At 40.0% G+C, this 72,089-nt stretch overlaps 1 protein-coding gene and 1 long non-coding RNA gene across 2 annotated transcripts; both read right to left on the minus strand.

The window, feature by feature from the left end:
* Window positions 1–10,448: 10,448 nt before the first annotated feature.
* Window positions 10,449–12,811, minus strand: LOC137574486 (uncharacterized). Its single transcript, XM_068286820.1, has 3 exons — window positions 11,839–12,811; window positions 10,653–11,301; window positions 10,449–10,563 (listed from the first exon to the last, which is right to left on the minus strand). Exons 1-3 carry the CDS (start codon window positions 12,809–12,811, stop codon window positions 10,449–10,451), a joined length of 1,737 nt encoding a protein of 578 aa, XP_068142921.1.
* A 50,078-nt stretch (window positions 12,812–62,889) lies between these two features.
* LOC137574454 (uncharacterized) lies at window positions 62,890–63,780 on the minus strand. Its single transcript, XR_011032010.1, has 3 exons — window positions 63,673–63,780; window positions 63,386–63,603; window positions 62,890–63,326 (listed from the first exon to the last, which is right to left on the minus strand). It is a non-coding gene; the product is annotated as an uncharacterized lncRNA (long non-coding RNA).
* Between the last annotated feature and the right edge of the window lie 8,309 nt (window positions 63,781–72,089).

Raw genomic sequence — 72,089 nt, forward strand, 5'->3', positions numbered from 1 at the left:
CATCGAGTTATAAGGCCTTACGAGTAACCTTATGGACTCTTTAAAACAACAACAAAATCTAAATACAATTACAACAAGTACACAGTCAATACGAGTATCAACCCGAATCAGGGTGAAATCGCGTCTAACCGTTCAGCAATAAGTCTGAAGCAGTATATATATGATATATGTGTCATGATTTATATGAACATTTAACCAAAAGAAACCCAGAAACACAGAAATAAACTCCAACATACATTTATATATACATTAATTATTGTGTCGTGATTTCACTGGGGCACAAATTAAAATTTGTTGTGCCGAACCTCGCCCTAAAGATTAAAATTATCCTGAAGGACGAAAAAGGGATCGTTACAACTGGCGCCCAACGTGCTATACTAGTGAAAATTAAAACGAAAATAAATAAAAAGTGTGTAATAAATTCAAAATGGGTAGAAATTGGATCTATCACATGAAAAAGGAGGATCTGCTACAGACAGGCCAAAGAATCGGAATCAGCATAAACGGCACGGTAGAAGAGATGAGAAAACAACTTGTCGAATGGGTAAACAACAACGAATCTGATCCAGAATGGAAAGAAGAGATAAGCCGATTGGAAAACAAGTTCACAAAAATGTCCAAGCAAAAACCAGGAACAAGCGCAGCACAGACAGGCGAGAATGGTGAGAGCAAGGAGGCCGAGGCATTCCATAAAATAAACATGGCTACTCTGACGATTCCCCCATTCGTACCACCAAGATGGGGAAGTGAAGGAGCACTGGACAAAACTGGAGAGAAGAGTAACCAAAGAAGACAAACAATTGAACCCACAAAAATGGCACAAAACACAGCAAGCAGGACTACCGAGTATGCCAAGGTGGCTAAACAAGTAAGAGAGTGGACGTTTAAGTTCGATGGAAATTCGAAACCACTAGAATTTCTGGAACAAATAGAGTGGTCAGCGGACATGTACGGCATAGAACTGGATATGATACCAAGGGCGATGCCAGAATTGCTAAAAGACAGAGCTCTAAAATGGTATGTTGCGAACAATAAACAATGGCCGTCATGGAAAGAATTTGCAGAATGCTTCAAGAGATACTTTTTGCCAAAGGGATTTTTTACCAAACTAGCCGATCAGGTCAAGGCACGCAAACAGGGCAACAATGAATGCTTTAAGGACTACATGGTAGAAATGCAGACAATGATGAGGCCTCTAAAGATTCCACAATTTGAGCAACTCGAAGTAATCCTTGAAAATTGCACACCAGACTTGCGAATATTCGTTCGGCCACACAACATCACAAATCTGGAGGCACTGATGCAACTAGCGGAGGAACATGAAATGCTGGAGCAGGAAAGAGCCGAATTTCACCACAGAAATAACTCACGTAGAGATCACAGCAGCCAAGTAAATCACAGGGGGATAAACAATTACGGACCCCAAGAAACACAATGCAGAAGATGTCAGGATACCAGTACGCTAAACCAGAATCGAGCACATAACAACATACGAGAAGGAAGAGTCATGAATCCGAACCAGGCATGCCGGAGGTGCGGTGAGGCAGGACACTGGGCCGGCGAGTGCAACAATAACCAACTAATCTTCTGCTGGCAATGCGGAAAAATCGGAACACGAACGAAAGAATGTTGTTGGAGATCGGGAAACGGGCGTCGGTTTCAGCCTATGAGGTCAGAGCAGGAACCAAGCCAACCAGCACCTCAAAATTGATAGGACAGCTAATAGAGGAGGAGGACCAACTGTCAGCAATGATAGAAATAGCAGGTAGAAAGATCAAGGCGACAATAGACTCTGGAGCCACAAGCAACTTCATGAGCCGACAGATGGCGGAAAATCTGAGAAACAAAGGAGACCGAGAGACCACAAACAAGCAAGTATACATGGCAGACGGGAAGATCAGAAATATCAACGAGCAGTGGACAGGATACGTTCGATTCGGAAACAAAGAAATGAACATAACATTTCTCATCATGCCAGACGGAATAGATGCCTTAATCTTAGGATGGAATTTCTTAAGGCTAATGGACACCGAAATAGCATGCGGAGGCCACAGGATAAAAATTCCAACGACAAAAAGGATGCAGGGCAGGATAACCGAACGCATATCAATCATGGTGACAAAGAAAGAAGAGCAAGCAGAAATACACACGTTTCTAGAACACGAACTAATGGAGTTGGCGAAAATCAAGGGACCGTCAAAAGTAGGGATACACAGAATCACAATGAAGGACGACATCCCGATAAAACAGCGATATTATCCAAAAAACCCCAAGATGCAAGCGGAGATCAATGCAAAAGTCGATGAGTTGCTGAAGCTAGGATGCATAGAACCATCACAAAGCCCATACAGTTCACCAATAGTAATGGTAAAGAAAAAGCAAACGGGCAAATGGAGATTATGCGTGGATTTTAGACAAATCAACGCAAAGTCGATAAAGGATGCATATCCGATGCCACGTATCGACTACATACTAAATCAATTGCGTGAGGCAAGGTTCATTAGCAGCTTGGACTTAAAGGACGGGTATTGGCAGATACCACTGGAGGACAGAAGTAGACCAATGACAGCATTTACAGTCCCAGGGAAAGGTTTATTCCAGTGGAAGGTAATGCCATTCGGTCTACACTCAGCGTCAGCAACGTTTCAACGAGCACTAGACCAAGTGATTGGCCCAGAGATGATGCCAAACGCGTTTGCATACCAAGACGACATAGTAATCGTGAGCAAAACAATAAAAGAACACAAACAACACCTGCAAGAAGTATTCAGAAGGATAAAAGAGGCAAACCTAAGGATCAACTCAGAGAAGTGCCAGTTCTTCCGAAAGGAGTTAAAGTTCCTAGGGCACGTAGTGACAGAAAATGGTATAGCCACGGACCCAGACAAAGTAGCAGCAATAGCCCAGCTAAAACCACCAACATGCGTGAAAGAACTACGCCAATACCTGGGTGTAGCATCATGGTACAGAAGATTCGTACCAGGATTCGCAGCCCTAACACATCCACTACATGCATTACTAAAAAAAAAAACAGGTGGCACTGGAATGAAGAACATCAGGAAGCATTCAACGCAGTAAAAGAAAAGCTAACAAATGGACCAGTGTTAGCATGCCCGGACTTCACGAAACTATTTGTTCTTCAAACAGACGCAAGCAACATGGGACTAGGAGCAATCCTCATACAGAACACCGAAGAAGGCGAAAGGGTCCTATCATATCTGTCCAGAGAACTAAATTCGTCGGAGAAAAGTTATTCGGCAACCGAAAAAGAGTGTCTGGCGATAGTATGGGCCGTACGAAAACTGAGGCCATACCTGGAAGGATACCATTTCAAGGTAGTGACCGATCACATGGCACTAAAATGGCTGAACAGCATAGATAGTCCCACAGGCAGAATAGCAAGATGGGCATTGGAACTACAGCAGTACGACTTTGAAATATCATATCGGAAAGGCAAGCTGAACATAGTAGCAGACGCCCTGTCGAGGCAACCAATGGAGAGATGCAATCGAATAACAGACAACGGCGCTAGACTACGACAAGCCAATAAGGAGTGTGAATGGATTCAGGAGATGATGACAAAAATCAAGCAACAGCCACAGAAATATGCAGACTATGTGATGGAAAACAGCCAATTATACAGAAACATACCACACAGAGCTGGACAAGAGGAAGTGGTGGCCTGGAAAATGTGTGTGCCAAAGAGCCTGCGACAACAAATAATGGAAGAAAACCACACGTCAGCGACGGCCGGGCATACGGGCCGTCGGCGAACAATTGCTAGGACCGCCGCAAGATACTACTGGCCGGGAATGCAAAGAGACATCAGAATCTTCGTCGGGAAATGCATGACATGTCTACAATTCAAACCCAATCAACAACAAGCAGCAGGGAAATTACTAACGCAAGTACCGGAGGAACCATGGGCAACAGTATGCGCGGACTTCGTTGGACCATTGCCCAGATCAAAAACACGGAAATTGATGCTGCTGGTGATTATAGACCGTTTCTCGAAATGGACAGAAATCATACCCATGCGCAAGGCAACGGCGGAGAACTTAGTAAAGGCCTTCAGAGAAAGGATTTTAGCAAGATTCGGGGCACCAAAAATAGTGATAACGGATAATGGAGTCCAATTCACGAGCAGGATCTTCAGGAAAATGCTAGAAGGATGGGGAAGCAGCCACCAATTAACAGCGCCATATACGCCTTCAGGAAAACCCAACCGAAAGAGTAAATAGAACTGTCAAAACAATGATTGCCCAATATGCAGGAGACAACCAACGAAATTGGGACGAGTGCTGGCCGGAAATTACATTGGCAATAAATACAAGCCAATCTCAAGCAACTGGATTTACGCCAGCATATGTGGTGCAAGGCCGAGAACCTAGAATGCCGGGAGCCATATATGACAGCGTCACAAATGGCACAGGAAAGGAGCAGACAACAACAGAGGAAAAAGCTAACCAGATGAAAGAACTTTTCGAACTCATCAGAAGGAACATGGAGACTGCGGCACAAGATCAGGCACGGCATTATAACTTGAGACGGCGCGAATGGAGACCGGCGATTGGATCTACGGTATGGGCAAAGGAGCATCACCTGTCAAACGCAGCAGAAGGATTTGCTGCAAAATTAGCACCCAAATTTGGAGGGCCGTACAAGGTTCAAGGGTTCATATCTCCAGTAATATGCAAGTTACAACATAAAGTCACGGGAAAAAGTAGACGAGCACACATTAGCCAGATAAAACAACAAGCAGATGATGTGGATACAGAGCCGCATACAACGTCACTCAATAACAATACCAAATCAACGTAAAATAATAACCAGCAACAACAACAACCAGAGGATTCGCATGTAAAACAATATAAAGCATCATTAAGCAACAACAACATATCAACGTAAAATACAATGAGCAGTAACCAAAATGCAAAGCATACAAGTGGTGCCCAACAACAGAAATCTATTCGAGCAACAATAAATAAACAAAAAAAAAAAAAAAAACACAATACTCGGTGAACAAAATCTGGGATGACGCAAAAAGAAATGAGGAAAAGTAACGGGACCAAGTCGATACCAACACAAATGAATGGCTAGGCGCGCTGTGATGGTAGTAGTGAGAGAGACTCCAATAAAATAATCTCTTCATGAGTCAAATGGGCAATGCATATAAAACAAGCGGAACCAGGATAACGGTACCGGAAATATGCACCAAAGGGAGGTCCCAAGCGACAGGAATGGTAAATGAAAAATCACTCTAGTAAAAACTACCAACGAGTACACACAAATTTAAAAAGGAAAAAAAATTGTTTAAACATGAACAACAATAACAACATTTATGGCCAAGATGAAGGCGTAGGTCGAGGTGTGGCACCACGGGCACGAGCGGCACGGTGGCTATGGCTACGTGTCCGAGGAGGAGTCCGATGACGAGGGGCCGGTAGAGCTGGAGCCGGTCATAGTCATCTCCTCGGATGAAGATGAGGATGAGGACGTGTGGAGCATGGCAGACAGCGGCTACAACAGCGAGGAGAGTGCCACTGACTCGGTGGTAGAAAACCGAGACCAGTTGGCATTCGACGAGCTGCTGTGGCGAGAAGGGGAGAATATAATAGGAGGAGCAGAACGAGAGGCAAGGTACGGTTGGCGCGATGGGGCTATGCCCGACTTTAATGCCAGGATGTTGAGAGCAGTGGCAAATGACCTAGAAGTGCAGCGGCAGGCGAGAGAGCTGGAGGAGAACGAGCAGCAGCAGAACTGGGCAGCATGGTAACACCGCGAGATGGAGGAGCAGATGCGGTGGGATCACAATTAGAAAATAAGAGGGAAAAAGGGGGAAATAAAAGATGCGGAACGGGCCAAAGGGAAAATGCAGAGGAAAAGATGCCCTAATCCGCCAAAAAAATATAGAAAAGAAACTCAGTAATCGCCAACATAAATAAAAAGATGCCAAAAGGCCAACAAAAAGATGCGACCTGAGTCTAAACTATAACTAAAAAAAAAAGAGAAAAACCACCAATAGAAAAAGATACCATAAGAAAAAACAAAAAAAAAAAGGGGGGGGCATTTCGCTCCAGAAGAAGGGGGAAGTGTGAGGAACATATATTTGACAATAATGTCCCACACAACAACATGTAAAACCAATACAATGTAAAAAGAAGGATGCATGATGCCCGGCAACATGTTGCCAAAGATCATGTTTAGCAACATGTTGCTGCAATTAAAACACGCAACATTTCGATACGACGCAACATGTTCGATCGGACCACATACGGCCAACGAATTTCGTACAGCGGGAAGATGCGTGGGAGGCAAAAGCACAAAAACCAACGGGAGAGCATAGGCACAAGAGAGAGGGCCTCGATGCTCCAATCACAAGAGGGCAGGGACCGATTAAGAGGGGGCATGCATGGAGAGCTGAGAATGCAGCAATACAGTCGCAGCACATCGACACTATGCGTGTGATAATTGAGAGCAGGTACCGGTGGATGGAGCGCGCTCTATGAGGCTGAACAATTAGAGAGACAAAGAACAGCCAAAGACGGCAAATTAGGAAGGTTGCATATCAAAGCAAAGCCAATATCGTCGATCAAGTTCGATGGGCAAAGGGGGGTATGTGCAAGCCGAAGAAAGGGGGAATGGGGTATTTGGGGAAGCCCTGTCTACGAGGCGAATAACATAGGGATGACGTCGACAAATGATTTGAGTTAATATAAGTAAATTAACTAAATCCAAATTAACAAAATTCCATATGATGCTCACATAAAGTAAACGGCAAATTAAACATAAAATCCAAATAAAAGAAAAAAAAAACACGGCATAAGAGCAAACAAATGCAAATGATAAGGAGAAGGACATGCGACCAGAGCAGAAACTAGGAAAGGATGGAGGCCTGCAAAACAAAAGGAAAGCTATGTGGGAAAAAAAAAAAAAAAAAAAAAAAAAAAAAAAGGGGGAAAGAGTCAAGAAAGTGGATGCGGCTGCGTCGAGGACTATTACGGGACTTTCACCACGCATGGCAACAGCATGGATGAAAGGATGGGCCGATGGAAATTTACCGGCTGTATAGCGGTATCACCAAGTGATTCTGGAGGCCCAGGTTGCCTATATAAGGCGAGCAACGAGTCAGGACATCATCAAGTCGTCGAGTCAAGATCAAACAATCAAGTCATCGAGTCCTGATCAGCAAGCGAAGCAACAAAATATCTTTTGGCCTTACGAGTAACCTTAAGAATATTTGGCGCCTAGCAATCAACAAGTACGAGCAAGTCATCGAGTTATAAGGCCTTACGAGTAACCTTATGGACTCTTTAAAACAACAACAAAATCTAAATACAATTACAACAAGTACACAGTCAATACGAGTATCAACCCGAATCAGGGTGAAATCGCGTCTAACCGTTCAGCAATAAGTCCGAAGCTGTATATATATGATATATGTGTCATGATTTATATGAACATTTAACCAAAAGAAACCCAGAAACACAGAAATAGACTCTAACATACATTTATATATACATTAATTATTGTGTCGTGATTTCACTGGGGCACAAATTAAAATTTGTTGTGCCGAACCCCCCCCTAAAAAATAAAAATATTCTTAAAGGGAAAAAAGGGAGAGTTAAATTTTTTAATGGAAAACAGCCAACTATACAGAAACATACCACACAGAGCTGGACAAGAGGAAGTGGTGGCCTGGAAAATGTGTGTGCCAAAGAGCCTGTGACAACAAATAATGGAAGAAAACCACACGTCAGCGACGGCCGGGCATACGGGCAGTCGGCGAACAATTGCTAGGACCGCCGCAAGATACTACTGGCCGGGAATGCAAAGAGACATCAGAATCTTCGTCGGGAAATGCATGACATGTCTACAATTCAAACCCAGTCAACAACAAGCAGCAGGGAAATTACTAACGCAAGTACCGGAGGAACCATGGGCAACAGTATGCACGGACTTCGTTGGACCATTGCCCAGATCAAAAACACGGAAATTCGATGCTGCTGGTGATTATAGACCGTTTCTCGAAATGGACAGAAAAAAAACCCAAACGCAAGGAACCGGCGGTAGAACTTAGTAAAGTCCTTCAGAGAAAGGATTTTAGCAAGATTCGGGACACCAAAAATAGTGATAACGAATAATGGAGTCCAATTCACGAGCAAGATCTTCAGGAAAATGCTAGAAGGATGGGGAAGCAGCCACCAACTAACAGCGCCATATACGCCTCAGGAAAACCCAACCGAAAGAGTAAATAGAACTGTCAAAACAATGAAAAATTTTTTTTTTTTAATTTGTGTGTACTCGTTGATAGTTTTTACTAGAGTGATTTTGCATTTACCATTCCTGTCCTGTTCCGCTTGTTTTATATGCATTGCCCATTTGACTCATGAAGAGATTATTTTATTGGAGTCTCTCTCACTACTACCATCACAGCGCGCCTAGCCATTCATTTGTGTTGGTATCGGCTTGGTCCCGTTACTTTTCCTCATTTCTCTTTGCGTCATCCCAGATTTTGTTTACCGAGTATTGTGTTTTTTTTTTTTTTTTTTATTTATTGTTGCTCGAATAGATTTCTGTTGTTGGACACCTGTTGTATGCTTTGCATTTTGGTTACTGCTCATTGTATTTTACGTTGATATGTTGTTGTTGCTTAATGATGCTTTATATTATTTTAAATGCGAATCCTCTGGTTGTTCTTTTTGCTGGTTATACCCTTGCAAAAAGGGTATATTAATTTTGGTCAGAAGTGTGCAACGCATAGAACGAAGCATCTCCGACCATACAAAGTATATATATTCTTGATCAGCACGACGAGACGAGTTCAACTAGCCATGTCCGTCCGTCCGTCCGTCCGTCCGTCTATGCCAAATTTGATCAAGATCGGGTGACTATATCATATAGCTCCCATACAAACGGCCAAGTCACGAACAGTGACTTTCTCAATAACTTCGTTATTTTCTGAGCTATTGTCGTGAAACTTAATATTAGAGAGTTTACTACGCCTATAAGCGACTATGCCAAATTTGATCAAGATCGGGTGACTATATCATATAGCTCCCATACAAACGGCCAAGTCACGAACAGTGACTTTCTCAATACCTTCGTTATTTTCTGAGCTATTGTCGTGAAACTTAATATTAGAGAGTTTACTACGCCTATAAGCGACTATGCCAAATTTGATCAAGATCAGGTGACTATATCATATAGCTCCCATAGGAACGATTGGTCGAAAACAGTGACTTTTGTAAATAACTTCGTTACTTTTAACGCGATTGCTTTTAAATTAAACATTTCCTAATTTAATATATATGTTAATGACTGTGCCGAATTTGATAAAGATCGGGTGACTATATCATATAGCTCCCATAGGAACGATCGGTGGAAAAGAGTGACTTTGATCAATATCTTAGTTATTTCCTATGATTGTAGCCCTTTTTTCTCAAGCTTAAGCCTTTTTAGATAAAACGTTCTTCCACATTGATGGCTAATAGGTAAGGATAGAGTTACCAAAAAAGTTGCAAGGGTATACAAACTTTGACGCGGTCGAAGTTAGCCCCGGCCCTCTGGTTTTTTTACCAGGACTACCGGGCTACTGTACTAATGTACTCTGACTCAGAATGTTCGACTATACCTTGTTTTAACCATTCATCAACTTGTTATTATTTTACATTGATTTGGTATTGTTATTGAGTGACGTTGTATGCGGCTCTGTATCCACATCATCTGCTTGTTGTTTTATCTGGCTAATGAGTGCTTGTCTACTTTTTCCCGTGACTTCATGTCGTAGCTTGCCCTCCAAATTTGGGTGCTAATTTTGCAGCAAATCCTTCCGCTGCGTTTGACAGGTGATGCTCCTTTGCCCATACCGTAGATCCAATCGCCGGTCTCCATTCGCGCCGTCTCAGGTTATAATGCCGTGCCTGATCTTGTGCCGCAGTCTCCATGTTCCTTCTGATGAGTTCGAAAAGTTCTTTTATCTGGTTAGCTTTTTCCTCTGTTGTTGTCTGCTCCTTTCCTGTGCCATTTGTGACGCTGTCATTTATGGCTCCCGGCATTCTAGGTTCTCGGCCTTGCACCACATATGCTTGCGTAAATCCAGTTGCTTGAGATTGGCTTGTATTTATTGCCAATGTAATTTCCGGCCAGCACTCGTCCCAATTTCGTTGGTTGTCTCCTGCATATTGGGCAATCATTGTTTTGACAGTTCTATTTACTCTTTCGGTTGGGTTTTCCTGAGGCGTATATGGCGCTGTTAGTTGGTGGCTGCTTCCCCATTCTTCTAGCATTTTCCTGAAGATCCTGCTCGTGAATTGGACTCCATTATCCTTTATCACTATTTTTGGTGTCCCGAAGCTTGCTAAAATCCTTTCTCTGAAGGCCTTTACTAAGTTCTCCGCCGTTGCCTTGCGCATGGGTATGATTTCTGTCCATTTCGAGAAACGGTCTCAATCACCAGCAGCATCAAATTTCCGTGTTTTGATCTGGGCAATGGCCCAACGAAGTCCGCGCATACTGTTGCCCATGGTTCCTCCGTTACTTGCGTTAGTAATTTCCCTGCTGCTTGTTGTTGATTGGGTTTGAATTGTAGACATGTCATGCATTTCCCGACGAAGATTCTGATGTCTCTTTGCATTCCCGGCCAGTAGTACCTTGCGGCGGTCCTAGCAATTGTTCGCCGACTGCCCGTATGCCCGGCCGTCGCTGACGTGTGGTTTCCTTCCATTATTTGTTGTCGCAGGCTCTTTGGCACACACATTTTCCAGGCCACCACTTCCTCTTGTCCAGCTCTGTGTGGTATGTTTCTGTATAGTTGGCTGTTTTCCATCACATAGTCTGCATATTTTTGTGGCTGTTGCTTGATTTTTGTCATCATCTCCTGAATCCATTCACACTCCTTATTGGCTTGTCGTAGTCTAGCGCCGTTGTCTGTTATTCGATTGCATCTCTCGATTGGTTGCCTCGACAGGGCGTCTGCTACTATGTTCAGCTTGCCTTTCCGATATGATATTTCAAAGTCGTACTGGTGTAGTTCCAATGCCCATCTTGCTATTCTGCCTGTGGGACTATCTATGCTGTTCAGCCATTTTAGTGCCATGTGATCGGTCACTACCTTGAAATGGTATCCTTCCAGGTATGGCCTCAGTTTTCGTACGGCCCATACTATCGCCAGACACTCTTTTTCGGTTGCCGAATAATTTCTCTCCGACGAATTTAGTTCTCTGGACAGATATGATAGGACCCTCTCGCCTTCTTCGGTGTTCTGTATGAGGATTGCTCCTAGTCCCATGTTGCTTGCGTCTGTTTGAAGAACAAATAGTTTCGTGAAGTCCGGGCATGCTCTGGTCCATTTGTTAGCTTTTCTTTTACTGCGTTGAATGCTTCCTGATGTTCTTCATTCCAGTGCCACCTGGTTTTTTTTTTTAGTAGTGCATGTAGTGGATGTGGTAGGGCTGCGAATCCTGGTACGAATCTTCTGTACCATGATGCTACACCCAGGTATTGGCGTAGTTCTTTCACGCATGTTGGTGGTTTTAGCTGGGCTATTGCTGCTACTTTGTCTGGGTCCGTGGCTATACCATTTTCTGTCACTACGTGCCCCAGGAACTTTAACTCCTTTCGGAAGAACTGGCACTTCTCTGAGTTGATCCTTAGGTTTGCCTCTTTTAGCCTTCTGAATACTTCTTGCAGGTGTTGTTTGTGTTCTTTTATTGTTTTGCTCACGATTACTATGTCGTCTTGGTATGCAAACGCGTTTGGCATCATCTCCGGGCCAATCACTTGGTCTAGTGCTCGTTGAAACGTTGCTGACGCTGAGTGTAGACCGAATGGCATTACCTTCCACTGGAATAAACCTTTCCCTGGGACTGTAAATACTACTACTTCTGTCCTCCAGTGGTATCTGCCAATACCCGTCCTTTAAGTGCAAGCTGCTAATGAACCTTGCCTCACGCAATTGATTTAGTATGTAGTCGATACGTGGCATCGGATATGCATCCTTTATCGACTTTGCGTTGATTTGTCTAAAATCAACGCATAATCTCCATTTGCCCGTTTGCTTTTTCTTTACCATTACTATTGGTGAACTGTATGGGCTTTGTGATGGTTCTATGCATCCTAGCTTCAGCAACTCATCGACTTTTGCATTGATCTCCGCTTGCATCTTGGGGTTTTTTGGATAACATCGCTGTTTTATCGGGATGTCGTCCTTAATTGTGATTCTGTGTATCCCTACTTTTGACGGTCCCTTGATTTTCGCCAACTCCATTAGTTCGTGTTCTAGAAACGTGTGTATTTCTGCTTGCTCTTCTTTCTTTGTCACCATGATTGATATGCGTTCGGTTATCCTGCCCTGCATCCTTTTTGTCGTTGGAATTTGTATCCTGTGGCCTCCGCATGCTATTTCGGTGTCCATTAGCCTTAAAAAATTCCATCCTAAGATTAAGGCATCTATTCCGTCTGGCATGATGAGAAATGTTATGTTCATTTCTTTGTTTCCGAATCGAACGTATCCTGTCCACTGCTCGTTGATATTTCTGATCTTCCCGTCTGCCATGTATACTTGCTTGTTTGTGGTCTCTCGGTCTCCTTTGTTTCTCAGATTTTCCGCCATCTGTCGGCTCATGAAGTTGCTTGTGGCTCCAGAGTCTATTGTCGCCTTGATCTTTCTACCTGCTATTTCTATCATTGCTGACAGTTGGTCCTCCTCCTCTATTAGCTGTCCTATCAATTTTGAGGTGCTCGTTGGCTTGGTTCCTGCTCTGACCTCATAGGCTGAAACCGACGCCCGTTTCCCGATCTCCAACAACATTCTTTCGTTCGTGTTCCGATTTTTCCGCATTGCCAGCAGAAGATTAGTTGGTTATTGTTGCACTCGCCGGCCCAGTGTCCTGCCTCACCGCACCTCCGGCATGCCTGGTTCGGATTCATGACTCTTCGATTCTGGTTTTGCGTACTGGTATCCTGACATCTTCTGCATTGTGTTTCTTGGGGTCCGTAATTGTTTATCCCCCTGTGATTTACTTGGCTGCTGTGATCTTTACGTGAGTTATTTCTGTGGTGAAATTCGGCTCTTTCCTGCTCCAGCATTTCATGTTCCTCCGCTAGTTGCATCAGTGCCACCAGATTTGTGATGTTGTGTGGCCGAACGAATATTCGCAATTCTGGTGTGCAATTTTCAAGGATTACTTCGACTTGCTCAAATTGTGGAATCTTAAGAGGCCTCATCATTGTCTGCATTTCTACCATGTAGTCCTTAAAGCATTCATTGTTGCCCTGTTTGCGTGCCTTGACCTGATCGGCTAGTTTGGTAAAAAATCCCTTTGGCAAAAAGTATCTCTTGAAGCATTCTGCGAATTCTTTCCATGACGGCCATTGTTTATTGTTCGCAACATACCATTTTAGAGCTCTGTCTTTTAGCAATTCTGTCATCGCCCTTGGTATCATATCTAGTTCTATGCCGTACATGTCCGCTGACCACTCTATTTGTTACAGAAATTCTAGTGGTTTCGAATTTCCATCGAACTTAAACGTCCACTCTCTTACTTGTTTAGCCACCTTGGCATACTCGGTAGTCCTGCTTGCTGTGTTTTGTGCCATTTTTGTGGGTTCAATTGTTTGTCTTCTTTGGTTACTCTTCTCTCCAGTTTTGTCCAGTGCTCCTTCACTTCCCCATCTTGGTGGTACGAATGGGGGAATCGTCAGAGTAGCCATGTTTATTTTATGGAATGCCTCAGCCTCCTTGCTCTCACCATTCTCGCCTGTCTGTGCTGCGCTTGTTCCTGGTTTTTGCTTGGACATTTTTGTGAACTTGTTTTCCAATCGGCTTATCTCTTCTTTCCATTCTGGATCAGATTCGTTGTTGTTTACCCATTCGACAAGTTGTTTTCTCATCTCTTCTACCGTGCCGTTTATGCTGATTCCGATTCTTTGGCCTGTCTGTAGCAGATCCTCCTTTTTCATGTGATAGATCCAATTTCTACCCACTTTGAATTTATTACACACTTTTTATTTATTTTCGTTTTAATTTTCACTAGTATAGCACGTTGGGCGCCAGTTGTAACGATCCCTTTTTCGTCCTTCAGGATAATTTTAATCTTTAGGGCGAGGTTCGGCACAACAAATTTTAATTTGTGCCCCAGTGAAATCACGACACAATAATTAATGTATATATAAATGTATGTTAGAGTCTATTTCTGTGTTTCTGGGTTTCTTTTGGTTAAATGTTCATATAAATCATGACACATATATCATATATATACTGCTTCAGACTTATTGCTGAACGGTTAGACGCGATTTCACCCTGATTCGGGTCGATACTCGTATTGACTGTGTACTTGTTGTAATTGTATTTAGATTTTGTTGTTGTTTTAAAGAGTCCATAAGGTTACTCGTAAGGCCTTATAACTCGATGACTTGCTCGTACTTGTGGATTGCTAGGCGCCAAATATTCTTAAGGTTACTCGTAAGGCCAAAAGATATTTTGTTGCTTCGCTTGCTGATCAGGACTCGATGACTTGATTGTTTGATCTTGACTCGACGACTTGATGATGTCCTGACTCGTTGCTCGCCTTATATAGGCAACCTGGGCCTCCAGAATCACTTGGTGATACCGCTATACAGCCAGTAAATTTCCATCGGCCCATCCTTTCATCCATGCTGTTGCCATGCGTGGTGAAAGTCCCGTAATAGTCCTCGACGCAGCCGCATCCACTTTCTTGACTGCTGTGCGCCCATTGACTCTTGTCCTTGTTGCTCTGCTTTGCCCACATAGCGTCTCTGTTGCTATGCAGGCCTCCATCCTTTTCTAGTTTCTGCTCTGGTCGCATGTCCTTCTCCTTATGGGCTTGTTCTCTCGAATTTGTTTGCATGTTTGCTCTTCTATATGGCCGTTCACTTTATGTGAGCAACATATTGATTTTATGTTTATTTGGCCGTTTACTTATGTGAGCATCATATGGAATTTTGTTAATTTGGATTTAGTTAATTTACTTCGATATTAACTCAAATCATTTGTCTACGTCATCCATATGTTATTCGCCTCGTAGACAGGGCTTCCCCAATACCCCATTCCCCCTTTCTTCGGCTTGCACATACCCCCCTTTGCCCATCGAACTTGATCGACGATATTGGCTTTGCTTTGATATGCTGCATTCTCAGCTCTCCATGCATGCCCTCTCTTAATCGGTCCCTGCCCTCTTGTGATTGGAGCAGGGCCCGGCACAAAAGAGCGCTAGAAAAATGTAGTTGTATGTGTGCACTTGCTTGTCTGCGTGTGTTGCTTTACACTGCGCAAAATGAAAGTTGACAAAATTTTGCCTCAAATCAAGAAAACGAGTACAGCAGCTAAACTGATGCAAGAGAAAGATAGAAAAACAAAGTAGCGATCAATTTTTTCATGTGTCATCTCTCAACAAAGCGACATAGACCTGCTTGCGTCGAAATGCTGAAGAAAACTAAATCCATCTTGATTTTTTTGTGTGAGGACTTCGGCAGCCGTTCGGTTACACGCATACGAGGTGCCGAACGTGTTCGTCCCCCCGGGGATATGAGTGCCGGGCTCTGGATTGGAGCATCGAGGCCCTCTCTCTTGTGCCTATGCTCTCCCGCCGTTGGTTTTTGTGCTTTCAGCATCCCACTCATCTTCCCGCTGTGACGAAATTGCTGTTGGTCGTATGTGGTCCGATCGAACATGTTGCGTCGTATCGAAATGTTGCGTGTTTTAATTGCAGCAACATGTTGCTAAACATGATCTTTGGCAACATGTTGCCGGGCATCATGCATCCTCCTTTTTACATTGTATTGGTTTTACATGTTGTTGTGTGGGACATTATTGTCAAATATATGTTCCTCACACATAGTCTGCATATTTCTGTGGCTGTTGCTTGATTTTTGCCATCATCTTCTGAATCCATTCACACTCCCTATTGGCTTGTCGTAGTCTAGCGCCATTGTCTGTTATTCGATTGCATCTCTCCATTGGTTGCCTCGACAGGGCGTCTGCTACTATGTTCAGCTTGCCTTTCCGATATGATATTTCAAAGTCGTACTGCTGTAGTTCCAATGCCCATCTTGCTATTCTGCCTGTGGGACTATCTATGCTGTTCAGCCATTTTAGTGCCATGTGATCGGTCACTACCTTGAAATGGTATCCTTCCAGGTATGGCCTCAGTTTTCGTACGGCCCGTACTATCGCCAGACACTCTTTTTCGGTTGCCGAATAATTTTTCTCCGACGAATTTAGTTCTCTGGACAGATATGATAGGACCCTTTCGCCTTCTTCGGTGTTCTGTATGAGGATTGCTCCTAGTCCCATGTTGTTGTCTGTTTGAAGAACAAATAGTTTCGTGAAGTCCGGGCATGCTAAAACTGGTCCATTTGTTAGCTTTTCTTTTACTGCGTTGAATGCTTCCTGATGTTCCTTATTCCAGTGCCACCTGGTTTTTTTTTTTAGTAATGCATGTAGTGGATGTGTTAGGGCTGCGAATCCTGGTACGAATCTTCTGTACCATGATACTACACCCAGGTATTGGCGTAGTTCTTTCACGCATGTTGGTGGTTTTAGCTGGGCTATTGCTGCTACTTTGTCTGGGTCCGTGGCTATACCATTTTCTGTCACTACGTGCCCCAGGAACTTTAACTCCTTTCGGAAGAACTGGCACTTCTCTGAGTTGATCCTTAGGTTTGCCTCTATTAGCCTTCTGAATACTTCTTGCAGGTGTTCTTTGTGTTCTTTTATTGTTTTGCTCACGATTACTATGTCGTCTTGGTATGCAAACGCGTTTGGCATCATCTGGTGATCTATTGGTGAACTGTATGGGCTTTGTGATGGTTCTATGCATCCTACCTTCAGCAACTCATCGACTTTTGCATTGATCTCCGTTTGCATCTTGGGGTTTTTTGGATAATATCGCTGTTTTATCGGGATGTCGTCCTTCATTGTGATTCTGTGTATCCCTACTTTTGACGGTCCCTTGATTTTCGCCAACTCCATTAGTTCGTGTTCTAGAAACGTGTGTATTTCTGCTTGCTCTTCTTTCTTTGTCACCATGATTGATATGCGTTCGGTTATCCTGCCCTGCATCCTTTTTGTCGTTGGAATTTTTATCCTGTGGCCTCCGCATGCTATTTCGGTGTCCATTAGCCTTAAGAAATTCCATCCTAAGATTAAGGCATCTATTCCGTCTGGCATGATGAGAAATGTTATGTTCATTTCTTTGTTTCCGAATCGAACGTATCCTGTCCCCTGCTCGTTGATACTTCTGATCTTCCCGTCTGCCATGTATACTTGCTTGTTTGTGGTCTCTCGGTCTCCTTTGTTTCTCAGATTTTCCGCCATCTGTCGGCTCATGAAGTTGCTTGTGGCTCCAGAGTCTATTGTCGCCTTGATCTTTCTACCTGCTACTTCTATCATTGCTGACAGTTGGTCCTCCTCCTCTATTAGCTGTCCTATCAATTTTGAGATGCTGGTTGGCTTGGTTCCTGCTCTGACCTCATAGGCTGAAACCGACGCCCGTTTCCCGATCTCCAACAGCATTCTTTCGTTCGTGTTCCGATTTTTCCGCATTGCCAGCAGAAGATTAGTTGGTTATTGTTGCACTCGCCGGCCCAGTGTCCTGCCTCACCGCACCTCCGGCATGCCTGGTTCGGATTCATGACTCTTCCTTCTCGTATGTTGTTATGTGCTCGATTCTGGTTTTGCGTACTGGTATCCTGACATCTTCTGCATTGTGTTTCTTGGGGTCCGTAATTGTTTATCCCCCTGTGATTTACTTGGCTGCTGTGATCTCTACGTGAGTTATTTCTGTGGTGAAATTCGGCTCTTTCCTGCTCCAGCATTTCATGTTCCTCCGCCCAACGATCAAGTTTGATGGGCAAAGGGGGGGTATGTGCAAGCTGAAGAAAGGGGGAATGGGGTATTGGGGAAGCCCTGTCTACGAGGCGAATAACATATGGATGACGTAGACAAATGATTTGAGTTAATATCGAAGTAAATTAACTAAATCCAAATTAACAAAGTTCCATATGATGCTCACATAAAGAAAACGGCCAAATAAACAAAAAAATCAATATGTTGCTCATATAAAGTGAACGGCCATATAGAAAAGCAAACATGCAAACAAATTCGAGAGACCAAGCCCATAAGGAGAAGGACATGCGACCAGAGCAGAAACTAGAAAAGGATGGAGGCCTGCATAGCAACAAAGACGCTATGTGGGCGAAGCAGAGCAACAAGGACAAGAGTCAATGGGCGCACAGCAGTGAAGAAAGTGGAGGCGGCTGCGCCAAGAACTATTACGGGACTTTCACCACGCATGGCAACAGCATGGATGAAAGGATGGGCCGATGGAAATTTACCGGCTGTATAGCAGTATCACACCAAGGGATTCTGGAGGCCCAGGATGCCTATATAAGGCGAGCAGCAAGTCAGGACATCATCAAGTCGTCGAGTCGAGATCAATCAATCAAGTCATCGAGTCCTGATCAGCAAGCGAAGCAAAAAATATCTTTTGGCCTTACGAGTAACCTGAAGAATATTTGGCGCCTAGCAATCAACAAGTACGAGCAAGTCATCGAGTTATAAGGCCTTAAGAGTAACCTTATGGACTCTTAAAAACAACAACAAAATCTAAATACAATTACAACAAGTACACAGTCAATACGAGTAACAACCCGAATCAGGGTAAAATCGCGTCTAAACGTTCAACCATAAGTCTGAAGCAGTATATATATGATATATGTGTCATGATTTATATAAACATTTAACCAAAAGAAACCCAGAAACACAGAAATAAACTCCAACATTATTGTGTCGTGATTTCACTGGGGCACAAATTAAAATTTGTTGTGCCGAACCTCGCCCTAAAGATTGAAATTATCCTGAAGGACGAAAAAGGATCGTTACAACAATAGATTTCCTTTGGAACATAGGAACTTTTATACGTTGTGGAGGTTATCTGTTACAATTGCCCCCTTTCGATAAGCCCTACAGTCCCGTCAAGTCTATAATTCAGCCATCGCTAGTGTCGGACGACCACACCCGGTCTAATGCCCTACGCCTAAGGATACTTCCGGCTTTCAGCATAGCAGCAAACCAGTATGTCAGTCGGGCGCAGACTGGCCGCCTCCAGCACCTGACGCTGTCCTGAACCCATTCCGACAGCCTGGTGAAGAAAAGAAGCCAGCAACTAAGGTGGACACCCGATAAGCTTCGGTAGAAACCGAGGTTCGTGAGGAGGATTTGAAGCCAAAGGAATCATCCACCATGGTACATGAGAGCCAAAGCAATACCTCCCAGGATCAGAAGAAATACTACGACGACAGGACTGGCGTCCTAGCATCGGGAGCGTCGTCATGCTCAGGCAACATATGTTGTACGATGCCAACGAAGGATTTAACCCAAAACTGGCGCCTAAGTATAAAGGCCCGTATAAAATAATCAAGTTTCTTTCCAGCAATGTCGTAAGACTACAAGAAGCCCACTGGCGTGAGCGACGTACCGCAGGCCTAGCTGACTTGAAGGCCTTCAATAGTGATGACAAGGAACCCCCAGAACCCAGTCCTTCTGAAGACATCTGCCTCGGGACACCTCGTATCCACGGCCCGCACGAGGCCACCAACTAAAGATTTTTCAAGGGGGACCACATGTTGGTGGGTGCGCCTGCCCAACGTCCCCCTTTCTCCTAAAGAGGGGCTCTTCGCGCTGATACTCAGCGCAAATTATCTAATCATTGTATCTTAGTTTTATTGGTAGCATGTTTGTAAATCGCACTCGTAGTGTCTCGTTAGGGCGACCCAGAGCACAGGGTAGTTTTAAAATACCTTATTATTCACAGCATGTCGCAACCAAGTAAAGAAAATGTTGATTATGACAGGAGAAAACCATTGGACTACGTACCATCGAGTGGAGTGGTCAGTTATCATATCAGTGGTCATACTTCCACCTGTCCTACGGAGGATCCACGCAGGCAGGACTTGTCTCACACTGGACACCCCTCCACGGTCCGAGTACGAACCGGTCAACCCTTAGTTGACACTACGCGTTCCCCCGATGGTCACCAGCCAGAAAGAGACCGACTCAGGCCCCATCGACGAAGGGGCCCGACCTCGGCTATCGACACGCACTCCCAACATCGTTATCACCCAACAACCCAGTAGTAGCGCCGGCCCGAGCTCACGACGGAACCATTGCTTCTTGGTGTGGGCGTACAACCGATTTTTCAGAATCCAACTGAAGCCGCACGGACGGGTCACGGGCCATTTCGTCCACGCGAAGAAAGGACACCGTGTGACGAGTCACAATACTTGGCAGCTTCTGACACCCCATTACCGTTCCCCTTCTGATGTATACATTTAAGTAAACTACGCCTATGCAGGGCACCTCTGTTGGTTATCTTTCGTTACGCCCATGGAGGGCATATTTAAATGTTCCAACATGGGATTAACTGTAGTTCTTTTCGACAGACGATTCTCATGATCTAAATCTATCTCTTTCTGACTAATGACTTGGCGTGGCAGCGGCGTCGACGCGTCGCCGAGTGGGCTATCTCTCAGCATCGGTCGCTGCGCCGCGAGCCGACGCCAAATGGAAAAGCAAAGAAATCGAAAGTGAAAGAGAGGGACGGAGATCGTGATGCGTGCCAAAGCACAAGCGTGCCGTTAGGACATAAGTAGGCAGAGCAAGGGTGGGTTTGAACTGAGAGTTAGTTGAGGAGAAAATCACTTCGCCAGCAACCACGAGAGTGAAAAGTTGACAAGTGAAATCAATAGCAGCAGAAGACAAAACGCATAGTGCCATAAGGAAATCATCCAGGATTAGCAGGTGAGCCAATGCCCAAAGTTCCCCCTTATTTTTACTTGAGTGCGGTAGGGACCCAACTTACTAAAGATGTTTAGTACTAGTTAGTTAACAATAAACTATATATTATCGTTTAATACACCCAGCATTATTTCTTTATATGTCTACCTTTTCCCTTTCCTTTTCCTTGGCCACTTAACAATGAGTGGAGCCGAAGGATCAGCGGACTTCGGCAGGATGAGTTATTCTCCTGCAGACGAAGTCAGTCGCTGGTCTCTGGGCTCAGTCACTCAAGGTGAAGAGGAATATTTTATACGTAAGCCTATTCAATATATATATATATATATATATAGGAGTCAACACAGAAGCAGAATTTTATATATATATATATATATATGTATATTGGTGGTTAGGGTATTTAAAGGTCGCATATACGTTGTCGATGTGCCAAGCGCTTTTAGTTTTCTTTGCAAGCGACAGTTACATGCGAGAAAGAGACAGGGACACGCGAGAGAGAATGAGAGCAGACAGTTCACCGTTTGATTTGGGGCGTGTGTGTCAGCTACGAGCATTCTCTCGCCATTTCTCTCTCACTCTTACACACAGCTTTGATTCAAACGTTTTTTTTTTGTCATTCCTTCATTCACACTGATTTGCAAGTACAGTCGCGCGTTGAATTTCGTGTTAGTGTATTTTTTTTTTTTTTTGCCATGCTAGGTGAGAAAATTGGCAGAGTCTCTGGCAGGGTTTCAACAGAATTATCAGCAGAGTCATCAACAGAGTTTTCGACAGGATTAATAGGATCCTCAACAGCATAGTTCGGAGAGAATTATTAATGAAGTCAGCTACTGAGTTACCGACAGAGCTAACGATAGAGTCATCAACAAAGACATCGACAGAGTCACACCTGGAAATCAGTTAAAAAAAAAAAAAAAATAATATATATATATATAACACGCGCAAAGAAGGTCATGCTAAGTAAGAATATCGGCAGAGTCTCCGGCAGGGTTTCTACAGAATTATCAGCAGAGTCATCAACAGAGTTTTCGACCGTATTGATAATCTCATCATCAGTATATTTCGGAGAGAATTAATAATGGACTCAGCTACTGAGTTACCGACAGAGCTAGCAATAGGGTCATCAACGGAGCCATCGACAGAGTCGAATATAGAAATTAGTTTTATTAAAATAAAAATTTTTACAAGAGAAAAGAAAAGAGCTGAAGTTATCAGAAGCAGATAGAGCGAGTCAAGGTCATAAGTGGGACTGTAACCTACCGCACTTCGAGTTGAACGGGACTTGGGTATGGGTAACCTTAAAATCCACCACTCTCACCCAAAGCAGCAGCAGCAGTAGCAGCAGAGTGAAAGAGGCGGAAGAGTAAAGCACAAGGGGCCATTTAAGTCCATGTATATGCACTGGAAAAGGGAGTCAGTGTTTGGAACTCAGCAAGAGAATATCGAGGAGAAAAAAGAAAGTGCTTCAATCCGGAAGGATAACAATTGGACAAGAATGATCAACAGGACTACTCGTCGATGCAAGGATTTATAACGAAAAGATCAACAAGGACATAGATATTCACTGCTAAGGTGAACTAAGCTTCAAGGGTACCTCAGCACCCAAGGAGATTAATGCAAAGGACATCAGGAAATTCGGCAGCAAGGACCATTACTTTCCCAAGGATATTCTAAACATTAATCGGAATAAACGCTTTTTTTCTTTGGGCAACAACGAGGGAGATTTAATAACTTCCCTAACGAATACATTCTACATTCAAGGATTTTCCCAATCTAAATAAACAAAATGGGTCTAATTTTATCAACAGGCAAGATCTTTCTTATATATTCGAACCATTGCAAAGATTTTGTTTAAAATATTTAAACCGAAAACCACCTCGAAAGTTTCCCTAGCGGGGATAATTCTCATTTACACGTCACCGTTATTTACTTATCTTTGAACAAACATATATATTTTTATATTTTCTTCACCTGCAGAATGTATTAAAAATGAAATAAAATATATATACGCATTGGTCAACTTGCACATCCATATCATAGTTTATCGGTTTACCGTAGCCATCTTTACATAGTATCGCGTAGCCCACTGGTCGAACTTCGAAATCTTTTGGCTGCTTATCGCTTACATTACGACCCCGAGTCCTTACTAATATCCTAGCAATGGGCATTCATTGGATAAACCATCGTCACAAAGCCGAGTTGGAAGTCCTTTGTGACGAACTCGGATTAGACACCGGTAAAATACTGGAGGACCTAAGGAATCGTTTCCGCGAGCTCGCCTCAAGGGAGGATCATAATCCCGAGGTATTGAGTCGACTTGCCGAAATCGAAGACCAATTTAGCACCGGGGACAAGAAATTAGATGTAAAACCGCAGTCTAGAGCGCCGTCGCCCGTAACTTGTTTTCACAACTACCGGTGCCACAAGACACTTAATATCGTTCTGAATCGCATCCTATCGATCCTATCTATTTCATAGAGCAAATAGAGACTCGAGCCGCGACGTACCGTTTGAGCTTGGAGACACTGCCTCCGATGATGACCATCTTATTGACCGGACGGGCCGAAAGCTGGTGGCACACCAGCGGGTATCCGGAGATGACATGGGTAGATTTCAAGTCCGAATTTTTAGAGTTCTTTCTACCCCCCCGCTATTTTGAGAAAAAAGAGGAACATACGCGCTCGAAAGCAACGGAGTATCTAGTAGATCTACGATTGATGATGAAGAGAGCTCACTACTCGACGTTACAGGAACTCGACAGGATCTACGAGAATCTATTACCAGACTACAAGCTGTATACCCGACGAAATGATTTCCAAACGTTACCCGGCTTAACCAAGTTGGTGGTAAATTATGAGACAATCCGATTGGAGCAAGGCAGCGATGACTCAGCGCATTCTTGGAAAAGGAGCAACGCCATTCAAAATAAGCCCTACCCGGACCCCAGCCCAGTAACGCCCTCCTCCCGCATCCAACTGCATGTCTTCCTCAATAGAAAACCAATGGTAGCTACCTTGATTCAGAAGCGAACAAGAGTTTCATAAACGAGGAAGTGGCTCTTCAGCACTTCGCCCCGTTCCTCCTGCGAGACATTCATACTTATATTAACCTTGCTGATAATACTCGTGCAGCGATCACAAGTTCTCTCAGGGCAAGCATCGGTCTCGGGGCACAGACCGTACATATGACATTGTTAGCGATGCCATCGATGATGGACCTTCTTATTCTGAGAATAGATTTCCTTTGGAACATAGGAACTTTTATACGTTGTGGAGGTAATCTGTTACAATTGCCCCCTTTCGATAAGCCCTACAGTCCCGTCAAGTCTATAATTCAGCCATCGCTAGTGTCGGACGACCACACCCGGTCTAATGCCCTACGCCTAAGGATACTTCCGGCTTTCAGCATAGCAGCAAACCAGTATGTCAGTCGGGCGCAGTCTGGCCGCCTCCAGCACCTGACGCTGTCCTGAACCCATTCCGACAGCCTGGTGAAGAAAAGAAGCCAGCAACTAAGGTGGACACCCGATAAGCTTCGGTAGAAACCGAGGTTCGTGAGGAGGATTTGAAGCCAAAGGAATCATCCACCATGGTACATGAGAGCCAAAGCAATACCTCCCAGGATCAGAAGAAATACTATGATCTAAGATGACAGGACTGGCGTCCTAGCATCGGGAGCGTCGTCATGCTCAGGCATCATATGTTGTACGATGCCAACGAAGGATTTAACCCAAAACTGGCGCCTAAGTATAAAGGCCCGTATAAAATAATCAAGTTTCTTTCCAGCAATGTCGTAAGACTACAAGAAGCCCACTGGCGTGAGCGACGTACCGCAGGCCTAGCTGACTTGAAGGCCTTCAATAGTGATGACAAGGAACCCCCAGAACCCAGTCCTTCTGAAGACATCTGCCTCGGGACACCTCGTATCCACGGCCCTCACGAGGCCACCAACTAAAGATTTTTCAAGGGGGACCACATGATGGTGGGTGCGCCTGCCCAACGTCCCCCTTTCTCCAAAAGAGGGGCTCTTCGCGCTGATACTCGGCGCAAATTATCTAATCATTGTATCTTAGTTTTAATGGTAGCATATTTGTAAATCGCACTCGTAGTGTCTCGTTAGGGCAACCCAGAGCACAGGATAGTTTTAAAATACCTTATTATTCACAGCATGTCGCAACCAAGTAAAGAAAATGGTGATTATGACAGGAGAAAACCATCGGACTACGTACCATCGAGTGGAGTGGTCAGTTATCATATCAGTGGTCATACTTCCACCTGTCCTACGGAGGATCCACGCAGGCAGGACTTGTCTCACACTGGACACCCCTCCACGGTCCGAGTACGAACCGGTCAACCCTTGGTTGACACTACGCGTTCCCCGATGGTCACCAGCCAGAAAGAGACCGACTCAGGCCCCATCGACGAAGAGGCCCGACCTCAGCTATCGACACGCACTCCCTAACATCGTTATCACCCAACAACCCAGTAGAAGCGCCGGCCCGAGCTCACGACGGAACCATTGGTTCTTGGTGTGGGCGTACAACCGATTTTTCAGAATCCAACTGAAGCCGCACGGACGGGTCACGGGCCATTTCGTCCACGCGAAGAAAGGACACCGTGTGACGAGTCACAATACTTGGCAGCGTCTGACACCCCATTACCGTTCCCCTTCTGATGTATACATTTAAGTAAACTACGCCTATGCAGGGCCCCTCTGTTGGTTATCTTTTATCAAATAAATGTTCTGTAAACGGGACTCTGGGACTTAGAACTGTACCCCAGCCAGAGCTTCCTTACAGCTTGCTAAATTATCGGAACCAGAAATGGGTATATATTGGGATTTAATAGTTGAGAATGTTGAACTTTGTTTGAGAATTAAGCAGCTACCAAGCATAATGCTCTTCGGTGTAGCGCAAAAAGGCAAAGGAAAAGAGAAGGACTAGAGCAGTTAGGAATAGTGAATAATGCAAGAAATTTTGGATACAATTAGAAAGGATGGGGAAATACATCAAAAGCAAATCCAGAATTACAATGAGCAGCAGTATAATAGCAAAAGGGTAGCACCCATAGGATATAAGGCAGGGGATTATATATGATGAAGAATTTCGATTCAACTATAGGAGCGTCAAAAAAGCTAATCCCAAAACACAAAGAGCCTTATGTAATAGACAAGGTTCTCAAAAATGCCCGATTTTTAATTAAAGATGTGGAAGGCTTTCAGATTAGTCGTAACCCTTATTACGGTCAGGACGGCCGAGTTGTAGCAGGATAGACGGTCACACTTGCTCTCTTGCTACTCTTCGATCCCAGTATTTTAATTGACTCTCTGTCGTGTGAGTCAGGCGTTGCTGAGGGTTGAGGAGTGTGAGACAGATATGTAACATGCGCTTGTCGTTCAAAATTTGAAAACTCAACCGAAAATGGTTAATCGTGGAAACATCCCATTTAGCTTGTTTTTAGTACCCGAATCAGTACATTGTGTTATCGATAATTTATGACCTTACGTATTCACGTAAGTCGTCACGTATCGATCGGTGAAATATCGGCTTAAAGCTCAGCCCTAGATTAAAGAATATTGGCGAAAGGAAAATTAAAAGATTAAAATACGCGTGGCCTCGTTCTTTCTTAACTCAACTCCCAAAGGAGACGGAGGTGCTACACTCCTCGCTGCCAACTTCACGGCGATCTTTGCTGCACCCACCGCGTGTATCGTGCAAGAAAAAAAATATAACCCTTTCAATTGCATCCTTCATAGGATTGCCCAACAAAACACCCAACTTGGTTTTGGTGTAGTTTTTGGTAGTGCATTGGAGAGAGTAGCAGCGGAGCGCCTCTGATTTTTTTTGGCTATCGCCGCTCCAATCGAAATAAATTTATTCCAAAATTTTTGTGGCTGTGGTGTCGCTCTCCATGGGGTAAATATATATATAATTGTTTGACGTGTAGCTTATTAACCTGTTCCTACTAGGGACTGGCACCACAAGTACGTAGCAGATTACCCCTGAGTGGTAGACCGCCAAGTCCGATTATTCAACTGAGAAAAGAGGACTCAGTCTCAATGAATGCGCCTTTCTGTCCATTTTTGACCGGACTCATTCCGAAAAAGAACACGTGGTTTTGTGCAGTGCAGCCGTAAAATAATCAGGATGGGTGCAAGCGTTTAAAAGCCCTTCAAATTTAATGGTGTCTATGCATTCGAGCCTCTCGGTCCTGCCAATGATTATCGCGAGTACTTAACCAAAAAGAAAAAAAAAAAAAATCAAAAAAGTTAAATTCGGCTATGCCGAAGTTTATTACCCTTGCAGTCCTTGACAATAATAATTTCATGTTAAATTTGTTTTCTGCAACTCAATTCATTAATATACAAACAAAACAATTTTACTCTTATACTATGTACAATTTGTTTTTTTTCCTCATTCCTAAGCAGCAAGCACGCATACACATACAGTTTATGTAGCGTTGCGTCGTGTGTGTTGTGTGCTCTGTTGATTTGATGATGACGTGTAGGCAGAGCAGGCTGCCGGCAGCGTTGACCGATTTTATAGACTGTAACTTGTGTTCTTTTCCGATGGGTAATTTTGGGATCTGAGATTTTATATAATTATTATATTGGTGATTTTGGGGATACATTTGAAAATTTTGTTCGAGTATATGATTGTGTCGCCCAAAGATTTTAACTTTATCTCACCCGGGTACCAAAAAAGCAGTCCCAAAAACATTGGCATGCCCGATAGGCTCTTAAGATGGCTGAGTAAAAAGCGCACGCCCCACGGAAGAAAGGGAGAAAGGGAAAAAGGAAAAAAGGGAAGAAGGAAAAGACAAAAAGACATTACTATATCAACTTTCCTTCTCATAAAAAAAAAAAAAAATTTTTATGGGGGGGGGAAAAACCCCCCCTCTTTTTTACAAAAAAAAAAACATATAAAAAATTTAATAAAAAAAAAAAAAAAAAAAAAAAAAAAAAAAAAAAAAAAAAAAAAAAAAAAAAAAAAAAAAAAAAATAAAAAAAAATAAAAAAATAAAAAAGAAAAAAATGTTCTTGTAATACTTAGACCTCTAATACTTATAAGAGTTATTTGTTCACAGAGAGAGAGAAAGAGGATACGAATAATGTTAATGTTAATGTGCATAATCGAAAACGGGTGCTCCCAAACCAAATCAGAGGCTTCTGACTACCTTAAATCATCTTATCTATTTTTGAACAGCCTCCGCTGTGAGATTTTAACTTTGCGTATTGAGGAGTTGCCCACTTAATTGAGAGAGTTAGGTCTAGAGACTACAGCCCTTAAAGCAGAGCTGCAAACGCGTCTACTCGCTCACTATGATCTAATAGAAACTGAGATTGACGGGCAAGGCAGATTTCGCCTCGGCTAGAACAATTCGAGAAGTCCCGAACACATATGGGCAAAGGTCATGGTTCACACTAAAGTATGTGGAGGGAAGCGTTCTCGGATATTGGTTGTTTTTGATGTTGTAAATGGATATGGAGAGAATTTTTTCGATAAGTTTTTTTAAGGGGTATTTGTAAAAGGACGAAAAATAGGCGTCGTTCGAGAACTCCTGGTTGAATTTCGATCAATTTCCGTGTCTAATTTTTAACAGTGGACTAATAGCGTAAAAACGTTGTTTTACGGTTTGTTGTCGATATGACGGTTTATTAAGGACGTACGTCGAATGGTGACTTGCATTGGAATTACGTGAGAGAATAAGAACAAGGGTCAGTCTCTAACTTCTTCTTGGAACCGATCTCGATCGAACTAATCATAGATGGGGTAAGTTCGAAAATTCTCCAAAAGGCATAAACCTAATATTAATCTTTTTAGTTACAAATAATTTCAACATTCTTTCCAATCTACCGTAAATTACCATCACTTCTAACATACCAATTACATTTTGGCCGTTTCCCGCCGCTGCAGCTATGCGCACTTGACCTTTAGTTTTTGCGAAGTGGGGAAAATGTGAAAAATCTGTTTGTGCTAAGTCCGAGCCTATACAACTTATGCTGGCACCGGTATCCAATAAACCTAATTCTGTGAACGTAAGAAACGAGACTTCTGCATAGCTCCTATTATCGGTGTCATTTCTAAAAATTGTTGCAACAAAAAGTTTCCTGGTTTGTCTTGCGTGATCATAATATTTCCTTAGTCTTAACATGCGTTTAGACGAGGTTTGGTCAGATCTGAAAATTTTGTCTTTAACCGTAAGGTAATGTTGTAAACGCTCAGGATATGACAAAAATCTTAGTGGGAGTTTGTGAGACTTTCGTACGTTTACTTTATGATTCACAAGGTCGATACTTTACTGAACGTTTTTCGAGTTGGATGTATGCACCCTTCGGTCGGTTTTCCGCTAACCTTCTTATACAATCTTGACATTAAGGCTTGTAAAGATTTGACGGTGCCGCAACCGTAACAAAAAATGGTGCGGTCTTCTAGACAGTTTTGCCATGTGTGACCGGCTTCGCGACAATCCAACAAACGAACTTTCCTTGCACAGCAGCCACTTCATACTCCTCGTCTGGGTCTGGGACTATTTTATTATCTTCGGTTTCCCCTTCTTGAATTTCAAAAATTTGTCTGCGTTTACACATAAGCATACCGCTCCTCTGCCTGCAGAGGTTTAAAAACCAAAATATTAAAAACAAACAATAATAAAACCAGAGGTTTAATTTAAAAGCAATCGCGTTAAAAGTAACGAAGTAATTTACAAAAGTCACTTTTTTCCACCGATCGTTCCTATGGGAGCTGTATGATATAGTCATCCGATCTTTATCAAATTTGGCGCAGTCGTTTATAGGCGTAATAAACTCTCTAATATTAAGTTTCACAATAATAGCACGGAAAGTAACGAAGTTATTGAGAAAAGTCACTGTTCGTGACTTTGGGTTTTGTATGGGAGCTATATGATATAGTGGTCCGATCCGGCTGAATCCGAGATATACAACCCCTGCAGTATATACAAGCCTACATGCAAAATTTCAGCTCTGTAGCTTTTACGGACTAGGAGGAGTTTGCGTTGATCCAGACGGACGGACGGACATGGCTATTTGAACTCGTCTCGTCGTGCTGATCAAGAATATATATACTTTGTATGGTCGGAGATGCTTCGTTCTATGCAATTTCCCTTTTTGTCAGGGTATATTAAACTAAAATTAAGACTTAAATTTAATTAAAGATGTGGAAGGCTTTCAGATTAGTCGTAACCCTTATCAAGGTGTTTGGAATAGCCACAGTATAAGACATTGGATAGGTAAAAGAAAAAGTGACTAAAAGTTATGCTTACGCAAATGAAAATAATGTTAACTGTAATAGGCTTTTATATAATTTACCTTAATTAATTTGTAGTAATAAGATTTCACCTTATTGTAACATTTATTATGTAAGGATCAGGAGATCTTACGGTCAGGACGGCCGAGTTGTAGCAGGATAGACGGTCATACTTGCTCTCTTGCTACTCTTCGATCCCAGTATTTTAATTGACTCTCTGTCGTGTGAGTCAGGCGTTGCTGAGGGTTGAGGAGTGTGAGACAGATATGTAACATGCGCTTGTCGTTCAAAATTTGAAAACTCAACCGAAAATGGTTAATCGTGCAAACAACCCATTTAGCTTGTTTTTAGTACCCGAATTAGTACATTGTGTTATCGATAATTTATGACCTTACGTATTCACGTAAGTCGTCACGTATCGATCGGTGAGATATCGGCTTAAAGCTCAGCCCTAGATTAAAGAATATTGGCGAAAGGAAAATTAAAAGATTAAAATACGCGTGGCCTAGTTCTTTCTTAACTCAACTCCCAAAGGAGACGGAGGTGCTACACTCCTCGCTGCCAACTTCACGGCGATCTTTGCTGCACCCACCGCGTGTATCGTGCAAGAAAAAAAAAATATAACCCTTTCAATTGCATCCTTCATGGGATTGCCCAACAAAACACCCAACTTGGTTCTGGTATAGTTTCTGGTAGTGCATTGGAGAGAGTAGCCGCGGAGCGCCTGTGATTTGTCGCAGAAATTATTCCTCCAATAAATTTTTTTGTGGCGTTTTGGCTATCGTCGCTCCAATCGAAATAAATTTATTCCAAAATTTTTGTGGCTGTGGTGTCGCTCTCCATGGGGTAAATATATATATAATTGTTTGACGTGTAGCTTATTAACCTGTTTCTACTAGGGACTGGCACCACAAGTACGTAGCAGATTACCCCTGAGTGGTAGACCGCCAAGTCCGATTATTCAACTGAGGAAAGAGGACTCAGTCTCAATGAATGCGCCTTTCTGTCCATTTTTGACCGGACTCATTCCGAAAAAGAACACGTGGTTTTGTGCAGTGCAGCCGTAAAATAATCAGGATGGGTGCAAGCGTTTAAAAGCCCCTTCAAATTTAATGGTGTCTATGCATTCGAGCCTCTCGGTCCTGCCAATGATTATCGCGAGTACTTAACCAAAAGAAAAAAAAAAAAAACTAAAAAAAAAACTTAAAACTACTACACGGGTACCCAACGAAGCAGTTGCAACACATTGGCATGACCTAGGGACGTTCGAAGACAATGTTCTTGTAATACTTAGACCTCTAATACTTATAAGAGTTATTTGTTCACAGAGAGAGAGAAAGAGGATACGAATAATGTTAATGTTAATGTGCATAATCGAAAACGGGTGCTCCCAAACCAAATCAGAGGCTTCTGACTACCTTAAATCATCTTATCTATTTTTGAACAGCCTCCGCTGTGAGATTTTAACTTTGCGTATTGAGGAGTTGCCCACTTAATTGAGAGAGTTAGGTCTAGAGACTACAGCCCTTAAAGCAGAGCTGCAAACGCGTCTACTCGCTCACTATGATCTAATAGAAACTGAGATTGACGGGCAAGGCAGATTTCGCCTTGGCTAGAACAATTCGAGAAGTCCCGAACACATATGGGCAAAGGTCATGGTTCACACTAAAGTATGTGGAGGGAAGCGTTTCAGAATTTTGCGGTTTAGTTTCGATTGATGTTGTACAATGGACTATGGAGCTAGAAGAATGCGCTTTAACCGTACAGCTTTAACCGTCAGTTACAGCTTTTTGTAAGGGAGATATTTGGGCGTCTACGCGTCTGCGCACTTGACCTAAGTCCGAGCCTATACAACTTATGCTGGCACCGGTATCCAATAAACCTAATTCTGTGAACGTAAGAAACGAGACTTCTGCATAGCTCCTATTACACAGGCCGACATTTTTGAGGTCATGAAAAAGTGTTTGAAGTTCAATAGGTCTCCTAAAGTAATTGTGGGCTGCTAATCACGGCCCTGTACTTAGTTTTTTTCCATCACGTCAGGATTTCGAAAAAAATGCGTTCAAATTATTCAAAATGACCTAATTGCAATATATTTTTCCATGATATAAGCATAATATTGTAATAAAAACATTATTATTTTATCCTATTAATATATTAGGCTTGATTAAAAATGAATTTACAAAATATCAAAGAGTTATTTCTTGAAAAATTAATGAGTAAAATTTCAACCAAAAAGTATGCTATAGGGATTTCAAGAATTGTCTGCTTTTAAATTTTAAAGAATTGTGGGAATTTGCTGCGTCTTACAAATTGTATAATAGTTATATGTGCAAACAAGAACTAATTTTCTTACACAAATTATTCTAAAATCCGTAAAAAAACTTGAAAATTTTTGTTTAAACTTTCTATACATAGTATACTTTTGGGTGCCTATTTTTCAACCCCAGATCTCCAGATTTCACAAAATCTAGACGTGATGGACAAAAACCAAGTATGCAGTTAGAATCAGCGTTCCCCGAATTAGTTAGGAACACCTCTCTTAAGTTAACGTCAGCAAAAATCATGTCGGCCTGTGTTATCGTTTGTCTTGCGTGATCATAATATTTCCTTAGTCTTAACATGCGTTTAGACGAGGTTTGGTCAGATCTGAAAATTTTGTCTTTAACCGTAAGGTAATGTTGTAAACGCTTAGGATATGACAAAAATCTTAGTGGGAGTTTGTGATACTTTCGTACGTTTACTTTATGATTCACAATGTCGATACTTTATTGAACGTTTTTCGAGTTGGATGTATGCACCCTTCGGTCGGTTTTCCGCTTACCTTCTTATACAATCTTGACCGTGCCGCAACCGTAACAAAAAATGACAGTAGACAGTTTTGCAATGTGTGACCGGCTTCGCGACAATCCAACAAACGAACTTTCCTTGCACAGCAGCCACTTCATCTTCCTCGTCTGGGTCTGGGACTATTTTATTATCTTCGGTTTCCTCTTCTTGAATTTTTCTGCGTTAGAAATTACTTTTGCTTAAGGGCTGAGCTCTTGTGTTAAATTTTCTTGAATCTGTACTTTTTTAAGAATAAACATCGTGTTCATCTGAAATGGCTTCACCAAATCAGATTGAACAAAGAAATATACAAAACATACAATAAAAATAAGTCATAAAGATTCCTTTGACAATTATTGCTTAATTCCAAAAACAAAAATAGCTGATACAAATTCATATTTCAAGTATGGCTCAAAAACCAAACAAAACATGCATCCACACTCTGTGGAAAACACTTACACATTGTAACAGCGGCGCGGTATCAAGTAACCGACGCTGAGCATGAAATATAAACTATTTTCAACCCCCTAAAAACGTGGGTCATTAGAATAAGATATTTTTAAGAACAATTGTCGCCTCCTAGAGTCTAAGAATTTTTTTATATACACATACGTTTTGTTAATAAAATCAGTTCATATTTTGAATTCAACGAATGAAGATTGGGTTATTCTTGTCCTCCGGAATCCCTATTCATTTTGGTCCTTCGAGCCGGATAGATCATTTTGGTCCTTCGAGAAAAAAGGAACTCTGTAGTTTTCCCCCACCAGTGGTAAGAGACACAGAGAATGAATCAGCTCCTTAAGAGTTTGAGATCTAATGCAAGTGTAAATGCTTAGACTAGCTAAAGGTAGCAAAATAAATAACTCTTGTTTTCCCCCACCAGACAGAGTATAAAATAAAAGCAAAATATTATTGCTTAATAAATTGAAAGTGCGTGCGTTCGAATTTAAAGGCAGTTTGGCTAGCGGAGCAACTGTAGTAATTTCGGCGGCGGAGTGGTTTTGTGTGTGGCGTATTCGAAGCCCTAATATCGAAAGTTAAAAAAAAAACACCCTCGCCTATATATACACTATAGGCGGTTACAAGTCGACTGGCAACAAGAAGCAGATTAACGAGGCAGTTGCAAGTCGGCAACAAGAAGCAGATGAACGACGCATTTGCAAGGCAACAGAATAGTTGCAAAGAAGAGGCTACTGAAGAACAAGGAAATCTGGTGCACTGACCGGCACCGGTACCGCCTGAGCCCATAGGCCCAGGACAACAGCAGCAGATTAACAGCGAGAGGGGCAAACCGCCACTTTCGCCTGCGAGGGAGCGTCAGTGCAGCCAACCGGCGACGACCAGCTGGCGCAGAGGATGATACGAGGCATACAACAAAAGACAATGAGACAATCAACACCTTTACGGATAATAATCAGCAACCGAGATTGAAGTGAACCGATAGCGCTACAAAGAGCGCCCAACAAAAATTAATAATAAAACTGTGCGCTGCGTCGCATAATTTTTTTAATGCACTGCGATGCATATTTTTTTTATATAAATTATAAAACAAACTATGTACAATTGTGCGGCATCAAAGCTGTTCAATTAGAGTGTGGCCTGAAAACCTCACGCAAAACTAGGCAGGGATATATGTAAAAAAAAAAGTAATATACATTCATATATTCTAAAAGACAAAAATGTTCACTAATAAGGCTGCAAAAGTGTTGGAGAAGCAGGCAGAGTTAGATGCCAGGTTAAGGCAGTTAGAAGCACTAGATCCTAGAAGCATAACTGGCAAAGTTGTAGAGGAAGTAAAAGAGATAAGGAATCAATGGATACCTAATAACAAAAAATTGATCCAGTCTGCTCCAAATTTCGAGCATGATTATTTCAGAAATAAAATACATGAAGAAGCTTTAACGATAGTTGCCAAAATTATAGCCATAGGAGAGTCAGAAAAACCAGGCACTAGTAAGTCGGTGTGCGTTGAAGCGGAGGCAAACATGTCAGAGATAGTTGATGATAGCATAGAAGAGTCGCGCGGGAATGCGACCTCCAGTAATGAAAACCCTAAGGTTAATCAGGAGATATTTATGGATAGAGTCCAACAGCTCCAGAAATATTTGGATAGAGTAGTCAAAGATTTACACACTTTAGACAATTCAACAGGCAATGAGACATGCATAGTGTATGTTAATAAGATCAATTATTTATGGGAGAAAGTTCAGGCGTGCCAGGTACTGACAAGTAATGCGAGATTTAAGAATACTATTTACTATTTAGAATTTACTGATTTAGAATTCGATGTCCGGAATTCGCTATCAGCGTTAGAAATGAAAATGAACAATAGGGAAAATTGTAAGAGTGAGAATGTTACGGTGAGAGGCGAATTACCGGTGTTGCCAAAGATTCAGGTACCCACATTTTCTGGAGAGGCTAGAGAATGGGACCTGTTTGTGGAGTTATTTACAAAATTAATTGAAAAAAAGAGAAGATTTAAGTCTTGCGCTTAAGTTTAATTATTTAAAATCCGCGTTAAAGGGCGAAGCAAAGAGCATGGTAGCTCATCTATTGTCAGGTTCAGATGACAATTATATAATCGCAGGGTATTTTCCGAACAATTAAATCGGATCGTTGATTTACCGATGATCAACAATGAATCCGCAAAGAGTATAAAAGGAGTGATTGACATAATTAATGAGTCAATACACTTAATTAAAATCAAAGCAAATTTGTCCGATGAAGTTGACGTAATACTCGCTCAACACATACTTCGGAAATTTGACAGAGAGACTCTACAGTTGTATGAGAGTCAGATTAGGAAAACAAGGCAAATACAATTGCTATCGAATGTCATGGAATTTTTGGAGCAAAGATATTGTTCGCTAAGTGCCATGAGCAAAGAAGAGAAAAAACCGTTACAGAAAACGTCGGGTTCGGTGTTCCAAGACAATTGTCCGATTTGCAAAGTTGCAGGGCATAAGGCGTATAAGTGCTATAAATTTAAAGGTTTGACACCCATGGAAAGGTATGAAATGGCCAAAGAAGTACAGATTTGCACAAGATGCTTGAACCATTCAAGCAATAAAGTATGCACAAATGAAATGGTCTGTTCATTGTGTAGTAAGGGACACCATACCTTACTCCATTTTGAAGAAAAACAGGAGAAAGTTAATACTTGTGTAACGGCACAATCAACACTGTTGGCTACAGCTCTAATACAAGTAAAAAATGTAAATGGAGGATATAAGACTCTAAGAGCCCTTATTGATAGTGGTTCACAGAGTACCATTTTGTCTGAAGAGGCGGCTCAAATACTAAATTTACCTAAAATTAAACAATATACAGAAATAAGTGGCGTGTCTTCAATAAAATCCACAAAATCAAAATATAAGGTAAAAATAGATGTGAAGACGCGGAATCCACGGGATAAACTTCTTAAGGTTGAGGCAATTGTATTGCCAAAGTTAATGAAAGCTCTTCCATTAAAAAGGGTAAGCGTGGATATGTCAAAATGGCAATCCTACGTACTTGCTGATCCTACCTTTAATAAACCTGGTAAGGTTGATATAATAATGGGGGTAAACGTATACACCCAAATCATAAAAGAAGGAGTTACAAAGATTGATGGCCTAGTAGGTCAAAATACTCAATTTGGTTGGATCGTCTCGGGATGCAACAAATCAAAAAGTAATAAATCTGTAGTCGCAACAACAATAGATGTCACAGGTTTAAAAAAGCGTTGGGAAAAGAAGAAGAATGGTAATAGTGAGGATAAATACAAGACGATTCAAAACAAACTCAACCACAAAACTCAAGAAACAAGTCCGCATTTGACTCCCCGGCAGGACCTCACCTTAGAGGTAAGATAAAAGCTGAGGTAAAAGAAATAATTTTTGAAAGTAAAAAAGAAATAAGTTTATGTCCCCCGGCAGGACCTCACTTTGGAGGTAAAGTAAAATGTGGGGAAGAGAAAGTATATATCCCAGAGCCAGTACAAAATGAAAATATTCAGATGGCAATGGTTAAATTAAATAATGATCATCTAAAAAATAGTGACAAAATAGATTCCGGTAACAAATTGTCCGAGTCTATAGTACAAAAAAGGCAGATATTGCAAACTGTTCATAAAGGGGCAACATTTAAACAGAATAAACGCTCAAAGTTCAGCTATCAGCGAAATGTCAAAACATTGGAGCAAAAGCCGAGAGGTAGAAGTAGTTGGTCTTCAAAGTCTCCACCATATAAAAAGGCTAGAAGTCAACACAGTAATACACTTCAGGAGTGGGTAGATATCCCGAAACAAAAAATGTTAAGCATCGGGCGATATTAGTAAACCAATTTGGTAAATCATACAAAATAATAGGAAGTCAGTTTATAAGAAAGAAAACATTGATTTGCTAGGGTTAACTTCTCTCATGTAGTTCGTCATGCTTCTTTAACAAGAGTTATCTTACTAATGACAATATTAAAATTAATTTGTATAAGACAACTAACTATTTAAATCAAAAACGTCACATTTGGCGGCCCTTTGGCAGAATGTTTAAGAATAAACATCGTGTTCATCTGAAATGGCTTCACCAAATCAGATTGAACAAAGAAATATACAAAACATACAAGAAAAATAAGTCATACAGATTCCTTTGACAATTATTGCTTAATTCCAAAAACAAAAATAGCTGATACAAATTCATATTTCAAGTATGGCTCAAAAACCAAACAAAACATGCATCCACACTCTGTGGAAAACACTTAAGATTGTAACAGCGTCGCGGTATCAAGTAACCGACGCTGAGCATGAAATATAAACTATTTTCAACCCTCTTAAAACGTGGGTCATTAGAATAAGATATTTTTAAGAACAATTGTCGCCTCCTAGAGTCTAAGAATTCTTTTATATACACATACGTTTTGTTAATAAAATCAGTTCATATTTTGAATTCAACGAATGAAGATTGGGTTATTCTTCTCCTCCGGAATCCCTATTCAGTACTAATCTACGAAGGTGACCTATTGATGCGATGGATTGATATAGTGTAGCATGTTCTATAATAACATATTAATAACATTACAAACATATTGTAGCAATTAGTTACAATATTTATGTGCGTAAAATTCATACATACTCTTACATAAATATGTTTATACATAAGCATACCGCTTCTCTGCCTGCATTTCTAGCAGCGCAGCTACACGGTCTTAGCTATAGCTAACAATTGTAACAGAACTAAGAATCATTCAATTAAAATAAACTCAAACTGAAAAGAACTACTGGTGTCCTATTTAAACTGGAAAACAATATAATCATTTAACTTTTATTCTACATGGCGACCGCGACAAGTGTCACGTATATATACATATGTGCGGTAATATTAAAAAAAAAAAAAAAAAAAACTGCAACAACAGCCGCTGGAGATGCTGAAGCAAAAAATGAAATCGATGCTGGCTACTTCGAGGAGCTTGATTCTCACATGCGCCCGTCTGTGGTAGGCAGACCGTCAACTACACCTACGAGGGATATTAAGCAGGCTAATGATAACGTGTGGTAGGCAATCTGCCCACTACACGAGAATAAGGACAAAAAACAACAGTAAGTAGAGTGATAGGAAAGAAATCCGGTGTGGCAAACACACTAAAAGCCAGAAAGGCTGAAATTTTGAGGCTACTAACCAGCCCAAATACAATTAATTGGAATACCTCGGTGAAATTAATAAAAAGACAATTCATAAAAAGCCAATTGAGCGAAAGAAAAAATAAAGCCACAACGAACATCCCATCAACATACTCTACAATACACAAAGCCAAAGTTAAAATCAACGCCACAACCTGAAAAGGAAGTACCAAAGATAAAAATAGTCTGCCCAAACGACTGCGAGGGACCACTACATTCGCCGTACTGCGAGTATACCTGTTGCCACTGCTACGGGACCCCAAAATAGAAGCCTGTGCAGCCAGCACCGGCAACTTGAGCGCGTCTCAACAGTGGACCGGCAGTGCTACAAGGAGCGCAAAATACAGAGGACAACATACGATCTTCCCAGCCTGACCGATAGCGCTACAACCAAAATAATTACTTTAATAACTAAGCGCTAAGTCGCACATTTTTTTTTAATGCACTGCGATGCATATTTTTTTCATAATTATAATAAACTATGTACAATTGTGCGGCATTAAAAGCTGTGCAATTAGAGTGTGGCCTGAAAACCACACGCAAAAATAGGCAGGGATATATGTAAACAAAAAAAGAAGAAAAACAAGACATTAAAAACAAACATTTGAAAACAAAACACAAAAAAAAAAACATTTAAAAACCAAAATATTAAAAACAAACAGTAATAAAATCAGAGGCCCGCGGCTAACTTCGACCGCGTCAAAGTTTGTATACCCTTGCAACTTTTTTGGTAACTCTTTCCTTACCTATTAGCCATCAATGTGGAAGAACGTTTTATCTAAAAAGGCTTTTATTTGCGAAAGAATGGCCTACAATCATAGGAAATAACGAAGATATTGATCAAAGTCACTGTTTTCCACCGATCGTTCCTATGGGAGCAATATGAAATTGTCACCCGATCTTTATCAAATTCGGCACAGTCATTAGCAGATATATTAAATTAAGAAATGTTTAATTTGAAAGCAATCGCGTTAAAAGTAACGAAGTAATTTACAAAAGTCACTGTTCCCGACCGATCGTTCCTATGGGAGCTATATGACATAGTCATCCGATCTTGATCAAATTTGGCACAGTCGTTTATAAGCGTAATAAACTCTCTAATATTAAGTTTCACAATAATAGCACAGAAAATAACGAAGTTATTGAGAAAAGTCACTGTTCGTGATTTTGGGTTTTGTATGGGAGCTATATGATATAGTGGTCCGATCCGGCTGAATCCGAGATATACAACCCCTGCAGTATATACAAGCCTACATGCAAAATTTCAGCTCTGTTGGAGGAGTTTGCGTTGATCCAGACGGACGGACGGACATGGCTATTTAAACTCGTCTCGTCGTGCTGATCAAGAATATATATATATATATATATGGTCGGTTGCACACTTCTGAATAAAATTAATATACCCTTTTTGCAAGGGTATAAAAATCTTTTAATTTGAATGTTTGACAATAGAATAAACAAGTTTGATGACATATTTGATGAACCCAATATGGGGTTAATAGATACTACCAAAACAGTGGACTCCACTGCTAATGTAATCAACAAATTAGAGTCATCAAATGTCGATTTAAAACCAACAAATGCTTTTTTATTAATAATTGTAGTAATAATGAGCGTATATGTGTTAAACAAAAAGAGCCTTAAGCCATGATAATGATCTTGACAAGATCTAAATAACATATGCATCACTATTGTAACAGTGCATTTCAAAAATTATCTAAGAAAAAAAAATACCAATTTTCCAAATAAAAATTAAACTAAACAAAAATAAAAATATATATATATATATCAATTTATTAAGATGAGTACGTCTAATACAGATTAGGTTAGCTTACCTAGAAATAACGGGAAAAGAGTTCCCAGTTCGAGGTTGCACTAGCTTACAGATGAGTTTCATCCTCACAGTACCATATGTATGATGTTATTCAAATGCAGCAGGCACACTTTGGCAAAGGTCATGGTTCACACTAAAATATGTGGAGGGAAGCGTTTCAGAATTTTGCGGTTTAGTTGATTGATGTTGTACAATGGACGATTGAAGAACCTAGAAGAATGCGCTTTAACCGTACAGCTTTAACCGTGGGAGTTGGGAGTCCCTGAAAGTAGCTTTGAAAAACGAATTCAGAGTAAAGGTTTCATCAGCCGAAGTTCATAAAAGACTAGGCAATCGACAGTTAAAGAGAGATGAGAATTTGTATGATCGATTTGGATGACGAAAGTTTAATTGACTATTTCGTAGAAGGTATACCAGACATGAGATCAAATAACGCATTATTGTATCAGGCGAGAACAGTCGATGCGTTGAAAGTTCAAATAGAGACATCTTTTCACAAGCAAGGTAAAGATGATAGAGGGAAAATATTGATAACAAAAGGAGAAGGCAAATGTTTTAAGTTTGGTTATCCTTCACACATGATGAGAGACTATAACAAGAAAATGTTTAGAAGAGCATTACAGGTATTGGTGGAAGTCATGTGAAGACCTTTGGTAGTTTTAGCATAACTGTCAAGATAGATGGCATTGAGCTGGAAGTCGAGTTTCATATCGTTCCTAATGAAGATATGGCATATGATTCAATTTTGGGTAGAACCATATTAGATCACATTGATTTGGTTACTACAAAGAAAGGTTCAATGTTCGTGAGCATTAAAAGCAAAGAATCACTGTGTAACGCGAATAAATCTTGTGCTGAGTTGTTTAAGGAATTTTAAAGTATGTGTATGCACAGCGCAGAATAAAGTGGAAATCAAGAGTAACTTGTCACATGTCAGTTCAGAAATCGCTAGTGAAGTCAAGAAGTTGATTAAAAGTTACAAAAGTTACTATTAGAAATACAAACACTCCTATAGAAATGAAGGTTCTACTAACGGATGAGTTGCCAGTTTATCAGTATCTAAGCCGTCTAGCAGAGTCCGATCAGAAAATTTTTGATAGTGCAGTACAAGAATGGTTGGAGGAGAAGATAATAAGGCCAAGTTTTTCCGAATAAGAAGAATGGGTAAAAGCGACTGTGCTGCTATTACAGAAAGCTAAATGAGAAAATGGTCCGAAATAATTTTTGTATGCCACAGATGGATACCGTATTAGAAAAACTTCAAAGTGCGTTAGTTTATACTACTCTAGATCTAACAAACGGATTTTTCCATGTTCCTGTTGAGGAAAAATCTCAGCAGTACACAGCAATCGAGAAATGTCCGATACTGCAGAGTAAAGTAAATTTTTTGGGCTATATAGTTGAAAATGGAAGTATTAAGCCAAGTAAGGAGAAGACTGATGCCGTTTCAAGATTCCCGATCCCACATGATAAGAAGTCAGTTCAACGATTTTTAGGGTTAACATCGTATTTCCGTAAATTTATCGAAGGATATGCAGTAACAGCTAAGCCCTTGACTGACATTTTGCAAAAAGACAACAAGTTTGAGGTTAAAGGAATGCAAATGGTAGCGTTTGCGCAATGGAATCACTGATCAAAGGTCCCGTTTTTAAGTTATACAATCCTAAGCCAGAGACTGAGATTCACACAGACGCCTAGAAACGCGGTTTCGGAGCTTTTACAGAAAGATTCAGAAGATGGTTAATTTCATCCGGTACAATATATGAGTCGGAGAACTAAACCTTGCGAAGAGAAGGTTGACGTTTTATCGGTAATTGGAGCATTAATAAAGTGACGTATATATCTGTTAGGAATGAGATTTAAGATTGTCACAGATTGTAATGCGTTCCCGATGACAATTCACTGTCAGAGGATCCGTTGATTGTAGCACGTTAAGCAATGTGTCACCGGACAGTTTATGAATATAATGATTCAGCCCTGGGCGAGCGACGCTATGGTGTAATCGATAAATGAAGAAGTAGTTGGCAAAGAAACGTTGAGAAGGAAAGGTGCGAACGAATAAGCTCCTACGATCCGTGGTAGCGAACGGCCATCACGAACGAATCCAATGCCATCGCTTTACAAACGTCTCTATATTGTTAAGTCTCAATTAGTTAATAAATTTATATTAGTTATCTGCCTAAACGTACGAGTCTCGCATTTATATTGGTTCCGAAAGTCGCACTCCCCCGCCTAAGCCTTCCTGACAGCTTCTCCATCTGCAAACTTCTACTGGGTTATAAGATTTAAAATCGAGATTCTCAGAAGCGGGTTTTAGTTGTGACAATTTTCAAACGTGTGATGGCATTCAATTTTCAAAATTTGGATGGTGTGAAAAAAAGGAACTGATATTTTTCATAAGTAGAAGTGTGTGAAGAAAAAGGTAACGCGCAATTTACGCGGTAAAATAGCTTGCCATGGGAAACTCGAAAAGTGTAATAGTGTGTGTTCCGTGCATGAACGAACTCGTGGAAACGAGAACGAAAGAAGAATAAGCGAAACGAAAAATCAACGAACATACAAGCGTGAAAGAGACAACAATAATGACGCATAAAAACTACGTGTCAAAGAAAGCTTTGCAGCAAAAATTTAGACACGCTGGATTGTCAAAGTCAGGAAATCGAGAACAATTACAGAGAAAATTAACGACGATCTGTAGTGACGACGAATACGCAAGTGCGGAAAATCAATCGATGGTTAAAAAGATAAACGAATTAGAAAAAAACGATTAGATTATTGCAGGAGCGTTCATTTCAACCTGCAATGATTTCGTCACCAATCGAGGTCAGTGACGTAAATGTACAAGGAGTTTCTGAAGTAAGAAACGTGCTTTTGAGAAACGAACAAACAAACGTAACGTATGTGCCACCCGAATTGTATATCTTGTTTAGAGAGTTGCAGCAGTCGACCAAGGTTTAAATTGATTGTGGACCAAAAGATGCAGTTAGCCATAGGAAACAACATCTGCGAAGACAGACACCCGATTGATGTCATTGACAACTAATTGGCTTTGGATTTATGAATAAATTCCCATTTTTATTTGTATTAACGTGTGCGATTACAATCTTATTCAAGAAAAACTATTCTCATTGATTACGGCTTTGTGGAGCATTGAATCCAAATAGATAAATTAGGTTATTGAGTTTCGCACGTGAGCGACATTATGGGCATGTTGAGTTTTGCGTTAAATGAGCCGTTACACACCCGTCCCCGAAAAGATGACCACATGGTAGAGTGACCAATCGATGACTTCCACTTTCCTGCCACGGGCACCAGCAAATGGGGCATGACCTGCGTCCCTCTTCCTTTTTCAGTTGAGTTTTGAGTTGTTGATTTTCTAGCTGCAGTGTTTTAATTTGGTTTTTATACTCATCGATAGGTGAGTTTAATATCGCTTTTTCCCTGAGTTGTAAATTTAGCAAACTATTTTCCGCATTTGCTCGGAGCAACTTTAACTTCAATGTCGCATTTGTGGCTTCACTTTTTGACAGATTCAAACTGAAATCCCGACCAAACGTCTCCAGCGAGGCAGTTAGCTCTATAGACTTGTCCTAACCTGTTGTAGTTCGGTTTCTAAGCAGTCAATTTTTCCAACGAGCTCTTTTTTTGTTTTTCTCATTATATAACCACGAAAATGAATATTGTAATCCATATCTGCCAGTATTAAACCTTTTTTAAACTTTTGCACAAGATTTGTAAACTTAATACTTACTTTTTTTCCGGAGGAAAAGCTAACTCGTTTACTTTTTTTTTTATCGATTATTCAATCTTATTGTCGGTTAATATTTACTTAGGCTGCTCGAGCCCAAAAGGCAAGACCTCGGGTGCGCCTTGGCGATTTAATTCGTAGTTTTTGTGTAACTAACAAAAGAAAATGTATGTGTTTAGTGGTATTATAGCTAAAACTTACTGATTCCGGCTAAAAAACTGCCAGTTTTTGAGATTGCGTTGCCAGATGCCAAATGTTGGATACTTGAATAAGTGGGCGTTTTGAATCTTTTGTTCGCACTATTCTCAACAAACGAAAATATAGTTGAGTTTACAATATTTCTTGATTTTACATAACAAATGTAGTTCAGAATACAAAATTCGGTAAATATTTACTACAGCTACTCGAGATTTCAGTATTGAAAACGCTTTTTTTTATTTGTTTGACCGCCCTGGTAGCCAAATATTTAAATCTAAAATCTAAAGTCGAGGACTTTTCGTTTGTTGAGAATAGTGCGAACAAAAGATTCAAAAAGCCCGCGTATTCGAGTATGCAATGTCAATTTCGTCGTTTTCGACCTTTATTCTCATTACCGAACTTTATTCCGTTTCATCATTATATTTCCCGAGTTGTACGCCATCACGATTGATTTTTATTTCGGCTTGCTTACAAAAGTCTTCTCCCAAAATCACTTTATCATTTAGGAATTCAGATGATACCACTAAAAAAACCAAATCAAACTGTTCTTGGCTAACGAAAATCCTTCCCGTAAACGAACCGATAGGTACCACTCTCTTTTCATCTCCGAAACCGTAAAGAACTTTATCAACTTTAGCGAGCTTAGGTTTTTTCAAACGATTATAAATTGTTTCGGTTACGATATTATATTTGCTACCAGTATCAAGCAAGGCTACACACTTTTCATTGTTGATTAGTACTTCTTTATTTATTTTTATTTGGACAGTCTTTTGCTATGTTACCAAAATTATTGCAACCAAAACACTTTCTTCCTTTACTCTTATTGTCACAATTCTCAGACATTTGTCCTTTTTGCCCACAGTTATAGCATTCTTTATTTTCGTATTTCATTACACTTTCTTTTTTGATTTGAACGTTCTTAGGCTCACTTTTTTGATTATTTGACTTTTCCCGCATTTTTCCATAACATTTTATTTTTTCTTTTAACTCTTTTAGGTTATTAGCATTGTACAATATTGCTTTGTTCATACTCAAGTCATTAATTTCGTCAATCACACACTGCATAAGAGCACTGTTCTATATATTACCCCAAGATGCCATCTCTTTCATTTTCAACAAATATTCTTGAACACTTTCACCTTTCTTTATTTTTCGTTCTGACAATTGCTTATGTAACTCCGCGCTATTTATTACTGTTTTAAACTCATTTAAAATTGATTCTTTCTATCTCGTCCATTATTAATTCCGCGTTCACTCAGAATAAACATTTTAGCAAGTCCTTTAATAGCTCTTTTAGCAAAAATAAATTTTTGTAAACTATCCCATTACAAGTCAGCCATGTCTTTTAAATCCTCAATCCATACTTCAACTGATAAAGTTTCATCGCCATGGAAAAGTCGTAAAGAGTCCTCAACGTCCTGAAAACTCAAAGCGAACCTCGGTGGTGGCATGTTGACATTTACTGCACTTTGCGTGTCAATATTGTTGGCCACGACTGTAGATTTTGCCCTCTACGTTTTGTTTCGCATATTTTCGTTTGTTGCAGCTGTTCTAAAATTCGTTTCGTCGCTCACTACTGACAACATTTCGTCTTCGTCTTGCATATTGCCTACATACAAATAAATGGGAAGTTAGATTCGATTTATCATTTATTTATTTGTTAAATTCTTTCCAACATAAGTTGGTGCAATCAAAATCAAACCCTTCAAACTTTCTTAGTCTTTGGCGATTTGCATGATCGTTTTCTTCTTTGTATATAAACTTGTGAAACAATGTAATATTAGATTTGTTTTCAGTTTTCAGTGCCTCTTGCACATTCCCAAAGTCTTAAAGTTTGCTCATACTTCTTTCTCTTACGTACACACATTAATATTGTACATACATATATGTATATGTCAATATATTCAATATATATTCAAACACTTTCTCGTCGTTCGTTGAAAACTTTTTCACCGTTTCTTTGCTGCTTTTTCGTCGTTAGCCGCCAATTTTTCGTCGTTTGATGAAAAATTAATTCTTATTCGTTTCGCGCTGTTTTTTTTTTTTTTTTTTTTTGTCGTTTGATTCCACTGTTGCGTCGTTTTGTGTATTTTTGTCTTTTTCTCACTCACTGATATTACTTTTTTTACTTCTTTATAAGTTGAGCCATGCCTTCTTTGTAGGTTGAGCCCCCATATTTGTAGGAATTTGTGTTATTCAATATATTTATGTGGGGTTTTATTTACGATACAATTATAGTCTAGGGGGTTTACATGATAATACGACTTCATAGAGATTACACTATGCTAAATGACAATCGACGTTTGGCTCGGCTCGACTTTGGCGTCCGTCTATGACGCTTCGACTTTTTACGCCCGACTTTGGCGATCGACTTTTTAGTGTCCGACTTTGACACACGATTTATAGCACCCGTCTATGGTACTCGACTTTTAGTGTCCGGCTTTGACACTCGACTTATAGTACCCGTCTATGGTACTCGACTTTTAGTGTCGGGCCTTGACACTCGACTTATAGTACCCGTCGACTCGACTTGACCTTGACCTCAAAACACGTCCGTCTTGTTTCTACGCGCAAAAACCAACTCTCTCGTTGTCATCTCTTATTCGTTCGTCATCCCTCTTGATCGTCTTTTCTTACACGCTCGCGTTCTCTCTTTGATCGTCGTCTAGTCTCTCGTCTTCGTGTACAGTGGGATTGATGCACATCGCAAATCCACATCCCACATTCGGCCATTCTGATTATGCATTCGACCCGAATGCTTGGTCATCTTCCTCGTCGTCTCGGTTTAGGCTCCAGGGCTTCATGTACTCTGCACATGTTGACATCACTTTAGGCCCTTCGCACTTGCCAACTTTTTCGACGTCGTATGCGTTGTTGTGCTTATCCTTCTTTATCTGGTAGGGTCCAAAATATTTCAGTTTTAATTTGAGACCACTCCCGAATTACGTCCTCTTAATTGCAACCAGACTTACAGTGGCGGACACGAATTTAAGACGTTTTTTTTTTTTTTTTTTTTGGTTCTAATTTTCTCGGCTCCTAAATAACTTAATCGAATAATTTTTTCTGTAATTTGTTGGTTATTGTGTTCAGATGAACCGTAAAAATGGTCTTCATAGTTTAATCCGTTTTTTTCACAGGTGCATTTGAACAAAGAGAAGTCCTTTTTTTGGGGGGCATTTATTTAAGACGTTTTTCCGACTTTTCCATGGCGATGAAACTTTATCAGTATGAAGTATGGATTGAGCATTTAGAAGACATGGCTGACTTGCAATGGGATAGTTTACAAAAATTTTCTTTTTGCTAAAAGAGCTATTAGAGGACTTGCTAAAATGTTTATTCTGAGTGAACGCGGAATTAATAATGGTCGAGATAGAAAGAATCAATTTTAAATGAGTTTAAAACAGTAATAAATAGCGCGGAGTTACATAAGCAATTGTCAGAACGGAAAATACTAAAGAAAGGTGAAAACGTTCAAGAATATTTGTTGAAAATGAAAGAGATGGCATCTTGGGGTAATATATAGAACAGTGCTCTTATGCAGTGTGTGATTGACGGAATTAATGACTTGAGTATGAACAAAGCAATATTGTTTAATGCTAATAACCTAAAAGAGTCGAGTAATCAAAAAAGTAGCCTTCTGAATACTTCTTGCAGGTGTTGTTTGTGTTCTTTTATTGTTTTGCTCACGATTACTATGTCGTCTTGGTATGCAAACGCGTTTGGCATCATCTCTGGGCCAATCACTTGGTCTAGTGCTCGTTGAAACGTTGCTGACGCTGAGTGTAGACCGATTGGAATTACCTTCCGCTGGAATAAACCTTTCCCTGGGACTGTAAATGCTGTCATTGGTCTACTTCTGTCCTCCAGTGGTATCTGCCAATACCCGTCCTTTAAGTCCAAGCTGCTAATGAACCTTACCTCACGCAATTGATTTAGTATGTAGTCGATACGTGGCATCGGATATGCATCCTTTATCGACTTTGCGTTGATTTGTCTCAAAACCACGCATAATCTCCATTTGCCCGTTTGCTTTTTCTTTACCATTACTATTGGTGAACTGTATGGGCTTTGTGATGGTTCTATGCATCCTAGCTTCAGCAACTCATCGACTTTTGCATTGATCTCCGCTTGCATCTTGGGGTTTTTCGGATAATATCGCTGTTTATCAGGATGTCGTCCTTCATTGTGATCCTGTGTATCCCTACTTTTGACGGTCCCTTGATTTTCGCCAACTCCATTAGTTCGTGTTCTAGAAACGTGTGTATTTCTGCTTGCTCTTCTTTTTTTGTCACCATGATTGATATGCGTTCGGTTATCCTGCCCTGCATCCTTTTTGCCGTTGGAATTTTTATCCTGTGGCCTCCGCATGCTATTTCGGTGTCCATTAGCCTTAAGAAATTCCATCCTAAGATTAAGGCATTTATTCCGTCTGGCATGATGAGAAATGTTATGTTCATTTCTTTGTTTCCGAATCGAACGTATCCTGTCCCCTGCTCGTTGATATTTCTGATCTTCCCGTCTGCCATGTATACTTGCTTGTTTGTGGTCTCTCGGTCTCCTTTGTTTCTCAGATTTTCCGCCATCTGTCGGCTCATGAAGTTGCTTGTGGCTCCAGAGTCTATTGTCGCCTTGATCTTTCTACCTGCTACTTCTATCATTGCTGACAGTTGGTCCTCCTCCTCTATTAGCTGTCCTATCAATTTTGAGATGCTGGTTGGCTTGGTTCCTGCTCTGACCTCATAGGCTGAAACCGACGCCCGTTTCCCGATCTCCAACAGCATTCTTTCGTTCGTGTTCCGATTTTTCCGCATTGCCAGCAGAAGATTAGTTGGTTATTGTTGCACTCGCCGGCCCAGTGTCCTGCCTCACCGCACCTCCGGCATGCCTGGTTCGGATTCATGACTCTTCCTTCTCGTATGTTGTTATGTGCTCGATTCTGGTTTTGCGTACTGGTATCCTGACATCTTCTGCATTGTGTTTCTTGGGGTCCGTAATTGTTTACCCCCTTTGATTTACTTGGCTGCTGTGATCGCTACGTGAGTTATTTCTGTGGTGAAATTCGGCTCTTTTCTGCTCCAGCATTTCATGTTCCTCCGCTAGTTGCATCAGTGCCTCCAGATTTGTGATGTTGTGTGGCCGAACAAATATTCGCAAGTCTGGTGTGCACTTTTCAAGGATTACTTCGAGTTGCTCAAATTGTGGAATCTTTAAAGGCCTCTTCATTGTTTGCATTACTACCATGTAGTCCTTAAAGCATTCATTGTTGCCCTGTTTGCGTGCCTTGACCTGATCGGCTAGTTTGGTAAAAAATCCCTTTGGCAAAAAGTATCTCTTGAAGCATTCTGCAAATTCTTTCCATGACGGCCATTGTTTATTGTTCGCAACATACCATTTTAGAGCTCTGTCTTTTAGCAATTCTGTCATCGCCCTTGGTATCATATCTAGTTCTATGCCGTACATGTCCGCTGACCACTCTATTTGTTCCAGAAATTCTAGTGGTTTCGAATTTCCATCGAACTTAAACGTCCACTCTCTTACTTGTTTAGCCACCTTGGCATACTCGGTAGTCCTGCTTGCTGTGTTTTGTGCCATTTTTGTGGGTTCAATTGTTTGTCTTCTTTGGTTACTCTTCTCTCCAGTTTTGTCCAGTGCTCCTTCACTTCCCCATCTTGGTGGTACGAATGGGGGAATCGTCAGTGTAGCCATGTTTATTTTATGGAATGCCTCGGCCTTCTTGCTCTCATCATTCTCGCCTGTCTGTGCTGCGCTTGTTCCTGGTTTTTGCTTGGACATTTTTGTGAACTTGTTTTCCAATCGGCTTATCTCTTCTTTCCATTCTGGATCAGATTCGTTGTTGTTTACCCATTCGACAAGTTGTTTTCTCATCTCTTCTACCGTGCCGTTTATGCTGACTCCGATTCTTTGGCCTGTCTGTAGCAGATCCTCCTTCTTCATGTGATAGATCCAATTTCTACCCATTTTGAATTTATTATACACTTTTTATTTATTTTCGTTTTAATTTTTACTAGTATAGCACGTTGGTAAATTGCCCATCGAACTTGATCGACGATATTGGCTTTGCTTTGATATGCATTCAGCCCCACCCACTAACCCCCCGTTGAACATGCTTCGCCCTCACTTTGGCTGTTCTTTTTCTTTCTAATTGTTCAGCCTCATAGAGCGCGCTCCATCCACCGGTACCTGCTCTCAATTATCACACGCATAGTGTCGGTGTGCTGCGACTGTATTGCTGCATTCTCAGCTCTCCATGCATGCCCTCTCTTAATCGGTCCATGCCCTCTTGTGATTGGAGCGTTAAGAAGGTCCATCATCGATGGCATCGCTTACAATGTCATATGTACGGTCTGTGCCCCGAGACCGATGCCCTGAGAGAACTTGTGATCGCTGCACGAGTATTATCAGCAAGGTTAATATAAGTATGAATGTCTCGCAGAAGGAACGGGGCGAAGTGCTGAAGAGCCACTTCCTCGTTTATGAAACTCTTGTTCGCTTCTGAATCCAAGGTAGCTACCATTGGTTTTCTATTGAGGAAGACATGCAGTTGGATGCGGGAGGAGGGGGTTACTGGGCTGGGGTCCGGGTAGGGCTTATTTTGAATGGCGTTGCTCCTTTTCCAAGAATGCGCTGAGTCATCGCTGCCTTGCTCCAATCGGATTGTCTCATAATTTACCACCAACTTGGTTAAGCCGGGTAACGTTTGGAAATCATTTCGTCGGGTATACAGCTTGTAGTCTGGTAATAGATTCTCGTAAATCCTGTCGAGTTCCCGTAACATCGTAGATCTACTAGATACTCCTGGTTTGCCACCAGCTTTCGGCCCGTCCGGTCAATAAGATGGCCATCATCGGAGGCAGTGTCTCCAAGCTCAAACGGTACGTCGCGGCTCGAGTCTCTATTTGCTCTATGAAATAGATAGGATCGATAGGATGCGATTCAGAACGATATTAAGTGTCTTGTGGCACCGGTAGTTGTGAAAACAAGTTACGGGCGACGGCGCTCTAGACTGCGGTTTTACATCTAATTTCTTGTCCCCGGTGCTAAATTGGTCTTCGATTTCGGCAAGTCGACTCAATACCTCGGGATTATGATCCTCCCTTGAGGCGAACTCGCGGAAACGATTCCTTAGGTCCTCCAGTATTTTACCGGTGTCTAATCCGAATTCGTCACAAAGGACTTCCAACTCGGCTTTATGACGATGGTTTATCCAATGAATGCCCATTGCTAGGATATTAGTAAGGACTCGGGGTCGTAATATAAGCGATAAGCAGCCAAAAGATTTCGAAGTTCGACCAGTGGGCTACGCGATACTATGTAAAGATGGCTACGGTAAACCGATAAACTATGATATGGATGTGCAAGTTGACCAATGCGTATATATATTTTATTTCATTTTTAATACATTCTGCAGGTGAAGGGTCAAAAAATATAAAAATATATATGTTTGTTCAAAGATAAGTAAATAACGGTGACGTGTAAATGAGAATTATCCCCGCTAGGGAAACTTTCGAGGTGGTTTTCGGTTTAAATATTTTAAACAAAATCTTTGCAATGGTTCGAATATATAAGAAAGATCTTGCCTGTTGATGGAATTAGACCCAGTTTGTTTATTTAGATTGGGAAAATCTAAAGTTATTAAATCTCCCTCGATGTTGCCCAAAGAAAAAAAGCGTTTATTCCGATTAATGTTTGGAATATCCTTGGGATGATGTCCTTTGCATTAATCTCCTTGGGTGCTGAGGTACCCTTGAAGCTTAGTTCACCTTAGCAGTGAATATCTATGTCCTTGTTGATCTTTTCGTTATAAATCCTTGCATCGACGAGTAGTCCTGTTGATCATTCTTGTCCAATTGTTATCCTTCCGGATTGAAGCACTTTCTTTTTTCTCCTCGATATTCTCTTGCTGAGTTCCAAACACTGACTCCCTTTTCCAGTGCATATACATGGACTTAAATGGCCCCTTGTGCTTTACTCTTCCGCCTCGTTCACTCTGCTGCTACTGCTGCTGCTGCTTTGGGTGAGAGTGGTGGATTTTAAGGTTACCCATACCCAAGTCCCGTTCAACTCGAAGTGCGGTAGGTTACAGTCCCACTTATGACCTTGACTCGCTCTATCTGCTTCTGATAACTTCAGCTCTTTTCTTTTCTCTTGTAAAAATTTTTATTTTAATAAAACTAATTTCTATATTCGACTCTGTCGATGGCTCCGTTGATGACCCTATTGCTAGCTCTGTCGGTAACTCAGTAGCTGAGTCCATTATTAATTCTCTCCGAAATATACTGATGATGAGATTATCAATACGGTCGAAAACTCTGTTGATGACTCTGCTGATAATTCTGTAGAAACCCTGCCGGAGACTCTGCCGATATTCTTACTTAGCGTGACCTTCTTTGCGCGTGTTATATATATATATATTTTTTTTTTTTTTTTAACTGATTTCCAGGTGTGACTCTGTCGATGTCTTTGTTAATGACTTTATCGTTAGCTCTGTCGGTAACTCAGTAGCTGACTTCATTAATAATTCTCTCCGAACTATGCTGTTGAGGATCCTATTAATCCTGTCGAAAACTCTGTTGATGACTCTGCTGATAATTCTGTCGAAACCCTGCCAGAGACTCTGCCAATTTTCTCACCTAGCATGGCACAAATAAAAAAAAAATACACTAACACGAAATTCAACGGGCGACTGTACTTGCAAATCAGTGTGAATGAAGGAATGACAAAAAAAAAAACGTTTTAATCAAAGCTGTGTGTAAGAGTGAGAGAGAAATGGCGAGAGAATGCTCGTAGCTCACACACACGCCCCAAATCAAACGGTGAACTGTCTGCTCTCATTCTCTCTCGCGTGTCCCTGTCTCTTTCTCGCATGTAACTGTCGCTTGCAAAGAAAACTAAAAGCGCTTGGCACATCGACAACGTATATGCGACCTTTAAATACCCTAACCACCAATATACAATATATATTGTAATACAACCTGACACATGACGACAAAATCTCAATTAAATTGGGACATCCCGCCTTATATATATATTAGCCAAAGAGAACTACACATATATATCAATAAAATAAAGTAGCAGTCTAACACTCCTGGTTTGCACCCTGTAACTGTCGACATAGGTCAGCAAAACACAAAGGGTAGTGACACTGCGATCCTTTTGCTCAATAAAATGGAGGCAGAACGGATAAACCTACTCCCGCTGTTCCACCACCAGGACTGTACCTCGATTTCCAACTAGAGTTACCCGAACCACTTATATTATATTGAGAACGCGTGTGATAGACTTTTGAGAAGTTGTTTAGTCTGCATATGACTGCTCAATGGGATTCCTAAACGACTAGCAAAAACAGCCTTTGCTATAGATTCGATCAATTTGATGCTATCTACAAAAATTCTTCATTTTCATAACAGTTTAGCTAAATAGCTGAATCTCGGAACAAATCCGATTATAAAGGTTGCAAATGTTGCATATTGTTCTTATTACTAATGATTACTTTACTATTTAATATTCATGATTTCCTAACTTTACTGTAATTAAACTTTTAACATTAGTCAATAAAAAAATTTAAAGAAAACAAAAAAAAATTATACATTTATGTGGCGTGATTACGCTAATATCCTCACCAATTCATTCTCTAAAAAGATTTTGCTCTATATATGTCCATTGACAATGTATTAAATGCCAATGCTCACCCGAATAAATTCAGTTCATCAGTGATTTATAAAAATATAAGGAAAATTGGTTTTAGATACACTTACAGCTTGTTAATTTTTCCCACGCAGAAAGATCTTTCGTTGTGTTGTTGTAGCTGTTGAAAATAGGAAGCTTTACATAATCCAAATAGAGCTAAAGCATCTTACATTGTGAATTTACATGCATACTCAAATTCTGAAAAATGAAAATTATTAGCTAACGAAAATATACACTGCCATTGAATTCCATTTCCTTTAACATTGAACCATTTAGCCAACAAACAACAAAAAAAAAAGGAAATTCAATGTAAACTTAACTTAAAATTGATTCAAAACTACTGTGGAGCCTTATGTTGACTCATTTCACTTAATCCGGATTATTTCGTCCGTTCCGAAGACGAATAAAAATCTCCTTAGGCAAATTAAACGCCTTAGTTGTACTTGAAAATAATTCCACAATGCTCTTTTCATTACATAACGTGTTGAGCGAGGTTAGGTTTTGTCCGTAGAAAGGTTAGATTTTAAAACATCCTTCTATTTTATAATCCTACACGCTTTAGGTTAGGTTAAGATTGAGAAAAAGGTTAGGTTTTGTACATCCTTCTAGGTTTATAATCCTCCACGTGTTCGGTTTGTAAGGTCTAGATTAAATGGGAGGCAGGATAAGCGAAAGTGCGATGTTGACAATTATAAATGCCTCAACCTTCACTTTGTTTCGCTAACGCCATATCTATAATAACACTGTATAAGACACAAAACAATATTGGGAATTTATCTTTTTTTATTTACCCTTACTACCATCCGAGGTAAAAGTTAAATATATTTAACTCTCGGATTTTCACAATCGATCGTCGGTTCAAGCCTTTGACTGCCGCAAACAGTTCACTCACAAAAATTTTGAGACTGCTGGGGGCAAGTCTGCCGAAGACAGGTGTCTCAACGAAAATGTCAAGTACGGCGAATCTGTTAGAGAAATTGCCAATACTTGATGGAAACTATTTCCGATGCTGTTAAAGAGAAAATGCATAAGTTAAATATACAATAATTCGAGAATTATTGCAATGAAATTAACTTACATCAATCTCTTGAACACATACACACGCATACAATTTGGTTTTCGCACACGCGTAGGGGTTATGATGCACTCCCCTATTGGGTTATTTAAAACTTTGGACAAATACGTCCGATCAGTTGGAATTCACGTGGAGGAAAGAAAGAACACTTTTCCAAAAACCACGCTGTCCAATTAGTCTCTTTTGCCTTATTTTTCTTATTGTTTTATCCAAACTCCATTTATAGAAAAATAATGTAAAGCAATGTAAAATAAACCGATCAGCTGTGTGGCGTTGCCACTTAGTTCACTCTTTTTTCAGCTGGTTACCTAAATTTCGATTCTCACCACTTTAGTAAATATCGATAACAACAACAAAAATACTAAATAATCGAAATCAGTTGAATTTTAAAATAACTGAAATTCCTGTACATTACACCACTGTTTAATTCGTAGTTTATTCAACGTCACGAATTCAACAGAAATGTGAAAGTCTGTGATATTACAATATCTATTGACGAATATCCTTTGCATGGAAAGTTCCTACTAATTTCCCTTGTAAATCTTCTAGAATATAGTATGCATTCCCTTGTTTTTCACGAACACGAGCTTTAAGAAACGCCGGGCAAAGTTTCGCATTAATTCCTTTACTAAAATTGCTCTGAACAAAATTCCTCCTAAAAACTTCCTGACCAACTTTGAAACAGATAGGTCTTGTTCTCAAATTATATTGCTGGGCTTGTTGTTCATATGCACCTTTCAAGTTCTCTCGTAACTTTGATCGTAATAATTTAAGCTGATCATCTCGATCGAGCTGTACTACTGGTTCATCTAACATTGTTAAATTCCTTAGCAGTTTATATTGACTTGCATGTGTTATCATATCTAATCCATATACCGCATGGTATGGAGATATCTTTAAACTTTGATGATAACTATTTCTTAAGGCACAACTTATTTCTTGGGTATGGGTATCCCACTCTGTTTGATCAGATTTTAAATACGAACGAATAGCTGACACGATCGAGCGATTTACTCTCTCTGAAGCATTTGATTGAGGGGAATATGCAGCTGTATAAGTATGCTGAACTCCAAACGTAGTTAAAAATGAATTAAATTCGTTTGATTTAAACTGAACTCCATTATCACTAATTAAAATTTCTGGCACTCCATAGGATAGAAAAATCTGACTTTGAAGAAACTCTATAATTGGTTTTGTCGTAAAGTTTTTCACTGGACAAAGCCATTGAAATTTGGTTAAATGATCTAATACAATAAGTAAACCTATGTTTCCTTTTCTACTCCTTGGATATGGTCCTAAGAGGTCGATGTACAATCGTTGAAACGGTCGTTCAGACACTGCCTGTTTACCCATGGGTGGTTTTAATGTCCTATTAGGAGGTTTAGTACACTTACATACCTCACAATTACGCACATATTCTCGAATCTCGGAAACCATCCCTGGCCAATATAAATGTCTTTTTATTAGTTCCACGGTTTTCACCATGCCTCCATGAGCTGTAATCGTGGAATCATGAGCACGTGATATAACTTCTGCGGTCAATCTTTGCGGCACCCACAATTTCCACATTTTCTTTTTGCACTCCTCGGTACCATCATTATGTTCAGTCCTAATATACACCAAGTTATCCATGACCTTGATATCAGGGTATGATTGCACATTTTGTAGTACTTTCTCCTTTAGTTTTTGATACTCTTCATCCTTAAAACAGTCTGAAGATAAATTAATTTCTGGCCCAAATGAGTCTAATTGCGCGATCTCTTCGAAGTACATACGCGACAATGCATCTGGTACTATATGTTCTCGTCCCTTTCTATGACTTATCTCAAATTTATAACCTTGCAATTGCATAGCCCATCTCGCTAGACGCCCTTTAAGATTGGACTGCTTCATCAACCAAGATAGACTGGCATGATCTGTAACAATCTCAAAATCTTGAAGTTCTAGATAACAACGATAGCGTTCTACACCCCAAACTACGGCTAAGCATTCACGTTCCGTGACACTGTAATTTCTTTGTGCCGCGTTTAGCTTTTTGGACATATAGGCTATGGGTTTTTCTCCACCTTCCAAATCCAATTGCACTAAAACTGCACCAACACCAACATCGCTTGCATCACATTGAAGAAAAAACTTTTTACTAAAATCAGGGTTTTGCAAAACTGGAGCCATCGTCAGTTGTCTTTTGAGATCATCAAAAGCTTTCTGCGCACTATCGGTCCATTCAAACTTCGTTTTCTTTCCTAGCAAATCTGTAATCGGCGCTGCAATTTCTGAAAAGTTTGCGATGAATCTTCGATACCATCCTGCTAATCCTAAAAATCCACGCGTTTGTTTTAGGGACTTTGGTGTAGGCCATTGCAAAATCGATTCAATCTTGCTTGGATCGGTTGAAATTCCGCCTCTGCCAATTATGTACCCTAAATATTTAACTTCGGTCACACAAAACTGACTCTTCTTGAGATTTAACATTAGATTCGCTTTACGAAATTGATCCGCTAATCTCATCAATACTGATATATGTGAATCAAAATCTGCTGTTACTACACATAAATCATCAAGATATCCAAAACAACAATACTTCAAGTCCGCTGGAATAACTTCGTCCATTAACCTGCACATAGTTTGTGGGGCATTGCACAATCCGAATGGCATTACTCGAAATTGGTACAATGGCCTTCCTGGAATAGTAAATGCTGTGATCCCACGAGATTCTTCTGATAATTCCACTTGCCAATACGCATCTTTAAGATCGATTTTAGTAATGATTTCGTCACGAGGAAGCCGTGCGAATATCCCATCAATACTTGGTAACGGATATGCATCCTTTGTCGTACATGCATTTATTTTTCTAGCATCCAGACATAATCTCACTTTCTCAGGTTTAACTACTAATCTCATCGGAGAACTCCACGGACTATTTGATAACTCTATAACTCCTAATTCTATCATTCGATCAACTTCGCTATACATTAATTTTTCCACTGCTGGGGATACAGGGTAAAACCTTTGCTTAATCGGTTTTGCCGATCCGACATCTATATGATGTTTAATCAACGTTGTTCGCCCAAGCCCTTTCCTTTCAAATGACGGAAATAATGAAATAATGGCTTGAAGTTGTCTCTTTTGGCCGTCAGATAATGGGTATAATTGTTCCTCCTTACTATCTCGAATTCTGAATTCGCTTACGTAATCTAAAGCTGATAACAACCCTGGCGCTAATTGAAACGCTTTCCAAAAATCTATTCCCAATATCATCCTTTTCTGAATGGATGGTATGAGGAATAACTTTATCGGTCTAGTTTTGTTTTTATAGGTAATATCCAACGTAATGAAACCGATGACTGGTTGATCTTGTCCATCCGCTGTTTTAACTTGGGAAGAAATACGACGAAACTTTGGATACTTTGACCAATCTTCTGACGCCAAAGTCGATCCCACGCAACTTATGTTCGCGCCGGTATCTAAAAGACCTTGTTCACAAAAATTTAAAAATGATACTTCCGCATACAATCTTCCATCCGACTTTTCATGAATCATTGACGAAATAAGTAAACGCTTAGTTTGCCTAACTACTTTCCAAAAAGTTCGCAATCGCATAGTAGATCTCTTTGGTCGTGACCGAGGTGAAATTGGATTGCGTCCAAAAATTCTACCACGCACTTTGAGATAATTTCTCAAACGTTCTTGATAAGGTTTCACTGACGATATAACTGGCGTCTTATCGTAACAGTTAAAAGGTAAGTCTGGTATTTTGTTTGCTTGCTCTATTGGTTCTGAGCTAGCCGGTAAATCAGGTAATATTTCAATTAAAGATTTTTCGGGGCCATCCGAGCTTTCACCGATGGACCCTTCACTAAGTTTTCCGCTTTCTTGGCGATACAATTTTTACATTGGGGCTTATATACGTTTTTTGAGCCACACCCGTAACAAAATATAGTGCGCGGTTCTAAACAGTTGTCCCAGCCATGTCCCTCTGCATCACAATTCCAACACCGAAATACTTTAAGCGGAGCTTGCACTGCTTCAACATTGTACACATTTAAATCCATCTTTTCGGAGAGTTCGAACTTTTCTGGCTCTTCTACTTCTGCAATGTTGCGTTTAGCATACTGAAAATTGGCTGAAGTTTTATTTGCTCTCCTAGAGACTATATCCCCTAATAAATTTTCTCGCATTTGCACTAGCTTTCGAAGATGAGGTATAGAGAGAATAGGTATATACAACAATTCATGACGAATGTCTGGCAATAAATTACGTGTGAGCAGCTGAATGAGTTGTTCTTCGTCTATGCTTTTCGACATACGTGACATCTGCGTCATAATCTCATCGTAAAAGTTTTCAAAGGTTTCTCCTACTTTTTGTTTACGCCCACGAATATCTTCTAGTATATCTGCATCATTTCTGTAATCTTTATATTGATATTTCATGGCTGCACAAAATTCTGACCACTCTAAGTTTACAACATCTCTACGGTATCTCCAATACCACTCCAATTCTTTGCCTACTAAAAGAATATGCAAATTCTTGCATACTGCATCAAAATCTTGGTCTAAGCAATCCTCAGTTAACGTTTTGATTCGATAAAGAAACTCTTCGACCGTAACTCCTTTTGACGAACCGTCAAATTTTACATTCCAACTATGAATTAGCTGTGTAATTTTGTCTGGGTTATGACCCGTTCTGCTTGGTCTGCCTGTCGATGAACTCCTAGGAATACTTTGGTTTTGCGCTGACGCATTTATATGTTGCTCTGCAATTCCCAGTTGTCCCATCCTTCGGTCTATTATGGACTCTATTTGACTGCTAATTCTGTCATAATCAATTTCTATCGAGGCTCGCGCTGGTCTTCTACTAGCGTCTAAGCTTCGACGAGGTATATTGGACCCATTTCCTTGAGGTCTTCCTCGTTGTTTTCTTATCGTTGTGGGGCGATCTCCTGCAGACATCTCTATATTTGCAGTTACTTGATTAGCTTGTTCACCCCCACTAATATTTCTACGAGAGCGTGTATTTGGGCCTTTCGGCACCGCTCCTGTTGTGATTGCACCTATGTTTATAGGACGTTCGGATTCTATCTCTGCAAATGGCACGTTTTGCACTTCCAAATCTGCTCTACGTATCGACGCATTACAAACTTGACAAACATTAAACTGATCAATCCATTCGGATATACAATTTTTATGAAATAGATGATGGCATGAAGTTTTCACCACCAACTCTTGCGTGGCCCATACTGCTTTTTGACAAATTGAGCATAACGCATCTGAGATCTCATGAGCTAAGTTTTCTTCACTCCTAGTGAGAACCATTTTGACAAATATCTGATTAATTTTAATATGTTAATAATATCTCGTGATGAAATTTTAATTGGTATTTTCTCTTAAATCATATCGTTCCCTTAACGTGAATTTGAAGTCACTATCGTCTTTTTTTTTAATAATGAGTCCTATACTCTAATATATCCCAAAACATATTTAGGAAAATGAAAGGAAAAAATTAACGAATACACTAGTTTGCGCCTGGCAAATAATTTTAGATGCATCACTCTTTTAACTGGTCAGGATTTAGCTTGGCTAAAAACCTGAATTTCCTAGCATAGTTTATGACTGCACTATTTAAATTATAGGGTTCCATTTGCACCTGGTGCTTTCGAAAGAGAGAAAAAAAAAAAGATTGATTGGTTATTTTTTCCCTTCTTATATAATGCCCGTATTAATTCACCCTGAATTGGTTGGTCTTTATAGCTGCTTCGCAATTATAAAGAATTCCAAAAATCCAATCCGTTGATCGAATCTTATAGCAAATACATAACACAAAGGAGAAAAGAGAAAAAAAAATAGAAAGAAACAAAAAGATCCTCCAAGCTATTGGTTTAGCGCTCTAGTGGTCGTAGACGTAAATACACTACGTTACGAATTCCAAGCTAGACTTAAGTCGCCAATACCAGTATTAGAGTACCAGAAATTATGCGAAAAGACGAAGTTTACTTAGCCAATCCTACTACTACAGGTCGCTGTGGCAGAATTACTACCATACGATTTCCATTTAGTTGCATAGAGACCGCATCCATAACATTCAACTTTACACAAAAATAGAATGAAAAAAGAATACCATCTACGTCCTAAAGAGTGTTTTAGTGGTCGCTATTGTAGTCTGGCTACAAGACGAATTCCAAGCTAAATTTTCCTCAGTCAGTAGAGAGCAAAAAAAAAACAAAAAAGAAAGAAATAAAGAAAGTCAATGACACATTCGGTCTTTTCTGACGAAGGCTCAATATAGTCTGATGTTATTCGACCCCCTTTACCTAAAGTGTAAAAACAATTTTAACCTCTCGTCCATGGCACCAACTCTTGCCCTGAAAAGTAAGACCACTTTTCTAGGACCTTTCGTTATGGCCCCACGTTGGGCGCCAAATATGTAATAGAACCAGACACATGACGACAAAATCTCAATTAAATTGGGACATCCCGCCTTATATATGTATTAGCCAAAGAGAACTACACATATATATCAATAAAATAAAGTAGCAGTCTAACACTCCTGGTTTGCACCCTGTAACTGTCGACATAGGTCAGCAAAACACAAAGGGTAGTGACACTGCGATCCTTTTGCTCAATAAAATGGAGGCAGAACGGATAAACCTACTCCCGCTGTTCCCCACCAGGACTGTACCTCGATTTCCAACTAGAGTTACCCGAACCACTTATATTATATTGAGAACGCGTGTGATAGACTTTTGAGAAGGTGTTTAGTCTGCATATGACTGCTCAATGGGGATTCCTAAACGACTAGCAAAAACAGCCTGTGGGGGGGTTCTTTGTGAACGTCATAGCTAGTATTTTCACAGCGTATTTTATGTATGTCGGCTATTCATATTAACCGAATCCCTTGCCTGGATTTTATTAGAGAAGAATACAAAAGAGTTTCGGACATCATTTCTTGCAGGCGCTATAGATGATAATTGCGCTCCGCGTCTGTACCCACCCTACCATGAGCCTGCCAGCGAAAGTTATCGCAGACTCCCAAATGAAAGCTAGGACTTCTCCTTCTACATCAGGGAACTAAAAAGAAATCAATGATTCATAATAAACTTAAAATTTATTCAAACAATTCAAAATAATTAGCATCATCTTGCTATAGATTCGATCAATTTGATCTACAAAAATTCTTCATTTTCATAACAGTTTAGCTAAATAGCTGAATCTCGGAACAAATCCGATTATAAAGGTTGCAAATGTTGCATATTGTTCTTATTACTAATGATTACTTTACTATTTAATATTCATGATTTCCTAACTTTACTGTAATTAAACTTTTAACATTAGTCAATAAAAAAAATTTAAAGAAAACAAAAAAAAATTATACATTTATGTGGCGTGATTACGCTAATATCCTCACCAATTCATTCTCTAAAAAGATTTTGCTCTATATATGTCCATTGACAATGTATTAAATGCCAATGCTCACCCGAATAAATTCAGTTCATCAGTGATTTATAAAAAATATAAGGAAAATTGGTTTTAGATACACTTACAGCTTGTTAATTTTTCCCACGCAGAAAGATCTTTCGTTGTGTTGTTGTAGCTGTTGAAAATAGGAAGCTTTACATAATCCAAATAGAGCTAAAGCATCTTACATTGTGAATTTACATGCATACTCAAATTCTGAAAAATGAAAATTATTAGCTAACGAAAATATACACTGCCATTGAATTCCATTTCCTTTAACATTGAACCATTTAGCCAACAAACAACAAAAAAAAAAGGAAATTCAATGTAAACTTAACTTAAAATTGATTCAAAACTACTGTGGAGCCTTATGTTGACTCATTTCACTTAATCCGGATTATTTCGTCCGTTCCGAAGACGAATAAAAATCTCCTTAGGCAAATTAAACGCCTTAGTTGTACTTGAAAATAATTCCACAATGCTCTTTTCATTACATAACGTGTTGAGCGAGGTTAGGTTTTGTCCGTAGAAAGGTTAGATTTTAAAACATCCTTCTATTTTATAATCCTACACGCTTTAGGTTAGGTTAAGATTGAGAAAAAGGTTAGGTTTTGTACATCCTTCTAGGTTTATAATCCTCCACGTGTTCGGTTTGTAAGGTCTAGATTAAATGGGAGGCAGGATAAGCGAAAGTGCGATGTTGACAATTATAAATGCCTCAACCTTCACTTTGTTTCGCTAACGCCATATCTATAATAACACTGTATAAGACACAAAACAATATTGGGAATTTATCTTTTTTTATTTACCCTTACTACCATCCGAGGTAAAAGTTAAATATATTTAACTCTCGGATTTTCACAATCGATCGTCGGTTCAAGCCTTTGACTGCCGCAAACAGTTCACTCACAAAAATTTTGAGACTGCTGGGGGCAAGTCTGCCGAAGACAGGTGTCTCAACGAAAATGTCAAGTACGGCGAATCTGTTAGAGAAATTGCCAATACTTGATGGAAACTATTTCCGATGCTGTTAAAGAGAAAATGCATAAGTTAAATATACAATAATTCGAGAATTATTGCAATGAAATTAACTTACATCAATCTCTTGAACACATACACACGCATACAATTTGGTTTTCGCACACGCGTAGGGGTTATGATGCACTCCCCTATTGGGTTATTTAAAACTTTGGACAAATACGTCCGATCAGTTGGAATTCACGTGGAGGAAAGAAAGAACACTTTTCCAAAAACCACGCTGTCCAATTAGTCTCTTTTGCCTTATTTTTCTTGTTGTTTTATCCAAACTCCATTTATAGAAAAATAATGTAAAGCAATGTAAAATAAACCGATCAGCTGTGTGGCGTTGCCACTTAGTTCACTCTTTTTTCAGCTGGTTACCTAAATTTCGATTCTCACCACTTTAGTAAATATCGATAACAACAACAAAAATACTAAATAATCGAAATCAGTTGAATTTTAAAATAACTGAAATTCCTGTACATTACAATATATATACATATATATAAAATTCTGCTTCTGCGTTGACTCGATATATATATATATATATATATATATATATATATATATTATTGAATGGCATACGTATAAAATATGCCTCTTCACCTTGAGTGACTGAGCCCAGAGACCAGCGACTGACTTCGTCTGCAGAAAAATAACTCATCCTGCCGAAGTCCGCTGATCCTTCGTGAAATACGTATATCTACGTACTTTTTTTAAAGCTTAAAAACAATAAAAAAATTAAGAAACAATTAAATTTTTAAATTAACTGTATTGTACTTCGTTGTTATTATTTTCATTTGTCATTTTAGAAAGCAAATTACATTGTTTAAATTATACATATTAATTTATGTACATGTTTTACAAAAATTTATACATGTTTTGATTAAAATATTTTAGGTGTTTGTCAGAAGGCTCTAAGTTTTCCTTTAATCCACTTTTGGTGTGAAGCAATCCTTTTAAAGTGTCCGTTTCTAATTTGTTTCTGTTATTTGTCTTAATTAAATTAATTTCTGAAAATAAACGCTCAACATTAGCACTGCTATGTGGCAAAACAAGCAAATTTTGGGTTAACTCCGTCAAGAAGGGAAACATGTGGGTTGAATTTCCGTTTTTTACGTTTGAAACACAACGCCAAAAGACGTCTGGCGGTACCCCTTTCTCCTCTTTGAAGGGAAAATTAATGTTCCGGAGAAGTCGCCATTCGCGGTCTAGCTCCGTCATATCTTGTGAACACAATCCTGTAAATAATAAGAACTAATTAAAAATTCTGTTCATAAGACAATAAAAAACATAAAACGTCATATCTTGTGAACACAATCCTGTAAATAATAAGAACTAATTAAAAATTCTGTTCATAAGACAATAAAAAACATACCTGGAAACATTTGCCCCAAATGTGCAATAGATGGTAGCTTTGCTTTCAAACTATTGTTTAGTATTGTCGCTGGATTTAAGAAGTGTAAACTTTTCATTTTCTGCAGCTCCTCATCCTCAATGGAAAACCAATTTTGTAGTTCCCTTAAACTTTCAATATAAAATTGAAGGCAGGAGTTTTGAGTCTCTATGATTTTATCTCGTTCCATATTATTTTTTTTTTTTTTGTCAACAAAGCCGCAAAGTTTCCTCCGAAATACATATCTTTTAAGGGCAAATGGTTCTCATCGTTAACGAAATCAATCTTTAGTAATTCTTCATCAGGTAATAATAAAAACTCCGAATTTAGAAAGCACTCAACTATTGTCTTGTAAAGTGTAAGAAGATTTTCGTACAGCAAATACAATTTTGGACTTTCTGACTGCATTTCCTTGTTTAAATTGTTGAAATAGGGCAACACAAATTTCAGAAACTCCAAATACAGTTCTGTCGTTGAATCTAAGCACATTTGGAGAATCGGCTCTGCAGATTTTAACTGGTCATTCAATGCAGCTCCTTGAAAGTAAAGTCTTAACGCAGGCAGTTGTTCTAACAGCCTTTCAACTATTTGAAGCAGAGATAGCCACCTTGTTTGTCCGATATGTAAAAGTTTGTGTGGTTTCACATTAACGAAAGACTGAAACTCCTTATACTCTCCGATACGTTTTGGGCTTTTTGATATAAAGTTTTTACCACTTTTTTTGGCAATTTTTTGCAAACATAAGACGCGCAGAGGTGAAATGAGTGACATATACATTTCATCAAAAACAAATTCGGAATATCCTTCTTCAGCAGTTGCGAAAGAGAGTGGTTTTGGCCAAACATTGCATTGCATCCATCTGTAGCAAATCCTATCATGTTCTGCTGATATGGTATGACCCTTTCTTCAAAAAAATTTTTGCATTCATTTGGCAATGCCGTGGCAGAGCTGTCAGTGACTGCAATAAGCCCCAAAAAAGTATCTTGTACTTTAAATGCCACTGCAGTTCTTGCAATAAGAGCGAGATGTTTCCTTGTAGATCTGTCTGTACTTTCATCGACAATAAGCGAAAACTTATTCGATTTTAATTCTATTAAGTCGTCCTCTGCCACTTGTCCAGTTACCGATGTTATTATAGCTTGAGCCTTTGTCCGTCCAAATTTTAGTGAATGTACGACTTTGGGATCGCTAGCAACAGATTGTATGATACTGCTGAGATCTTTCGCCAAAGCAAAGGAAAGATTGTTTTTCGCCAAAAAAGAAAGCCATCTGTATTTCAGCACATTTAACCTTATTTTTAAAAGAAGTTGACGGCTCAGGCAATAAAAAAAATATAGTTGGTTGATCGATGCCTAAGAGTAAAGTAATAACAACTAAAATAACATATAAAAACCAACATGAAACACTGTTTAGTAAATTTTTCACATAACAATTTGTTAAAGGAAATACTAACGTACATATAAAAAGAGCACAAAAAGCAGGTGGACACACGACAAGAACTTAACAAGTATAAAACGCAACTCTATACATACTTCTCGAATTTTTCTTATGCTTAACAGAAGCTTCATGCTTTTCTAAATCCCTCTTGTCTGAACAGCGTTTGAGGTCTGATTTGCAAGATTTGCAATATGACAAACCATTACCCTTACTGCTTTTCGTCAACCAGGAATACTTTTTTCCCAAGCTTCTGAGTACTTCGCGTCGTAGTGTACTTTCCTTTTCTTGGTTGGAGTTACGTATGCTTCTTCGTCGGTGTCACTTGTTAAAATTTCCATTTTTCACATAAATTTTTCACTTCCAATTTCAAGCACAAATTCTGAAGTAAGCTCTGCCAATCTTTTTGCAATTTAGCGCTGCTAACCCATTGAAAAAACGTCAACATATGGAAAACGGAATTTCGAGCTGCTAACCCAATATAAATCATATCGTCTTTTTTTTTATTTAATTCGTAATATATTTTTATTACCCAAAAACTTTGGGTTTTACAAATTTTTTCAATATTTTTTGAAAGTACGTAGTTTTAGTCTCTTCGTACGTAGATACGTAGATCTCCTTCGAAATACGTAGATCTACGTACAAATACGTAGACTTGGCAACTCTGGCTCCACTCATTGTTAAGTGGCCAAGGAAAAGGGAAGGGAAAATGTAGACATAATTTGGTCACATATAAAGAAATAATGCTGGGTGTATTAAACGATAATATATAGTTTATTGTTAACTAACTAGTACTAAACATCTTTAGTAAGTTGGGTCCCTACCGCACTCAAGTAAAAATAAGGGGGAACTTTGGGCATGGGCTCACCTGCTAATCCTGGATGATTTTATTAGGGCACTATGCGTTTTGTCTTCTGCTGCTATTGATTTCACTTGTCAACTTTTCACTCTCGTGGTTGCTGGCGAAGTGATTTTCTCCTCAACTAACTCTCAGTTCAAACCCACCCTTGCTCTGCCTACTTATGTCCTAACGGCACGCTTGTGCTTTGGCACGCATCACGATCTCCGTCCCTCTCTTTCACTTTCGATTTCTTTGCTTTTCCATTTGGCGTCGGCTCGCGGCGCAGCGACCGATGCTGAGAGATAGCCCACTCGGCGACGCGTCGACGCCGCTGCCACGACAAGTCATTAGTCAGAAAGAGATAGATTTAGATCATGAGCATCGTCTGTCGAAAAGAACTACAGTTAATTCCATGTTGGAACATTTAAATATGCCCTCCATGGGCGTAACGAAAGATAACCAACAGAGGGGCCCTGCATAGGCGTAGTTTACTTAAATGTATACATCAGAAGGGGAACGGTAATGGGGTGTCAGACGTTGCCAAGTATTGTGACTCGTCACAAAGCATAGGTCCCAGAGTACGATTCACCCTCTGAATTTGGCCATTAGCTTGAGGGGACCCTGTGGTAATCTTAATGTGCTTAACGTTATTCTGAGTTACAATCATCTCGAACTCTGATGACGTGAAACTGCTTCCTCTATCCGATACTATGGCAAAGGGTCGACTGTAGGCCCTAAAATAGTCTTTAAGAGCTAGCACCGCTTCTTTAGAATTCGTCGTCTTTGTTGGATATAGTCTGACGAATTTCCTAAAACCATCAATAATAACAAACAAGTGCTTTTTGATTCTGCCTGATGCTATAGGACCACAATGATCAATGTGAATTAGCTCAAAGGGCCGATTCCCTTTAGGAATACTGTGCAACATTCCTTCCTCTTTTCCAGACTTTGGAGAATACGCAACACATTTTAAGCAATTGCTAATGTGTTTCGCAACTTTCTCCTTTATGTTAGGAAACCATTACGCTTTCGAAATGGCATCCATTACTTTATCTCTGCCGATATGACCTAGTTCGTTATGATACTTGAAAAGGATTGACTCTTCCATTTCACTCGGTACACAAAACAACAACCTCCCGTCATTGGTTTTCCTGTAAATTATTCCGTTTCTCATTTCAAATAACTTATCCTCAGCAAATTCCAATTTTCTTTTCACTTCCCGCAACTTTTCGTCCCTGTTCTGGCATATAACAATATTGTCTTCAAAACTATTTGTATCTACAACAAGTTTGTTTGTACATTTACTAAGCGTATCTACATGTTACATCTGTTTGCCTGCCCTGTGCACAACTTCGTAATCATAATTCTGTAGCTCAAGAGCTCATCTCGCAATTCTTGGGTTTAATTCAATTTGATTGAGAGTGAGAGTCACCGACTTACAATCTGTAAGTACTTTAAAATATCTTCCCTCTAAATACACTCTGAACCTGCGGACTGCATATACTATTGCCAAGGTCTCTAATTCGAAACTGTGGTACTTTGATTCTACGTCCGTTTTGAGAAATAGAAAACAGGGTGCAGCTTTTAGTCTTCTTTCCTTTGTATTAACATTGCCCCAAAAGCTTGTTTCTGATTATTATATTATTATTATATTATTATTATATTATTATCCTTCTAAGAACTTCTTCCAGTATATCCAGGTGCTCTTCGGCAGTTCTACTGGCTACCATGATATCGTCTGGATACACTATTACTTTACTATCTCTAATCATATCTGTACAAATTTTGTTCACACAACTTTGAAACGCTGATGATGAGTTATTCAGACCCATTGGCGTCCTGAGGAACTCAAACTGGCCTAACGGAGTGACGAAAGATGTATACTTAACAGAGTTTTCCTCCATGAACACATGAAAATAGCCATCTTTTAGATCCAATTTAGAAAAAAAAAACGTTTGTCGCCAAACTTGTCTAATAAATCGTCTATCAGAGGTATAGGGTAGTTATCTTTTACCAAAACTTTGTTCAATCTCCTAAAGTCAATGCACAACCATAACTCGCCAGCTTTCTTAGGCACCAACACTATGGGTGATGCATACTCCGACTCACTAGGGCAAATGATCTTCTTCTCCAAGTACCCGTCTAACTCTTGACTTTTCCATACGACAAAAGTGGAATCTTATTTAATCCGTAATATTTGTGATTAAATTAAATTAAATGTATCTTTTTTGGTAAACAAGAGATTTTAATAAGTGAAACATCACTGCCTGAGTCTATGAAGCATGCTGTAATTAAGAAGGATTAGTTGGTGTTTTAAAATATATCTTAACATATCTTACGTCGTCGCATCCTTTAGCTATCTTCTCTTTATTAAGTGGAAACTTAGCCACCCAATGATGCAAGGCACCGCATCCGAAGCAGGACCCTGGCACTCTGTCGCGTTTCTTACAGTCCTTGCTCATGTGGCGCTTCAAGTTGCAGTTGTAGCAACGGAACGTCTGCCAGTAGCGGCCAACTTTGTAGTTTCCGGTAGCTGAATGCCTGAAAATGCAATGCACTTGAATCCTTGAATCTGCGCTTGAATGCGGATTCCTTCCACAGGAATCCCTTCAATGGCTTTGTCTACTTGCTCCTCTTCGCTGATGCAGATAGCATCTGACAACCTGGCCTTCCATTGGCATGTAGCCACTCTTGAGCCCGTCCCTTAAGCTTGGATACTAGAAGCATATGTATTTGTACACCTTTGATTCCATATACATCGCTTATATTTGTCAGCTTCGTGACCCATTTCTTTCCACACGAGTTCCCATTAAATTCCAACAACGCTTCCTTTGCTAATTGGAATTTTGCAGCTGACGAAAAACCTCTTTCCAACATTTCCTCCGAGCGTTGGTTTACCAACACTGCATCACGACGCTGGTTTTGCCCGCCAATTGGTTCTTGTTCACGACGCTGGTTTTGCGCGCCAATTAGTTCTGCTGCCATCTCGTTTTTGCTGCCCCCGTCGTTAACTAAATCGTGCGTTTCGTTTTGTGTCTGGCGTTGAGGCGCCACTATGTCAAACAATTGTGGTCGCAGTAAATCGCACAATTTTTTCAGCAAGACATCAGTGTTGTTGTCTCCCTCTTTCTCATTAGTGGTCTCTGACAGTTGACAGTTACTTTCGTCTTCTTTACTTTCCTCGACAGTCTCAGTTCCAATAGATATGGAACAAGCTCCTCGTTGATCCACTGGAACATCGTTTAAGAGCGCAACAAGCTCGGCCTTTGACCCTGTTGTAGGCAAGTCCAACAGCTCCAGCCACTTCTTTAAAGTTGGCAAATTGTGAGCCTCAATGTTGATGTCCATTGTGTTAAAGTTCACCACTTCTGATATTGTGGGCGGTAGATGGATTGACCGAATGTCAGAGTCTTTAAGAGCTTCGGGTTTTATTTGCTTTAGATTAATTGTAGTTTATTTTATTTCGTAATGCACTTATTATTATTTATTGTAGTTATTGTTTATTATAGTTATTATTTATCGTAGTTGTCATTAATGTTCTCTCGATATCTGTCTCACACTCCTCAACCCTCAGCAACGACTGGCTCACTCGACAGACACGCTGAACTTCCCTCTCTCTCAGGGAGTCAATAAAAATACTGGGATCAAAGAGAAGCAAGACAGTGAGTGTGACAGTCTCTCCTGCTACAGACAATTACAGGTATATTGCTTAACAAGATTGGTATATTAATATATAGCTAGTATCAATCAAGCAAATTTGTCTTAGCAAGATTTACACACTATGTTAATGTAGGTCAAATTGTGGTAGGTTATAATTTAATTCAGACGATTTTTAGAAATGTGCTCTCTGCAGCTCGCATCAATTTCGTGAATATTTTTGCCACTGGTCTGGTTTCGTCTTGAAAGCAAACCAACTCACACTCAAGACAATAATTAAACAGCTCACCCAACTATAGTCGTCCTGCTCTACGGAGCCACTCAATATCTCTGTAGCAACTGTTCGGTTCGCTCTCTGTTGCCACTCATTCTGTTGTCGCTACTCACTCGGCTGTTTTCCACTCGTTCTCTTGGTCTCTTTTTGTCTGCTTTCACACCAATTATCTCAATAAACAATTATTATCAAAACTTGTGTCTGCTGTCTGCTCTCTCCGTCTGTCTGCTTTCATAGTGAACACTGGATATCATCAACTTTGTGTCCGATGTCTTCTCTCTTTTCCACTCGAGTCACCACCGTTCCCGACTTTTCAGCCGCCGATTTTTTGCCTAAACGGCGCCAAAATTCTCGGTCTTCTAGTCTTCTTGCGAATTAAGATTGAGTCTGTTCTGGTTGAGTGTTAAATCAAGACTGCTTTATTGAATAAAATCATATTCTGGTTTGGCTTACATCTAAGTGTTTATAATGTTTTCTTCTGGTCACTTTTCTTGTGACACTCTATGTTTAGGGAAACTGTCACTTATCTTGTGACACTCTATGTTTAGGGAACTTGTCACTTATCTTGTGACACTCTATGTTTAATGGAATGGTATTGTTTATGTTTACATTAATGTGGAGTGTAGACCTCTTGGGTCGGCTGTTATAGGAAGTGTTGCTAATGGCATAACTCCTCCCCTCTGAGAGTATGAATTCTCCTGAATTCTGTTTACATTAATGTTTATATTTTTCTTTTTACAGTATATATGTATATAAATGGATAAACATATAATAATAATAATAAAAAGTGTTAAAAATATGCCATTTGTCATTTTCTTTTCGTATTTAAGTTCTGTGATTTCTTTTAAATTGTCAAAATTATCTATTGTTACATGATCAAAGTTAATTGTG

The sequence above is a fragment of the Drosophila tropicalis genome, unplaced genomic scaffold (genome assembly GCF_018151085.1).
Source record: "Drosophila tropicalis isolate 14030-0801.00 unplaced genomic scaffold, ASM1815108v1 contig_1132, whole genome shotgun sequence".
NCBI classification, from domain to species: Eukaryota; Metazoa; Arthropoda; class Insecta; order Diptera; family Drosophilidae; genus Drosophila; species Drosophila tropicalis.

What these genes read in the sequence shown, in the direction of transcription:
- LOC137574486 (XM_068286820.1), bottom strand. Translation starts at nt 12,811, where the DNA reads ATGTTGTTGGAGATCGGGAAACGGGCGTCGGTTTCAGCCTATGAGGTC. An exon ending in AAGGTTTATTCCAGTGGAAG is followed by an intron (nt 11,302 to 11,838) that starts GTAATGCCATTC and finishes TTCTTCAAACAG; the next exon opens with ACGCAAGCAACATGGGACTA. An exon ending in ATTGCTAGGACCGCCGCAAG is followed by an intron (nt 10,564 to 10,652) that starts GTACTACTGGCC and finishes ATCAACAACAAG; the next exon opens with CAGCAGGGAAATTACTAACG.